At 36.0% G+C, this 72,089-nt stretch overlaps 1 protein-coding gene and 2 pseudogenes across 1 annotated transcript; all 3 read right to left on the bottom strand.

The window, feature by feature from the left end:
• Positions 1 to 6,210: 6,210 nt before the first annotated feature.
• Positions 6,211 to 25,333, bottom strand: LOC103557633 (UDP-glucuronosyltransferase 2B4-like). Its single transcript, XM_070614763.1, has 5 exons — positions 24,666 to 25,333; positions 19,686 to 19,817; positions 17,406 to 17,493; positions 16,593 to 16,812; positions 6,211 to 6,939 (listed from the first exon to the last, which is right to left on the bottom strand). Exons 1-5 carry the CDS (start codon positions 25,293 to 25,295, stop codon positions 6,663 to 6,665), a joined length of 1,347 nt encoding a protein of 448 aa, XP_070470864.1. The 5' UTR covers positions 25,296 to 25,333; the 3' UTR covers positions 6,211 to 6,662.
• A 17,029-nt stretch (positions 25,334 to 42,362) lies between these two features.
• On the bottom strand, positions 42,363 to 66,439 carry LOC103557640 (UDP-glucuronosyltransferase 2B31-like; annotated as a pseudogene).
• On the bottom strand, positions 52,673 to 55,834 carry LOC139082421 (adenylyltransferase and sulfurtransferase MOCS3-like; annotated as a pseudogene).
• Positions 66,440 to 72,089: the final 5,650 nt, after the last annotated feature.

Genomic DNA, 72,089 nt, shown 5'->3' with positions numbered 1-72,089 from the left:
TTATATCCCTAGCAATCTTTTCTATCACTCTGTCCCGTGCAGACCCTCTTGTAAGTATCTTGGCTTTCTAGCTCATTCTGGAAGTTACCTAAAGTGTTCTCACCCCCTCACCTTTGTACACTTAGTCTCCTCTGTCTCTCTCATGGAGCACTCTTCCTTGCAACATCCCAAGGCTTGCTACCATGTCCTTATAGTAGAGGTCATCCCAACTCAGAGAGGCTTTTCCTAGCCATGCTCTTATAGCATCCCCCACATTTCTTTGATTTTTTTTGGTATTTTTTCTTTGTTTGTGACTTGATTCCCAGAGTTTCTAAATACAATACATTTTGTAATGTTTTGTAAAATATTCATTTTAAGTATGAGATACATAAGAAAAATGCACATATCCTAAATTATCAGCTCAAAATTTCAAAATTAGCTAGAAAATTGTTTTGAAATGCATACACCAGTGTCCAGACTCGCAGATATTGATATAAGATTCCAGAAGCTACATAGAACCACCCCAGTTTCCCAGACCCTTTCACTACTTCTTTTCCGGAATTAACTACATCTTAACTTTAAATACCATAGTTTAGTTTTCTTGTTTACCTATTGGAATTATAGTATGTACTCATTTGTTTTTGTCTTTTCCTAGCAGTTTTGTTTTTTATTTTTTTGAGGAAAATTATCTCTGAGCTAACTACTGCCAATCTTCCTCTTTTTGCTGAGGAAGACTGGCCCTGAGGTAACATCCATGCCCATCTTCTTCTACTTTATGTGTGGGACGCCTACCACAGCATGTCTTGCCAAGCGGTGCCATGTACACACCCGGGATCTGAATGAGCGAACCCCAGGCCGCCGACAAGCAGAACGTGTGAACTTAACCGCTGTGCCTCCATGCCAGCCCCTAAGGAGTTTTTGACGGATTACTTTGCTGTGTTATATTTGATTGCATGAGAACACCAGAAATTCTCTCTTCATTTATTGATTGACAAACATTTGGATTGTTGCTAATTTATTGGCCATTACTACTAATGCTGTCATAAGTATTCTTATACATGTTTTTTAGTTTACGTATTTCTGCACTTCTCTTGTGTAATACCTAAAAGTGTATTTGATGAGATGAATGTGTATGCATGGTTATGATTTACTTGTTGACTGAATTATTTAGAATGGTATTGCTTAATTTCCAAAATTTCTAGATTTTTTAGCTTTCTTTTGATGATTTCTAACAATTCTAGTCTGTCCAGATAATATACTCCTATGATATGAAAATTTTCATCTACTGCATTTTGGTTTATGCCCCAGCATAAATGGTCAATTCCATTAATAATTCTATATGTTCTTTAAAAATGTGTTTTCCTCATTTTCATATAACATAGGTTACATTTTACAAATGTGTTCTTCATATCTTAATTTATTCTTTATATCTATTCATTATTTTCTCATCTTTTTCTATATTACTGAGAAAGGGAATTGTGAAGATAGTCAAAAAACTAGTATTACAGGCAACTTCTTCAACATGATAACTGTATATATGAGAACCCATTGCTAACATCATACTTAATTAGAAAAGACTGAAAGCTTTTCCCATAAGATGAGGAACAAGACAAATATATCTGCTTTCATCACTTCTCCTTCACACTGTACTGGAAGTTTTGGCTAGAGCAATTAGACAAGAGAAAGAAACAAAATCATACAAATTGGAAAGGAAGAAGTAAAACTATTTCTTTTCAAAGATGATATTATCTCATGTATAGTAAATCCTAAAGATTCCACAAACAAAAGTACTAGAGCTAATAAAGAGATTTAGAAAATTTTCTGGATGTGATATTAACACAGAAAAGTCCCTGTATTGCTATACACTAGCAGTGATAAATGCAAAAAGAAAATAATTGCATTTACAATACCTTCAAAAAGAATAAAATATTTAGGATTAAATTTAGCTATGGAGGTGTAATTGTATCATAAAAGTAAAAATATTGCTGAAAGTACTTAAAGAAGACAAATAAGTGGAAAGACATCTTATATTCACAGACTGGAATACTTAATATTGTCAAAATGGCAATAACCTCCAAACAATCCACAGATTCAATGCAACCCTTATCAAAATTCCAATGGCCTTTTTGCTGAAGTGGAAAATTGATCCTGAAATTCATATGGAATACTGGGGGGTTCTGCACAGCCAAAACAATCTTGAAAAAGAAGAACAAAGTCCGTGGACTCATACTTCCTCACTTCAAAACCTACTACAAGTTCACAAAAATTAAGACTGCGTTGGACAGATATCAATAAAACAGATGTGAGAATCCAGAAATATGTCTTCAACTTATCGTCAATTGATTTTTGACAGGGATGCCAAAACTATTCAATGAGGAAACAATTGCCTTTTTAAATATGGTTCTAGGAATATTGGATATCAATATCCAATGCTATTAAATATAGTTACATTCTTACATCATTTCCAAAAGTAACTCGATACAAATCTAAACCTAAGTGTAGGAGAGAGAATAATAAAACTATTAGCAGAAAACAAGAGGAAACCTTGATCTTGCCTTTGACAATGGTTTGACACAAAAGCACAAGCAACCAAAGTAGAACTAGTTATAATTAGAACTCACGAAAATTAAAAACTTTTGTACATCAAAGGACACTATCAAGAAAGTGAAAAAAGACAACCCACAGAACTAGAGAATATATTTGGAAATCATGTATCTGATAAGAGAATGTGTCATGAATATATAAGGAACCCTTACAACGGAACAACAAAAAGACAAAACAACCCAAATTAAGAGATGCACAAAGATTATGCATACACATTTCTCCAAGGAAGACATAAAAGTTGTCAATAACCAAATCAAAAGGTGCACAATATCATTAGACATCAGTGAAATGTAAGTCAAACCCACAATGACATATCACTTTGCAACTACTAGAATAGCTAAAATCAAAAAAGTAGGAAAAGACAAGTCTGGCAAAGATGTGAAGAAACTGGAAATCTCATATGTTGCTTCTATGAACATAAAATGGTACAACCACTTTGGAATACAGTCTGACAGTCCTCAAATGTTAAACCAACTATAACCATGTAAGTCAGCAATTCCACTCCTAGTAAAACGTGAAACCATGTCACTTACATGTCTCACATGTTTAGGACACCTCTCAAGTGCTGAAAACAGAAGGCAGTTCTCAGAGACAGTACTATAATTCTTTAATAAGTACGTCAGCCAAAAAATTACAATAAAAAAAGCTCCTTGTAAAAAGGAGTCCATGTAATCACAGATATCTTAGAATTCCAGGTTAGTCTGTACATTACTGAAAAAAAGTGCAAATAAATGTATCTTTAATACTGTTTCTGAGAACTGCCTAGTGTTTTCAGCACTGAAGGGGTGTCAAACATCTGAGATATCATGATAGAGACAGGATTTTGTGTTTTACACCAGAGATTATATGCCTGCCCTACTTTTTTTCCACCTTACCAAATAAAAAAGCTCTCTAAATTGTGCATTATATGGCAATCCACACTTTTTTCAGGCCAGATTATGCCAGCCACATCAGTACTTCAGAAATGTGCCATCTGTTTTGGCGTGAGGCCCTCCACAACATCCTGGGTTGTTAAAGAGACTAACGCTTGGCTGCTGTCAAGGACTGCAGGGTCTTCAAGGCTTTCTGGGAGTCACTGCCTGGATTGCAAATCACTTAAATGGGGAGAGCTGCCCCTTCTGTGTGCCCTGCTTCCTTTTTTGGATTGTCTCTCTTAAGAGTTTCAGGCTCTCTGCACCGCTCTGTTCCAAATATTTCAAAGGGATGTGTAGGCATGAGGCACACAACAGATGTCCATGTCCACATGAGGCCTGATGTGCACATTCCCTTCAGCCTGATGTCCAGGAACAGGTAGGGTGATCCAGAATCTACAGCTCACTTAACATCACTGAGAAGAATTCACTCTTCTGGGCTCAGCAAATGCACTGGGCAGCACGTATTGGTGGCCAGGAGTCACTAGTCCTGCAAGTAGTGACAGCGGTTCTGCTCTCTGCAAGCCAGACAGTGAGGCTTGTGGCTTCTTAGCCTAACACAGCAGAAAGTCCTCCCCAAGAATCAAAGAGCAGCAGGCTGCCAGTGTAACAGAGACCTGGTCCTGCAGCGATCTTCAACATGTCCAGCCTCTGCAGGCAGCGCAGGATTCCAGTTACTAACCCTAGCACCTCGTCATCTGCACGGTTGATCTCCATCTCTCCTGGGAGTGGTTGGAGAGAAGGCCGTTAAGGCCAGGACTGCCGTCAATTTGGCCCTGGAAGCGCAGGGCGCTGGTCAACACGAGAGGCCAGCTGACCAGCACAGAGGCGTCGTTAGCCAGGTAGCAAGTGGGCACGCTGTCCCAGCAATCAGCCACCAAGTCAGAGTGTTGGACGAGGTCCAGAGCTCTGGGTGATGTAAGCGCCTGAGAGCAGCACAGGCAATCCAGGTACAAATCAAGGCAGTGCAGCCAAGCTGTGACCAAAACACCTTGGGCTGGCATGTCAGTGCCTCTGCATGCAGCACTTGGGAGGCCAGCTTGCTCATTTCTACTAGGTCGTGGTCCACAAGGCCAGGGTGGCTACACCACCTGCCACCATGCCCACCGCAGCCCACGACCAGTACGGACGCGGTCTGCAGGCACAGCTGTCCGGGCATGGCAAGCGCAGGCAGGATTTTCTGCTGACTCTGCGTATAATCTCATCTGTGGACAGAACGGTCTTCCGGGGCAGGGTGACACCACAACCAGCTTCCGTGGCTCCTGCTCCACCAGAAGAGCCGCCGGCCAGCCTCTGCTTCAGGGAGCTCAGCTCCTCCTCTTGCTGAACAGTTTCAGCCTACAACGCCTGGACTTCCTACTTGGCAGCAATGGTGGCTTCTGTCCTCTCAGATGCGTATGCTTGATATATCTTTTGATATATCGAAACAATTATATGGGTTTAAACGATTTATGAACTGAATTTACAGTCTCCTAAAATCGGTGCCTTTTGCCATCTTTTCTATGTTAGTGACCAGTTTTACTCCCGTGAGTTGCCTTTTCAATTGCTCCATCTATTTTAATATTGGACTATCTGTCTTTCTGTTTGTAGTTTTGATATTTCTCCCTGTACAATGATTACCAACCTTTATATGTTACGTTTGATACAGGACAGTTGTAGGAAAATTAAGCCTATATGCATGATTTAAGAATATTATCTACCATGGCACCATATTATTTCTATAAAACTATGTCACTTATCTAGAGGAATTGTATGGAAAAACCTCTGATGTACTTTTCCTATAGATCCCCTAGTATCAAAGTTTTCATGAGTTTTTTAAATAAACTCATGCCTGATGCTAGGGAATGTTTGTTGTGAGACTTTGATGTTGGACTTCTTGACGACTATAGATAGATATGTTTTTCTCACCAGGACCACTTGGAGACTAAAGTGATTCCCGGATTGTATATCTTAGGAGGGTCTGGGGCATCCTTGTTATTTGATTTTCCTATTATTTCCATAAAATTTGCATAATTTTTACAGTTTTTGTATTGTTATTGATTATCATCAGTCTTAGTGTGCCTAGGTTTAGGAAAATGATGATGTATTTGGTTTTTGCTCTGCAAAGGATGTAATGTTTCCACATTAAGTTCACGAGAGGGGTGAGACAACAGGTTTCTGAGGAAAGAGATAAGGAAGGAGACATGCTGCTCTAGTATGGTTATCTAGAATAAGAATCATTATTTCAAATTGTCTTCAACAAACATATTGAATTGCTCACCATATCAGTAGTAACTAAGTGGTGTTGTGCCGTGTTTTGAAGAACTGGACATGTGAGTGTGTGTGTGTGTGTGTGTACACATACATTTGGAGAGAATGAAAATTCAAGAATTCCTTAAGAGTATGGGCTCTATATTAATCAAACCTGCAATTGGGACCTTACATCCATTATCAAAGGCTAAAATGAGAGTGAAAGCAACCTGATGAATCCTTTCAAAGAGCTATGAGGTAAAGAGAATAAGCTAGTGAAACCAAAGTCTTTGTTAAGTAGCTCAGTTGTATATTAGGAAGCATGAAGAAGCTGTTATATTTCTAAATCCACATGCATTCCACTGGGAAAGGAATTAAACTGGATGAAGGCAAACATCTTGCCATGTCTTTAGGTAAGGAGTGATTCTGAGGCTGGATGCACAGTAAAGCCAAGCAGCATTAGTGGTGGAAAATGAAGGGTGAACCATTTTAGACAATTCTAACTATTGAATAGTTTCTTTTGCAAAAGATAAAGTTACAAAATCTACATCAACTTGAAGTTAAAATATTCTGAGTATTTGCACAATAATAGTGATATTGCGAATGCACAGCTTAAGGCTATTGTGTCCATATTCAATGTCTGAAACACAGTTAAGCTCAATAATCTTCTTTTGGTATAGCTTTTGTATTAGAGTAATTAAGGTCAATATCCCATAGAGTCTTTTAATTTAACTTTTGCCTCTGCTTTGCTTTAGCATGACATATTTCTAACTCTTAAACAGGTAGTAATCACTTGAAAACAAATTTTGATCTCAGAAGCTAAATTATGAAAGTTTGGTTTGTCATAAGAGGAAGGAACTTTTACATCACAACTACTTGCTGGAATTAACTGGGGGAGTCCCATCTGTGAGGCATACCAGCTTCAGGTCTCAGGTACAACTACTCCCTTTTTTCCTTCTTTCCTCTTTTAGCAAACTTCCAGCAATACACCAGACATTTTGAGATGACAAATACAGCAGTCGCCACACAGTCCAGCAGGAACCCAATCACATCCAAAGAGTGGTACTGGAACCAGTTGAGGTCATGGGAGGCTGGCCTCAGGTGTTTGGCTCCTTTGTGGCGCATGACAAACTCGATCCAGAAGACTGCTCGATCTAGAGGCTTCATTGGCTGATCATGTTGAATTCTTGATAATTTCATAGCATTCTCTTTATATCTAAAGGAGAAACACAAAGATAACAACATTGAAAAGAAGTTAATTTGCTGAAGCGTATCATTCCCATGAAAAGCTTTTGAAGTGCCATACACAAGGTTCAAAATAAACGTCAGAGAGTTGCGGAAGAATTATATTTTTCTTGAAACTTCATCGACAGTTTTGTTTTTAAATTGCAATTTTCTGATGACGAATACTTTAAAAAGTGAAGATCTAGATAACGTGGGAAAGTTAAATCTTTTCTAGCAGGCATAATGATAGAAGCCATTCTGAGGGCTCTAAGTCAGAAGACGAATGCAATTTTAGGATGATGCTCTTGAAGTTTCTAAAGAGGAATTGTGCCATTGAGCTGTGTTCCCACCTCAGAATCTTTGCACTTTGTGTCCCCTCTCTCCCTGTCCTCGAGCACTCTTCCCTGCGACACCCCAAGGCTTGCTTCCTACTTTTGAGGGAGGCATTAGCTTTAGTGTCACATCTCAGACAGGCTCTTCCTGGCCACCCTAATAGCAGCCCTAGGCATGTCTTCCATATTTTTCTTTTTTTCCTATTTGAATTCTAGATTTCTAAATACATTTTGTAAAATATACTTTAATTTAAGTAAAAAATACAAAAGAATAACACACATATCCTAAGCGAAGAGCTCAAAATTTCACTATCAGCTGGAAAATCATCCTGAAGTGAATACTAAATGTACCTACAACCTACATATTGGTATCGGATACCACAAGCTACTAGAAGCTCATCTTTTTCTTCTACTGTTTACTCACTAATCTCTTCTACAACTTAACTGCTATCATTATTTTTAATAGCATAGATTGGTTTTTCTGTGTCATATATTAGAATTAGATAGTATCATTCATTTGTTTTTGTCCTTTCTGTAGCAGTTATTAAATTCCACTACTGTATAGTATCCAATGTCTGACAATGCCATAGATTATGTCTTCATAGTTATCCATGGACATGTGGATTATTAATAATATCTTGGCCGTTTCTACTAATGCTGATATAAATATTTTTTAAATGTGTTTTGGTTTAAATATTTATACATTTCTGTTGGATAATTCCTAGAAGGGAATTGCTGAGAAGATGGTGCATGAATGATTATGATTTCTTTGTTGATTCTGAATTATTTAGAAATGTATTTCTTAATATTCAAAATTTAGTGATCTTTTTAGTTCTTTCTTTTCCTTTTTGATGATTTCTAACTTAATTCTTGTCTGGCCAGACAATATACTCTTTATAATTTGAAAAATTTCAACTACTAAGTCTTAGTTTCACCCCAGCATGATTGTCCATTCCATTAATTATTCTATATGCTGTTTAAAATATGTTTTCTCCATTGTTATACATATATCAAATAGGTCACTTTTTCAATTTACATTCTTCAAATCTTTTATGTAATTATTTATTTTGTTATCTTTTACTATATTATAGAAAAAGGTCTTTAAAAACACCCTAGTATGTCTATAGTTTGGTGTATTTGTTTTTGGATTTTTACTCTTTACTTATTGCTCTAACAGTGATTTACATTTATAAATTTCAGGTTTACCTCATTATATATTTCGATTTCTGTATAGATTACATCCTGTTCACCACCCAAAGACTAATTACAATCCATCACCACACACAAGTGCCTAATCACCCCTTTTGCTCTCCTCCATCTCCCCTTCCCGACTGGTGACCACCCATCCAATCTCTGTTTCTATGTGATTGTTCGTCATTGTTTTTGTCTTCTTCTTATGAATGAGATCACACATTTTTGGGGTTATTCCTCTGGACTTATTTCATTTAGCATATTGCCCTCAAGGTCCATCCATGTTGTTACAAATGACCAGATTTCATCATTTCTTATGGCTGAGTAGTATTCCATTGTCTATATCTATGACATCTTTTATTTTCCATTCATCCCTTGATGGGCTCCTAGGTTGCTTCCAAGTCTTGGCTGTTGTGAATAGTGCTGCGATGAACATAGGGGTTCATATAACTTTATGCATTTGTGTTTTCATGTTATTTGGGTAAACACCCAACGGTAGAACAGCTGGATCTTATGGTATATCTATTTTTAAAGTTTTGAGGACTCTCCATACTGGCTATATCAGTTTTCACTCCCACCAGCAGAGTATGAGGGTTCCCTTCTCTCCACATCAGCTCCAACACTTATTGTTTCCTGTCTTGCTAATTATAGCCATTCTGATGGAAGTGAGATGATGTCTCATTCTGGTTTTGGTTTGCATTTCCCTAGTAGTTAGTGATGTCGACTGCCTTTTCATGTGTCTGTTGACCATCTGTATATCGTCTTTGGGGAGATGTCTGTTGAGATCTTTTGCCCGTTTTTTAATTGGGTTCTTAGTTTTTTTGTTGTTGAGATCTGTAAGTTCTTTATATATTTTGGATATTATCCTCTTATCAGATATATGGTTTGCAAACATCTTCTCCCAGTTGTTAGGTTGTCTTTTTGGTTTTTTGTTGTTTTCCTTTGCTGTGCACAAGGTTTTCAACTGAATGTAGTCCCATGTGCCTATGTTTTCTATTGTTTCCCTTACCCAGTCACACATGGTACTTGAAAATATGCTGCTAATAAGACTGATGTCAAAGAGCATACTGCCTAACTTTTCTTCCAGAAGTTTAATGGTTCCAGGTGTTGCATTCAAGTCTTTAATCCTTTTTGAGTTAATTTTTGTGTGTGGTGAAGGTAGTGGTCTAGTTTCATTCTCTTGCATGTGGCTATCCAGTTTTCCCAGCACCATTTATTGAGGAGACTTTCATTTCTCCATTGCATGTTCTTGGCTCGCTTGTTGAAAATTAGCTGTGTATAAATGTATGGGTTTCTATCTGGGCTTCCTGATTCTGTTCCATTGATCTGTGTCTCTGTTTTTGTGCCTGTACCATGCTCTTTTGGGTGCTATAGCTTTATAGTATGTTTTAAAATCTGGAATGTGATACTTCTAGAGTTGTTATTTTTTCTAGAGATTCCTTTGGCTATTTTGGGTCTTTTGTTCTTCCATATACCTTTTAGGATTCTTTGTTCTATTCCTGTGAAAAATGTTGTTGGAACTTTGATAGGTATTGTACTGAATCTGTAGATTGCTTTAGGAAATATACATATTTTTAGCTATGATAATTCTTCTAGTCCAAGTGCACAGAATATCTTTCCATTTCTTTGTATCTTCCTCCATGTCTTTCAACAATGTTTTATAGTTTTCAGTGTACAGATCTTTCACCTCTTTGGTTAGGATTATTCATACATATTTTATTATATTTGTTGCAATTGGAAATGGGATTGAAGTTTGAATTTTTCTTTCTGCTAATTCCTTGTTAGTGTATAGAAATGCAACTGATTTTTGTATGTTGATTTTGTATCCTGCAGCTTAACCATATTCATTTATTATTTCTAAAAGTTGTTCAGTGCATTCTTTAGGGTTTTCTATATATAAAATCATGTCATCTGAAAATAGTGACAGTTTCAGTTCTTCCTGATTTTGATTCCTTTTCTTTTTGTTGCCTGATTACTCTGGCTAACACTTCCAATAGCATGTTAAATAAAATTGGTGAAAGTGGGCATCCTTGTCTGGTTCTTGTTCTTAGAGGGATAGTTTTCAGTTTTTCTCCATTGAGAATGATTGTAGTTGTGCACTTGTCACATGTGGCCTTTATTGTTTTGAGGTACTTTCCTTCTATATCCATTTTATTGAGAGATTTTATCACAAATGGATGCTGCATCTTGATGAATACTTTCTCAGCCTCTATTGAGAGAATTGTTTGATTTTTATTTCTCATTTTGTGATGTGGTGTATCATGTTGATTGATTTGTGAATGTTGAACCATCCCTGCATAAATCCCTGGAATAAATCCTGCTTGATCATGGTGTACGATCTTTTTAATGTGTTGGAATTGATTTGGTAGTATTTTGTTGAGGATGTTTGCATTGAGGTTCATCAGTGATAAGGGCCTGTAATTTTCCTTTTTGTGTTTCCTAGTCTGGTTTTGGTATCAGGATAATGTTGGCTTTGTAGAATGAGTTAGGAACCCTCCCTTCCTCTTCAACTTTTGGAAGAGTTTGAGAAGGATAGGTATTAAGTCTTCTTTGCATGTTTGGTAGAATTCACTAGAGAAACTGTCTGGTCCTAGGCATTTATTTTTTGGGAGGTTTTTGGTTACTCTTTGATCAGCTTACTGGAGATTGTTCTATTCAAATCCTCTATTTCTTCTTGATTCTGTTTTGGAAAGTTATATGATTCTAAGAATTTATCTATTCCTTCTGGATTATCTAATTTGTTGTCATATAGCTTTTTGTAATATTCTCATATAGTCTTTTGTGTTTCTGAGGTGTCTGTTGTAATTTCTCCTCTTTAATTTCTGATTCGATTTATTTGAGCCTTCTCTGTATTTTTCTTGTTAAGTCGAGCTAAAGGTTTGTCAATTTTCTTTATCTTTTCAAACACCAGCTCTTAGTTTCATTGATTTTTTCTATTCTTTTTTAGTCTCTATTTCATTTATTTCTGCTCTGGTTTTTATTATTTCCATCCTTCTATTGATTTGGGGCTTTGTTTGTTCTTCCTTTTCCAGTTCCTTTAGTTTAGAGTTAGATTGTTTATTTAGGATTTTTCTTCTTTGTTGTGGAGTCCTTCATTGCTATAATCTCCCCTCTTAGAACAGCCTTTGCTGTACCCCATAGATTTTGGCACTTTGTAATTTCATTCCCATTTGTCTCCAGGTATTTTTTGATTTCTCCACTAATCCAGTCATTGTTCAGTCACATCTTGTTTAATCTCGACATATTTGTGTCTTTTCTGAATTTCTTCCTGTAGTTGATCTCTAGTTATATACCTTTGTGGTCTGAAAAGATGCTGGGTATTATTTCAATCTTCTTAAATTTATTGGGACTAGTTTGTGGCCTAATATGTGATCAATCCTCAAAAATGTTCATGCACATTTGGAAAGAATGTGTGTTCTATGGTTTTTGGATTTAATGTTCTATGTATATCTACTAAGTCCATCTGGTTTAATACGTCCTTTAAGGCCAATATTTCTTTACTGATTTTCTGTTTGGGTTATCTATCCATTGGTGTCAGCGGAGTGATAAAGTACCCTAAGATTCTTGTATTGCTGTCTATTTCTCCTTTAATGTCTGTTAATAATTGTGTTGTATATTTAGGTGCTCCTAGGTTGGGTGCATAGATATTCACAAGTGTTATGTCTTCTTCTTGGATTGTTCACTTTATCATTATGCACTTCCCTTCTTTGTCTCTTGTTACATTTTTTGTTTTAAAGTCTATTTTGTCTCATATAAGTATTGCTACCCAGCTTTCTTTTCATTGCAATTTGCTTGGAGTATCTTTTCCATCCCTTCACTTGCAGTTTGTGACTATCGTTAGGTTTGAAGTATGTCTCCTGTATGCAGCATATATGACTCTTGTTTTTTATCCATTTGGCCATCCTATGCCTTTTGATTGGAGTATTTATTCCATTGACATTTAAAGTATCTATGGATAGGTATGTACTTATTGCCATTTTGTTACTTTTCTTCTGTGTGTTTTAGTAGATCTTCTCTGTTCCTCTCTTCTTCTCTTGACTCTTCCCTTGTGGGTTCATGGCTTTCTTTAGTATTGTGTTTGGGTTAATTTCTTTGAATTATTTGAGTATTCACTATGGATTTCTGGTTTGTGATTACCATGAAGCTCATACATAATAATCTACATATATAGCAATCTATATTGAAGTGATGATGTCTTTAGTTTGATCTCCTTCTATAAGCTCTACTCCCTTAATTCTCTCCTCCCACGTTTTATGTTTTTGATATAATATCTAACCTCATCTTTTCTGTATGTGTATCTATTACCCTTTTATCATTGAAATAGTTGAAATCATACCTTTTGTCTTTTGACCTTCATATTATCTTCATACGGCATTGATCTACTACCTTTAATGTAGTTTTGCCTTTACCAGTGATTTTATTGCTTTTTTCTTTTAATTTTCTCATTCCTATTGTTGAGTTTCTCTTTACCATTTAAATAAGTCCTTTTGATATTTCTTTTAAGACTGATTTCTTGGTGATAAACTCCTTTAATATTTGCTTCTCTGTGAAAATCTTTCTGTCTCTTTCCATTCTGAATGATAACCTGGCCAGGTAGAATATTCTTGACTGTTGATTTTCTCCTTTCAACACATTAAATATATTGTGCCACTCCCTTCTAGCCTCTAAGGTTTCTGCTGAGAAATCAGCTGATAGCCTTAAGGGATTTCCTTTGTATGTCACTTGATGCCTTTCTCTTGTGATTTTTAGGATTCCCTCTTTATCTATAATTCTTGACATTTTAATTATAATGTGTCTTGGTGTGGACCTCTTTGGGTTTATCTAATTTGGTGCTCCTTGTGCTTCCTTTACTTGGATGTCTGTTTTCTTCCTTAGGTTAGTTAAGTTTTAAGCTATTATTTCTTCAAATAGATTCTCTGTCCCTTTGTCTCTCTCTTCCCCTTCTGGGACACCTAAAATATGAATGTTAGTGCACTTGATGTTGTCCCAGACTTCCTTTAGAGTGTTCTCATTGTTTTTAGTTCTTTTGTTTTTTATCTCTTCAGCTTGGGTGATTTTCTCTAGTCTTCCATCCAGTTCACTGATCCATTCTTCTGTATCGTCCACTGTGCTATTGAGACCATTTAGTGAATTTTTCATTTCCAGTATTGTATTCTTCATTTCTGATTAGTTCTATTTTATGTTTCCCAGTCCTTTGCTGATGATCTCACTGTGTTCATCCATTCTCCCAAGATCAGTGAGCACCTTTATGACATTTTGTTTGAACTCTTTGTCAAATAGATTGTTTATTTCTGTTTCACTTTTTTCTTTTCCTGGAGTTTTATCCTGTTCCTCTTGCTTGGAATGTATTCCTTTGCCTCTTCTTTTGCCTCATTCTCTGTGTTTATATCTATGTCTTAGGTGGGTCACCTATGTCCCCTGATCTTGGAGATGACCTTGTGTCAGAGATAACTTTGAAGGTCCAACAGTGTGCTTGCCTCTCATCACCAGTTCCAAATGTTCCAGGAGTGACCCCTGTGTGGGCTACATGTGTGTTTCTGTTGTGTCAGTGTTGCTGTTGCTGCACATGCCCAGGGAGTCTAGATTGTTCCCCTGATCAGCTGATTGTTGTGCTATGCTGCATGTGGCTGCTATGGACCCTTCAATCAGTTTATTATATTTGGAGAGACTCAGCACATTTTGCTGCAAAGTCTAATGGCATATTCCTGTTGGAGTTTTTCTCTTAAGTGAGTAGGCCATCATCATGGCTGGTTGTGAGGCTCAGGGTCTTACAATTGCTCTAGGCCTCCCACCTGTAAGGCTGTTGTCAGTTCTCTTGGGATTGCAGCTTAGTGGGGCTGGCCACAGCCATGAGTGTGTCCAGTTGTTTCAGGCATTGGAAGCTGAGGCAGATCATCTATCTGGCTTTTTGAGAAGCACAGCTCTTCAGCTGCCAATAAGGCCCAGGGCTGACAGGTCTGCACCCATTGTCATCACAGCCCTGGCCCTTGCAAACTTCTTGACTCCCTGGAACTGACTGAGTAGCACCAGTGCAGAGGCCTCCACACACTTCACCATCACCCTACACTGGCTCTTCCCACATGCCCTGTGCCACAGAGGGAGACCCACTCACCTGTCAGCAGAGGATCCAAGCACCCAGTCAATGCAAGTGGAAAAGTTGCTCAAAGGCTTGCTTTGGGTGGGGCCAGTCCCTAGGGAGCGCTGAGATGGATTAAACTTGCCCACTAAGTGGTGGTGCAGACCCTGGGCTAACAGGCCAGAAGAAGAACTCCAATGGCATCTGCCAGCATTTGTGTCAGCACACATCTACTACATCACAATAATGGCTGCCTCCAATTTCTCAGTTCCTTGAGAGTACTCACATCTCACTGGGATGAACCCAGAGCCTATCAGCTGAGTGTCTTTTCACCAAACGATTGTTCACCTTTCTTTCTTGTGATTTATGTTGCTTTCCACAATGGGTAAATTTGTGCATGGGCCCTTTAAGAGCTGGCTTTTTTCCACTTATGTAGGATAGCTTTCCTAGGGGTATTCTTCCTTCAAGTTAAAAGCCAGCAAAGCCAGATATTATGAGACTTGTCTCAGTTGTGCTGAGTCTGAAGGATGCTTATAGTTGCAATACTCCCCTACTCAGGTCCCCTACTCCTCCAGCGAAGGGTGCATAATGTATGATTGTTCCAGGCCAGCTTACTGTGAAACTCCATGGCTTGCAAAGGTGTTTTTTTTCTCTCCAGACAGGAATTTCTGCCTCAATCAGTACTTTCTTTTGTTGTGGCAGTTATTTTTACCCATTTTTCAGTTATCTCTCATGTGTAGTTGTTCCAAAAATCGTTGTATCTTGTTTGTGTTTGTGGGAAGGAGTTCAGTTCAGAGTTTGCCTATGTCACCATCTTGATACACTCCCCATCTGTTTTATCTTCTTGTCTACTTTTACTTCGTGTATTTTGAGGATTTACTAGTAAGTATTTCTAATTAATCATTTGCATTATTTTGAAGGATTAGCCTATTTATCATTATGAATTATTTATTTTTATTTTAGAAGTGTTTCTGTTCTACTGTGTCTGATATTAGTATAGCTTTACATCTTTCTATAGCTATTGTTGAAAAAGATATTTTATTACCTTTGTACTTACAATTTTCTTGTACTCTTCTATTTATGGATGTCTTGTAAATATGACGTGAAGTCAGTTTTTAAAATCCATTCTCACTATCTTTGTCTTTAAATGATTTAGTCTGTTTAGATTTACTGTAAGTAGTGATATCCTTATATATGTTTACACAAAAGCACATATAGCAATATTCCTAATAGCCAAACAAGGAACAACGAAAATAGCCATGAACTGATGAGTTGGTAAATAAAATGTGCTATGTCCTTATCATAGAATATTACTCAGCAATACAAAGCTATGACAGGGAATAAAGTCAAAAACATTATCCTATGTGAAAGAAGCCAGTTGCAAAAGACCGTATATGATATGATTCCATGTATATGAAATGTCCAGAAGGTCTAATCTATAGAGACAGAGAATTGATTAATGGTTGCTTAGGCAGGGGGCAATAGGAAGTGACTTCTAATGCATGTCACATTTCCTTTTGTGGTGATGAAAATTTCCTAAATTTATATCATTATGATGACTTCATAGCTCTGTAAATGTACTACATATATTTGAATTTTATAGTTTTAAGGGTTTATTTTATAAGTATGTAAATTATATCACATTATAAAATCTGCTAACGTGATAAAATCAATTTTTGACATAAAGAAATTTATAGTTTCAGAGATGTTAACTACTGAAATGAAAGAATTTATGATATTTCTTGTTCATCATTCTTACCTTCTTGGATGTCATATCATAAGAAATGTGTCCTTCTTACAATTAACTATGTAATGTTACACTATTTGAGGAGAAAACTGTTGTCCCAATTGGTTACCTATTAAATATATGGGGTTAAGATACAACTTTGAAATAAATGTCAGGGTGAAAATAAAGGTAGCTTTAAGATTGGTTAAGTCATTAATAATTTTATAATTAGCCTCTTAAAAAGAGATGAAACTCATACTCATCATTGGCAAAAGGATCTATCTGTAAATACTACATATTAAAAAAATAGTGATACTTACGATGGGTCATTAATGACTCTCTTCAATGCATGGAGCAAATCTGTACTTGACATTGTAGTGAAGTCCAGTCTAACAGCTGCTCCCTTGGTCTTCACGTGAACAACATTATCGGGTTGATCCGCAAACAAAGGAATGCCCACCATAGGGATCCCATGGTAGATCGCCTCATAGATGCCATTGGCTCCACCATGAGTTATAAAGGCTTTGGTTTTTGGGTGTCCTATGATAGGGTGAATTTCAGCAAACCATTAAGTATAAGTCTTAGAATAAAATGAGAGTAGGGCAATATAAGACACTGAAAGAGGCACTTTATTCTAGATAACACATTATTATATACATGAAATATATTAAAATGCCTTTCAGAGGTCATAGGAAGCCAAATCTAAAGCTGCTGTAGAGATAATTGAAGTCTACAGAGAAGATTAGTGTATGCCTTCAGAAATGAAAAGGGAATACGTGATGGCCAGGTGGACAAAATTGAAAGAGAACATGCTGGATAAAAAAAACAATGAGTTGGAAAAAAAAGGGGGACGGGATATGTTAGAATATATTCTCTTAATGAAATAATGAAGTCACTGAATCTGATAAGTATCATATCAAGGCAGCAGGAAGTTGATTGTGGTGGTGCAGGAATCAGAGGAAGGAAAGGTTACAGTTATCCTTTCCCCCTACGACTGCGAAATAAATATGAGAAAGTTAGTTTTTAATTTTGAGCTTTCCAATAATAAATATTCAATAAACTCATCTCATGCTGAACTGTTATCATCTGATTTGAGTTACTCTCATTATAGTGTTTGCTTTCCAGAATCTTACCGAGAAGGTCATTCTGGGGGATCCACTTATAGAGCCGAGTATTTGGCCCTAAGGTATCTGGTTTCTTGCCATCAAATCTCCATATAACCTGTTAGAATAAAGAAAATGCCTTATTCCACGAGTCAAACTTCAAAGTGTAGCACATTAGAATCTAAATAGATTGGGAGGCCTCTAGTTAAATCTATTCATCATGACAGATGAAGAAATGAGGGAAGAGATGCTAAGTAATGAGAACCAATAAAACACGGATATAATAGGAATTCTCATGTTTCACGTACTTATTTTATATTCAGTCAAGTTTGATTGCAATCATGATGTTTCACACTTGGACTAGACAAATGAGATTTTCAATCACCAATTCAAGCACATAAAATTTTTTAGGCAGTCATTTTAATTTTAGTGCAAAAAAAAGGCAAATCATGAATAATCTACTAATTTAACTATTATATTAGCTCTCAGCTGCCAAATTTAATATTAGCTTGCTTATTTCTTTTTGATGGTTGGCAGAAGTGATTTATTTATATGCACTTGTCCTATAAGTTATATCATTAGAGTTTTACATCTTTCGATTTGCCAAACGTGAAATGTGTGCATTCAGCTATTTGTGAGAAAAATAATTCTGATTTTTAACTATTTATTTTTAATAACAAATAATTTCTACTTGCTAAGTATGTTTAAGTTTACTAATTATTAATCCGAATACTTCCAAGAAAAATTTCAAGTAGTAATCTTTTACATGAATCCAGAGTATTATCACTATTGCTAGGTTTGAAAATTCTTTGCATGTTGAAAAGAAGAGCCTCTTAGTACTTCATATATAAGAGTATTGCTGTTGAAAAAAATTGAATATCATGATGGTGCTAAATTTTACTCAACTGACTGTTAACACTTTCAGGATGCATTCCAACCTTGACAGTATTGATCAATATGGTTTCTTATAGCCAAGCCATTTCCAAGCCCAGTACCAAAATTAGTTGCAGATTTTGCAATTCCTCAGCAACCCTCATAAGCCAGATTTTAAATTACCAGTGGTTAACATCTATTTGCTATGTGAGTCTTAAAGCAACTTCAGTTCTCAGAAAATTTGCATAAATGATAAGCAGAAAGCTGTAACAGGAAACTAAAAAGTAGTTCACAAATACACTGAGAGACTCAGGTATGTTCTATATATTAGAAATAATTTACTGCCGTATTTTACCAAGAAGAAAACATCAGAAACTTTCTTATGCTAGCCTGGCTTCTAATTGGCTCCTTTTTAGATTCCCTCCTCCTTCTTCAATTGAGAGGATTTATTATTCAGATGGATTAGAAGCAAGGTCCTTGCAGATCCATATTTTGTAAAACACAAGGTCACCTTAAGGGCTGACCCATCTCCATGATTTCTTTTGTTTCCCTGTTTCAAACTTTAGCAGGGACCTGATGCACAAGGACATTTTTTTCTTTTTCTTGTTTTCCAGTTGTTTATTGTCTCTCGTTAAATCATCGTGGCTGGATAGGAACCTGGATGCAGGTTGGTGAGCCTTGGCTATCCTTTCTTTTCATAGCACCCTGAACAGCACATTGAATAGGGCTTTTCTGAAATTGAAGGGAAGTAAATGAGGCCTGGATTGCCTGGCAAACCTAAACTTCAGGATGCCTTTCAGACTGTTATCATTTCTTGTTTAATGTTAGTGTTAAAATTTACCTCCTTTCTTTCTTTCTATTTTTTTTTTTTTTTTGCTGAAGAAGATTAACTCTGAGCTACGTCTGTGCCAGTCTTCCTCTATTTTGTACGTGGGTCACCACCACAGCATGGCTGACTAGTGGTGTATGTCCATGCCCGGGATCTAAATCTGCAGCCCTGGGCTACTGAGGCTGATCACTCTGAACTTAACTGTCACACCAGGGGACAGCCCCTGACTCCTGTCTGAGAACATCTGTAGCATATACAGTGCCCTGAGGAATCTTACAAGGAAAAGGAGCAAATGACAGAGCAGAATTTGAGGATAGGTGTACCTGCCCGCAATATCATTATAATACCCAAGCTTCATGCTGCATCTGTTAAATACGTTTAATCTGATACCAATGTTAATGGCAAAATTATTGTCAATCAAAATCACCCTCTGCACTGTTGACACCTGCCATGTATACTTTCGCTTTTACACTCATTTTTGACATAAATTGGATCTATCATAGTACAGTGTAGTTTACCTTTCCTGTAGGAAATTTCTGTAATCACACCCTTTTCAAAATATGACAGATAAATTAAATAGCTGTCCAGTATAAGGTACTTTATTTAACCTTTTGTGGAATCTGGGCAAGGGCTGATGCAATCACATTGGCTCTTTCTTCTGTCATGTTGCTGATCATTGACCCCAGACTAAATACCACAATACCGTTTTCTCCAGAGCTCTGAGCAAATTCTTCCAATTCCTGTGAAGAAATAATTTACTCCATCACCAAAGAACAACAGCAACGTAAACATTATTGAAAGGATTGCTGCAAACAAATAAGGAGAGAAAATCATCTACTATCAGGAATTACTAGTATAGTGCCTGATTTTTTTTTTCCTTGATGAAGATTAGCCCTCAGTTAACTACTGCCAGTCCTCCTCTTTTTTGCTGAGGAAGCCTGGCCCTGAGCTAACATCCGTGTCCATCTTCCTCTACTTTATACGTGGGACCCCTATCACAGCATGGCATGCCAAGTGGTGCCATGTCTGCACCCAGGATCTGAACCAGCGAACCCCGGGCAGCCGAGAAGCAGAACATGCGAACTTAACTGCTGTGCTACTTGGCCAGCCCCTGATTATTTTTAATTGTGGTAAAGCATACATAATGTAAAAGTTACCATCTTTACCATTCCTATGTGAATAGTTCAGTAGTATGTACCTTCTCATTGTTGTACAACCAATATTCAGAACTTTTCACCTTGCAAATTGAAACTATACCCATTATACAATAATTCCCTGGCAACTGTCATTCTACTTTCTGCTTCTATGAATTTGGCTAGTCTAGATAATTTATATAAGTGAATCATATGGTATTTGTCATTTTGTGAATGTCCCATATCACTTAGAATAGTGTCATTAAGGTTCACTACTGTTGCAGCGTGTGTTAGAATTTCCTTCAATTTTAAGGCTGAGTAATATTCCATTGTCTGTAAATTCCACATTTTGTTTATTAATTCATCTGTTGATGGACACTTGGGTTGCTTCTGCATTTTGACTCTTGTGAATAATGCTGCTATGCAGATGGCTGTGTATATATCTCAGTGGGATCCTAATGTCAATTGCATTTGATACATAGTCAGAAGTGGAACTGATGGGCCTTATGGTAATTCTACTTTTAATGTTTTGAGGAACCTCCATTCTGTTTTCCTCAGTGACTTTGTATAACAGATCTAATCCTTCAGTTCCTTTGCCATGATACAATTGATATGAGATTAATTTCCTTTATTATGTATATCTGTACAAATGTGTGTGTGCGTGTCTGTGTGTAAGAAAGAAGTGAAATAGAGCCAATATACAGTAGTGCAGACAATATTATGCCTAGTCTCTTCATTTACACTGTCATTAATTACTAACATAGACTCTTGGAAGGAGGCCACACAGCAAGATCTTGACTCACCTTTGATTCTTTACTGTTATAGTTCTACTAAATCATTTGCGTTTATGCCACACAGGTTTTCTGAGGAATTATTTTAGTTTAGTCATTAGTATTTACTGTCTCTGACTATGAGCACTATGAAAATTTTGTATGAGTGCAGTGACTTTACATCTTTTTCCTCACAGCTCTATAATAATTTATACCTCATCTAAACTTCGTATTTCCCGAGCTCCCCCTAAATTCTCTCTTTAAAGGCTGGAGAATGCTGATGAGTAATCTCAGACTCATCAGAAAAATGAATCTGATATTACTGTTTGGATTTTCCATGAAATAGCCCTAAGATTCCTATTTATAATCCAGAAATATACATGCATATTACTTATTTGAGTGACCATATTTCTGGTTTGTTTATGTATGACACCTTTGGCCATGAAATCATATTGTAAACTGGATGTCCTAGTAGAACGTGCTTTGTGTAACTGGCTGGGAGGGGCCTTCATCATCACCTCCCAGAGTTCTCCAGGGAGCAGCTGGCCCACAGTGGGAGAGATACAGCAGGTTTTCTGCAGCAGAAAGCTGGTCACCCTCTTGCCTGGAATTGTTTCAGAATTATTCTGACTTGTATTCCCACATTCTTGCCTATTTAGAATCAATTTACTACTCTCAGTCCCGGAATAATTCCTTATGGCTCAGTACACACTCATACCAAGAAAAAGGAAATGTAGAAGAGCTGAAAGTTTCCAGTATATGTTGTCAAAACTGCATACTCATCCTCTTTTTTGATTCAGTCCTTCTGTTTGAAATTCATTATTAGTTCATTTCGCTCTAGAAATTAATGATGTAACCTTTCCAATACAAAGAGTGTACTTTCTGCTTCTCATCATTGTTGTTCTATGATGCCCACTGGATATTCTTTAGCATTGTGGCCGTTCCCTATTATAATACTTTTTGCACAGTTTTTATTACATGTTTATATTCTAGGTTTCCAAGTAGAATGTATGGTATGTATGGGGGAAAATTGTGTCTCCACTGCTTCTCTGCATACCAGCACATAGCTCTGGAATATGCTAGTCACTTTAAGAATATTCTTTGAGGGCCAGCCCTGGTGGCCTAGTGGTTAAGTTCGGCACACTCCGCTTTGGTGGCCCTGTCTTGGTTGCCGGGTGCGGACCTACACCACTCATCTGTCATGAGTGGCCATGCTGTGGCAGCAAATGACATGCCAACAGAGGATGTTGGGCAACAGATGTTAGTTAGGGCAAATTGTCGTCAGCCAGAAAAAAAAAAAAAGAATATTTTTGAAAGAGTGACTGATACGTTTTTATGTGATGAATAATGAGGCCGTAATTTAACTGACCCTATTCCCAATGTCTTTCAGGTATATTGCTTTATTCTGTCATGGTAATGAAATTCGGAGTCTTGTAATGGTTTTGAAATATATGAGTTTCTAAGTGGTAGGTCACTTTACACAGCTTCCCATATCTCTCACTGTAATCAAACATTCTAAATAAACAACACAGAATCAGTTCTAATGAAAATTCAAAGCAAACCAACCACACAAACAGGAATAGGTCACCTTAGGCAGGGGTTTGGCAGGTTTGCAGTGATATCCTCCAATAAACTGAAAATGTGGTAAGAATGGGCGAGGAAATTCAAAATCTCAATAGTTTCGAACGAGCCACATTTCAGCTTTTCTCATTAACTCAAATAATGTAGTAGGTCTTCCTGAAGGAAAAAAAGCAAATAAAAATAAGGAAATGAGAGTTTTCTAAAGTGAATATACCAGGTAATTTTCTGAAAAGAGCTAACAATGACATAGCCAAAGATGTTGAAACTTGTGTGTGGTTTCACAATACAATTACGTGTGAGAATATATATAATATACATATATGTTGTTTATATATATGACAAAGCGTAAGAGACTTTCATCTGTAAGATCACACCAGTGAATTCACAATCATAAACAGTTATTAAACTTAAGCCGCTAAAGAAATAAATTTAAATTTGCTTTTCTGTAAAGCTGCAAAAGTAATTGATGCAAATGTAAACAATGATTTCAACTGCTCCATCAGTTCTCCCTACCATACCCACGGACACTTGTTTCCCTGAAGCACTCCCTCCAGTTTTACAATTTAGAAAGCTATTCCCTTGATCCTAGATTTTCCCAGTAAACTAAGGCTTTGAAAGTATGGCCACACTGGTACTCGGTTCACGTAAGGAGCTTAAAAATTTTTGCATATTAAATAAATGTATTTGCAAAAAATAGCTGGAAAGTTTTCATAAAGTATGGAAATAGGTGGGCTCACCCTTAATAGTGGCTCATTTTATCTGTAGAGACATTGTTTGTAGAAAGTATGGCTTGTAACTTGTATGTCCACCTTTTGACAAAATTCTAGGCCTTTAAAACAGATGTTTTGTAAGTACTTAGTGAAGGAATATGTAATCATTAAAAATTGTAATTATATGTTCACGTGTTTGAGATAGAGCAATTGTGAAGGACTCCTTCGGGTAATACTCCTTCAGGTAACACAGCAAAATAGTTTATTTTTTAAATGAAACTAAACTAAATAAGGGGAAATAATTACCTCATGGCTCCATAGACTGTTGTGCTAGAAATATATTACTGCTCAATATTATGTCTTTTTATTTATTTATTTATTTATTTATTTATTTTTTTAAAGATTTTATTTTTCTCCTTTTTCTCCCCAAAGCCCCCCGGTACATAGTTGTGTATTCTTCGTTGTGGGTTCTTCTAGCTGTGGCATGTGGGACGCTGCCTCAGCGTGGTTCCATGAGCAGTGCCATGTCCGCGCCCAGGATTCGAGCCAACGAAACACTGGGCCGCCTGCAGTGCAGCGCGCGAACTTAACCACTCGGCCACGGGGCCAGCCCCAATATTATGTCTTTTTTGATCAAGATATTTAGTGAAATTTCTAATCATTTGTATTGAATATGAAATAAATTACAGTAAAATTGATGTGCAGGATGATTAGGCAGAGCACAGAGTATTTTTAGGGCAGTGAAACTACACTTATGATATTTTAATGGTGGACACGTGACACTATAATTTTGTCTAAACTCAAAGAACGTGCAACACCAAGATAGAACCCTAATATAAAATATGGACTTTAGATGATAATTGTATGTCAGTATCGTTTTGTCAACTGTAACACATCTACTTCTCTTGTGGGGAATGTTGATAATAAGGGAGGCATTCATGTGACGGTGCAAGGCGTAAGGAAAATCTCTACTCAATATTGCTGAGGACCTAAAAGTCTTCTATGAAATAAAACCTATTACAAACAAACAGATAAGAAATGATATGTGATTGCTTAACAGCTCCTAAGTGCTCTAACTTTTAATTTATGATTTCCTGGAGGGTCCTGTAGTAGTAGTGGACCACAGCATTCTAACTAACCCTATAATTTAAGTGTTTCCATAATATTTATGAGTTTGAGATATATTTTATATTTTTATTTGAACATTTCACTTATAAAAGACAAATTCCTATGACTTTATACAAACCCGCATTCCAAGGCACTAGGAAAATTAGGACTTCAAACCACCACCCAAACACATGACCTAGTACTTCACTGTAAAACTGATTCCACTGCTTCTCATTAAATGTTTGGAGCCAAAAGTCAAAATAAAGCACATATAACATATTTTTTACCCTCTCCATGAATGTCATCTGATCACTTAATTCTGACATAACAGCAGGTACATAAGACGGTGGGAATGGAAGTCCTCCACTATACTTTTCAACTTTATGGCCTGGAACGAAGCGGAGACTGTACATGAAAGGTATTTTCAGCAGCTCAGCAAACAGCTCACCACACGGTCCCACGGCATCTGCCAGAATGAGATCAAACTTTGATTCTTGTAATTTTCTTATAAGTTTCTTGTTCAAAACTGCATCTTTACAGAGCTTTTCAAAATAATCAGAAAATTCCTGAAGGACTTCTTGCAGTAGTGAAAACTGTGTCCAAAATGGTTCTTTTGTCAGATATGTCCAATCATTGATTATTTTCCTGACAATATCCTCAAATTCTTGTCTTGTTGAAGATGCAGGATAAATCTCAAATTTAATATCAGATGGTTTGTTGGGATCAACAAGAATGGAAGCTGAAGCTGTCAGAACAGTCACTTCGTGACCTCTCTGGACAAGTTCATCCAGGATTTTCTTCATATTGATCCAATGGCTGTAGTCTGTGGGCCACACCAGCACCTTTCCAGCACTCCCAGGGCTAAAGTTACAACTCAGCTGTAGCAGCAGCAGAAGTGAAATCCATTTCAGAGACATGTTGGTGGAATGCAATGGTTCCTTTCAAATTGCTGATCCCTTGTACCATTGCTCAGGCTTAAATTTAAGGAGAAATCAATCAGGAAGTTAAAATATAACTCCTACAGCTCAAAGTAAATAGATGATATGGACAGTCAGAGCATTTGGATAGCAAGTGGAAAAGCAAAAAGTAGATGACTTTGTTTGTATACATGTGTTTAATATCTGTTTTAACTTAAAAGTACTATTGTCTGCGAAGAGGTGATACTCTTGTATTTGTAAGTCAGCTATATTTGGAAGATTGTCAAGAACAAGTGGCAAGTGAGATGCAATTGTGTCTGCAGTCTTGTTGAACCTTAAAGTATACAGTTCAATAGTTCATAGTATATTCACAGAATTGTGCAACCACCACAACAATCAATTGAAGAGCATTTTCATCATCAATAAACCTTTACCCTTTAGGTGGAACTGCCTCATCTCTCTGCCACCCTCAAGCCTCATTCAACCATTAATCTAGTTTCTGTCTTTAGATTTGTCTATTCTGAACATTTCTTATGAATGGAATCATGCAATATGTGGTCTTTTGTGACTTACTCCTGTATTTTAGCATAACATTTTTAAGGTTCATCCATGTTGTAACATGTCAACCTTCATTCCTTTTTATTGGAAAATAATATTCCGTAGTATGTACATCCCCTATTTTGTTTAGTCATTCATAAGTCGACCAACAATTTCTTCTGCATTTTCTGAATATTATGAATAACGTCATTAACATTCACATAAAAGTTTTAAATGAACATATTTTCCTTTCTCTTGCTTATATACCTAGAAGTAGAATTTCTGGGGCATATGGTAACTCTGTGTTTCACCTTTGAGGATATGGCATACCATTTTCAAAAGTGAATGCACCATTTTCCATTTCCACTAGCAACATATAATGGTTTGAATTTCTCCATATCCTCGCCAACACTTGTTATTTTGTCTAATTATATCAGTGGGAGTGAAGTCATATTTCATGTCATTTGTTATTTTTCCCTCATCTTAATAGTGTCAAACACCTTTGCATATGTTTGTTCAACACTTGTATACCTTTCATGGAGAAATATCTATTCAGAACCTCTGTGTAATTTTTAATTGAATTATTTATCTTCTTATTACTCAATTATAAGATCCTTTCAGTTATATTTTGTATATACATCCCTTGTGAAATTTATGATTTGTAAATATATCTTTAATTATGCAGGTTGTCTTTTCACTTTCTTTATGGTGTGCTTTATAGAACAAAAGTTTTAAGTTTTGATGAAGTCCAGTTTCTCTATTTGTAATTTGGTTGTTGTGCTTTTGGTGTCATATAAGAAATCATTGCCAATCCCAATATCAAAATGTTTTACCTATGTTTTTCCATAAGAGGCTTATAGTTTTATTTTTACATTTAGGCTTTTGATCCATTTTGAATTTTTATATATGGTTTGAGGTAGGTGGTCTGACCTCATTGTTTTACATGTAGCTTTTAGCTTCATTTGAAGAATTTGTTTAAAAGAATGCTCATTCCTTTGTCAAAAATCACTTGATCATCAATGTGTGAGTATATTTCTGAATTCCAATGTCTATTTTGTTGATTTATTTGCTTTTCTGTATGTCTGTATCAAACTCTCTTGAATAGTGTTGTTTGTTGTTGGCTTTGAAATCAATTAGTATAATTCCTCCAACTTCGTTCTGTCTTTTCAAGATTATTTGATAAGTTTTAGGTCCTTTGAATATCTATGTGAATTTTAGGATTAGTTTGGCAATTCATGTAAAGAAATCAGCTGGGATTTTGATAGAGGTTTTGTTGAATTTGTGTATCAATTTGTGGAGAATTGCCATTAAAACAATATTAAGTGTTTTGATCTTAGAATATGAGATGTCTTTTATTTAGATCTCTTTAATACATTTTACAATGTTTTGTAGTTTACACAGTATAAGGTTGAAATTTTCTTGTTAAATTTATTCCCAAGTATTTTATTTTTTTGTTGCTATTATACAGTCATGATCTCATATCGACATTTCAGTCGAGGGACTGCATATTCACTGGTGATCCCATAAGATTTTACCATATACCCTAAGTGTGTCATAGGCAATACCATCTAAGTTGTGTAAGTGCACTCTATGATGTTCTTACAATGTCAAAATCGCCTAATGACGCATTTGTCAGAATATATCCCTGTTATTAAGGGATTATGACTGTGGTGGCATTGTTTCCTTAAATTCATTTTGGATTGTTTATTGCAATGGTATATTGTATATTTTCCAGTGAATTCTCAAACATTTTCTCCATGTAAAATCGTTTCATCTGCCAATAGAAGTAGTTTTACATCTTCCTTTACAATGTGTGTTTCTTTATTTTATGTTATTCCCATATGTCTTGGCTTGAATCTCCAATAAGTAGTCGAGTAGAAATGATGACAGTGGATGTCCTCATCCTATTCCTTATCTTAGAGAAAAAACATTTAGTGTTTCACCATCTAGTATGATGTCTACTGTGGGTTTTATGTACATACCTTTTACTTATTTGAGAAAGTTTCTCTCTGTTCCTAGTTCACTGAGTATTTTCATCATGAAAGGTATTGGATTTTTTCCAATGATTTTTCTGCATTTATTGAGATGATCATGCAGTTCTTCTCTTTCATTTTATTGATAATGGTATATCATATTAATGATTTTTCAGTTGCTACAGCAGCCTTGCATCCTAGGATAAATTCCAGTTTTTCTTGGAGTAGTATCCTTTTTGTATATTTCTGATTTTGGTTTGCTCGCATACTGTTGATGACGTTTGTATCTACATTCATAGGAGATTTTGGTCTGTAGTGTTCTTTTCTTGTCATATCTATGTGTGTTTTTAATATCAGGGCCTCACTGAATATCCTAGCAAGTGTTTCCTCCTTTTCCATTTTCTGGAGAATTTTTTCAAAGAATTGATATTAATTCTACGTGAAATTCATCAGTGAAACCAACTTGGCATGAGCTTTTCTTTGTAGGTAATTTTGATTACTAATTCAATCTTTTTTTAATTGTCCTATTCAGTTTTTCTCTTTCTTTTTGAGTTAATTTAATAGTTGATCTTATCTGCACCCACTAGTACTGGAATTTCTTTTCTTTTAATTGAAGTATAATTGATATACAATATCATATTAGTTTCAGGTGCATATCATAGTGATTTGGTATTTATGTGTATTATGAAATGATCACCACGATGAGTCTATTTCTCATCTATCATACCAAGTTAACACAATATTATTGACTATATTCCCTCTACTGCTCATTACATCCCCGTGACTTATTTTATAACTAGCAGTTTGTACGTATTAATCCACTTCACCTATTTTGCGTGCCCACCAACCTGTGTCCCCTCTGGAAACTACCAGTTTTTTTTCTTTATCTATGAGTCTGTTTCTGTTTTGTTCATTCATTTGTTTTGTTCATTCATTTGTTTTGTGTTTTAGATTCCACATATTAGTGAAGTCATATTGTAATTGTCTTTCTCTGTCTTATTTCATTTAGAATAACACATTTTTCCATCCATGATGTTGCAAATGGCAAGATTTTATTCTTTTTTATGGCTGAATAATATTCATTGTATTTATAAATACATATCTCACATCTTTATCCATTCATCTGTTGATGGACACTTTGGTTGCTTCCATATTTTGGCTATTGTAAATAACGCTCCATTGAACATAGCAGTGCCTATATCTTTTCAAGATAATGTTTTCATTCATTTCAGATGAATACCCAGAAGAGGAATTGCTGGATTGTATGTTATTTCTATTTTTAATTTTTTGAGGAATCTTCATACTGTTTTCCATAGTTCCTTCACTAATTTTACATTCCCAGCAACAGTGTACGAGAGTTCCCTGTTTTCCACAGCCTCACTAGTACTTGTTTTTTCTTTTCTTTTTTATAATAGCCATTCTTACTGGTGTGAGGTGAATTTCCTTGTGGTTTTGACCTGATTTGCCTGATGATTAGTGATATTGAGCATCCTTTTGAGTGCCTGTTGGCTGTCTGTATGTCTTCTTTGGACAAATGTCTATTTAGGCCCTCTGTCAATTTTTTACTTTGATCTGCTGTTTATTTGATGTTAAGTTGTGTAAGTTCTTTGTATATTTTGAATATTAATCCCATATCAAGTATATGATTTGCAAAAATCTTTTCCCACTCAGTAGGTTGCCTTTTTGTTTTGTGAATGGTTTCCTTCACTGTACAAAATGTTTTTAGTTTGATGTAGTTCCATTAATTTATTTTTTTCTCTCATTTCTATTGCCTAAGGAGACTGGTCTAAAAATTATTACTCAGACTGATGTCAAAGAATGTACTGCTTAAGCTTTCTGCTAGGAGTTTTATGGTTTCAGGCCTTACACTCAAATCTTTAAACTGTTTTGAATTTATTTTTGTATATGGTATAAGATAGTGGTCCAGTTTCATTCTTTTCCTTGTAGCTGCTCCGTTTTCCCAGCACCATCTATTGAAACAACTGTCTGTTCTTCACTGTATATCCTGAGCTTCTTTGTCATAGATTAAATGACCACATATGCAAGACTTTATTTCTTCGCTCTCTATTTTGTTTCATTGGTCTTTGTGTCTGCTTTTGTGATGCTACCATACTTTTTTGATTGCTATAGCTTCTTAATATAGTCTGGATCAGGCAACATGATTCCTCCAGCTTTATTGTTCTTTCTCAAGATTGCTTGGCTATTTCGGGTCATTTGCGATTCCACACAAATTTTAGGATTCTCTGATGTATTTCTGTGAAAAATACCATTGGTATTTTGATAGGGATTACATTAAATCTGTAAATTTCTTTGGGTAGTATGGGCATTTTAATGAAAATTTTTCCCATCCATGAGTACAGCATGTCGTTCCGTTTGTGTTATCTTCTATTTCTTTTATAAACGTCTTATATTTTTCAGAGTACATGTCTTTTACGTCTTGTTCAAATTCATTCCTAGGTGTTTTATTCTATTTTTAAAAAATTAATTTTTAGAGCTCATATTGGCTTAAAACTTACAAATTTCAGATGTACGTTATTATATTTGAGTTTCTGTATAGAATGCATCATGTTCACCACCAATAATCTAGTTTTTTCTGTCCCCATACATATGTGCTCTTTACCATTTTTCCCTCCCTCATCTCCTTCCCCTCTGGTAACCACCAGTCTATTCTCCTTATCTCCTTATCTATGTGCTTGTTTGCTTATCTTCCACATATGAGTGAAATCATGGGATATTTGTCTTTCTCCGTCTGAAAATTTGCTTAGCATAATACCCTCAATGTCCATCCACTTTGTTGCAAATGCCATGATTTTGTCGATTTTATGGCTGAAGCTTATTTCATTGTATGTATATATACACACATTGTATACACACACACACATATATACATATATATATATACACACACACACACAATGAACATATATATATATATATACACATACATACATATATATATATATATCAATCACACCTTCTTTGTCCAACCATTTGTGATGGGCACTTGAGTTGCTTCCACATCTGGGCTATTGAGAATACACATACATACACACACACACACACACACACACATACACACAATGAATATATATATATCTCACACCTTCTGTGTCCATTCATTTGTGATGGGCACTTGAGATGCTTCCATATCTTGGTTATTGAGAACTATTGAGAATAATGCTGCAATGAACATAGGGGTGCATACATCTTTTTGAATTATTTTGCGTTCTTTGCATAAACACCCAGGAGAGGAATAGCTGGATTATATGGTAGTTTTAATTTGAGTCTTCCCTTTTCTCCACATCTTCTCCAATGATTATTTCTTGTCTTGTTAATTTTAGCCATTCTGACATGTCTAAGGCATATCTCAGTGTAGTTTTGATTTGCATTTTCCTAATTGTTGGTGATGTTGAACATTTCTTCATGTGCCTGTTGATCATCGGTATATCTTCTTTGGAAAAATGTTTGTCCATATCCTGTGCCTTTTTTTGGATGAGGTTCTTCAGTTTGTTGTTGTTGAGTTGTATGAGTTCTTTACACATTTTGGAAATTAGCCCCTCATCAGATATATGATTTGCAAATATTTCCTCCTTGGGGGTGCGTTGTCTTCTTGTTCTGTTGATAGTTTCTGTTGGCATGTAGAAGTTTTTCAGTCTGATGTAGTCCCGTTTGTTTAGTTTTTCTTTTGTTTCCCTTCCCTCAGAACACATGATATATGAAAACTACCCCTAAGACCAATGTCAAAGAACATACTGCTTATGTTTTCTTCTAGAAGTTTTATGGTTTCAGGTCTTACATTCAAGTCTTTAATCATTTTGAGTTAATTTTTGTTTATGGTGTAAGATTATGGCCTACCTTCATTCTTTTGCATGTGGTTGTCCACTTCCCCAACACCATTTATTGCAGAGACTTTCCTTTCTCCGCTGTATGTTCTTGGCTTCTTTGACAAAGATTAGCTGTCCATATATATGTGGTTTTATTTCTGGGCTCTCAGTTCTTCTGCACTGATCTGTGTGTCTGTTTTTCTACTGCTGGAATACTGTTTGATTACTACACCTTTGTAGCATACTTTGAACTCAAGAGGGTATTACCTTCAGCTTCGATATTTTTTCTCAGGATTGCTTTGGCTATTCAGGGCCTTTAGTTGTTCGATATAAATTTTAGTATTCTTTGTTCTGTTTCCATGGAGAATGTCATGGGGATTCTGAATGATATTGCATTGAATCTGTAATTTGCTTTAGGTGCTTTAACTATGTTTATTCTTCCAATCCATGAGCACAGAATATCTTTCCATTTCTTTATGTCTTCTAAGATTTCTCTCAACAATGTCTTATGCTCTTCACTGTATAGGTCTTTCATATCGTTGGTTATATTTATTCCAAGGTATTTTGTTCTCTTTTTTCAATTGTAAATGGTATTGTATTCTTGACTTCTCTTTCTGCCAGTTCAGTGTAAGTGTATAGAAACGTAACTGATTTTTTTATGTTGATTTTGTATCCTGCAACTTTACTGTTTTTGTCGATTATTCCTAATAGTTTTTTGGAGGATTCTTTAGGGTTTTCTCTTTATAGAATCATTTCATCAGCAAATTGTGACAGTTTCACATCTACCTTTCTAATTTGGATACGTTTTATTTCTTTTTCTTGTGTAATGACTCTTGCTAGAACTTCCAATACTACTTTAAATACAAAATGACAAGAGTTGGCATCCTTATATTGTTCCTGTTCTCAGAGAAGCCATATTCAGTTTTTCTCTGTTGACTTTGATGTTGGCTATGGCTTTTCAATTTATGTCCTTTATTATGTTATTTCTTCCTTCTATATCAATTTTCTTTATAGTTTTTATCATAAATTAGTGTTGGATCTTGTCAAATGTTTCTCTGCATCTATTAAGATGATCATGTGATTTTTATGCTTCATTTTGTTAATGTGGTGTATCACATTAACTGTGGATGCCGAACCATCCCTGCATCCCTGGAATAAATTCCCCTTGATCATGATGTATGATCCTTGTAATGTACTGTTGTATCCAATTTGCTGATGTTTTGTTCAGAATGTTCGCGTCTATGTCCGTCAGTGATATTGGCCTGTAATTTCTATTTTTTTGCCCTTGTCTTGTGTTGTCCTTGTCTGTTTTTCGTGTCAGAGTAATGTTGGCCTTTAAAATGAGTTTGGAATTCTCTCATCCTCTTCAATTTTTCAGAATAGTTGAGAAAGGTAGGAATTAAATCATCTTTGAATGTTTGGTAGAATTCACCAGAGAAGTTCTCTGGTCCTGGACATTTTTTTGGCAGGTTTTTGATTATTGTTTCAATATCTTTGCTTGTTTTTGGTCTATTCAGATTCTCTATTTCTTCTCAATTCAGTTTTGGGAGGTTGAACAGTTCTGAGAAGTTACTCATTTCCTTCAGGTTATCCAGTTTGTTGGCATATGGCTTTTTGTACTATTCTCTTATAATCCTTTGTAATTCTGTGGTGTCCATTATAGTGAACACCTCATTCATTTATAATTTTGCTTATTTGAGTCTTCTCTCTACTTTTCTTAGGGAGTCTGGCTAAGGGTTTGTCAATTTTGTTTATCTTCTTAAAAAGAACCAGCTCTTAGTTTCATTGATCCTTTCTATTATTTTTCTATTTTTTATTTTGTTTATTTCTGCTCTTTCTATTATTTCCTTCCTTCTACTAACTCTGCACTTTTTCCTTTTCCCAGTTCTTTTAGGTGTAGGGTAGGCTTGTTTATTTCAGATTTATCTTGTTTGTTGAGGTAGGCTTGGATTGCTATAAATTTCCCTCTCAGTACTGCTTTTGTTGCTTATCATAAATATTGGTATGTGTTGTTTTCATTTTCATTTGTCTCTAGGTATTTTTTGATTTCTCCTTTTGTTTCTTCATTGTCCAACAGTTGTTCAGTAGCATGTTGCTTAGTGTTCATATATTTGTGACTTTCCCAGAGTTTTTCTTGTGGTTGATTCCTACTTTCACATCAGTGTGATTAGAAAAGATCATGGATATGCTTTCAATCCTCTTAAATTTATTGGATTTAATAGTTTCCCATCATATGGTCTATCTTTGAGAATGTTCCATATGCACTTCAGGATAACCTGAATTCTGCTATTTTTGATGCAATGTTCTATATATATCTATTCAGTCCATCTCATGTAGTGTTTCATTTAAGGTCACTATTTCCTTGTTTTCTTGTCTGGATGACCTATACATTGATATAGGTGGGGTGTTACGGTCCCCTACTACCATTGTGTTGTCATCAATTTCTCCTTTTAGGTATGTCAGTAGTCTAATGGGGGTTCCTTGAAGGTTATTTTCTTCTCTCTAATTTCCCTTAATATTTCTTCATTGTCGTTAACTTTTGACAGTTCCACTATTATATGCCTTGGAGAAGGTCTTGTTGCATTGACAGACGTAGGAGTTCTATTAGCTTGCTTACTTGTATATTCATTTTTTTCCCCAAGTTTGGGTAGTTCTCTGCTATTATTTATTAGAATAAGCTCTCTGTTCCATTCTCCCTCTCTTCCTCTGGGATACCTTTAATCTTTATCTTTCTTTTCCTAACTGAGTCAGATATTTCTTTTTTAATTTCTTCATTTGAAAAACATCTTTGTTTTCTCTCCTCTTCTACCTGGATCATTTCTAGGTTTCTATTGTCTAGCTGAATGGACCTCTCCTCCATAATGTGTCCTCTATTTTTTATGCTTGCTACACTATTTTATATTTCACTAATTGTGTTCTTCATCTCCAGAACTTTTGTTTGTTTTGTTTATTTGTTTGTTTTAGAGCTTCAATCTCTTTGGTGCACTATTCCTTCTGTTCATTATCATTATGTCTAAACTCATTGAATTGTCTTTCAGGATTTTCTTGTACCTCCTTGAGTTTCTTTATGACAGCCATTTTGAATTCTGTCCCATTCAGATTGCAATCTTCTGTGACTTCAAATCTGATTTTTGAAGAGCTGTCATTCCTCATCTGTTCTGTCATGTTACTGTAGTTCTGCATGATATTTGATAAATTTATTCTCTGCCTGCACTTTTGTGGTAGTAACCATCTTTCTCATTTGTGTATAGCTCTGGTAACTTTTGTTGTGAGCTGCTTCTGGTTGTATTTGACAGCCTTCACTTTCTACACTCCACTGCTTCTGCTAGAGGCATTGTCCTTGTGTTACTTGTGCCTCTGAGGTTGCCAATGTCTTGCTGGTTTCAATATTGCTATAATCTCAGTTGTTGCCACTGGGCTCACCAGGCTGTGGGCACTACTGTTGCTTCTGGGGCCACCTGGGTCTCATGTTGCCCTGGTCATCCTCCAGGGGTTTCCCACAGGCTCAGGTGCTGCAGTCCCATGCACCACTGGCCTTCCTGCTCCTTGATTATCTGGGGTTGCTGGCAGAAGCACTTTCAGGGGCTCTGTGTTCACAGGTTTCATTATTGTTGTCAGGGGCCCAACTATTTTAATGAAGTGCATGTTGGTGTTAGATCCAGTGTCAAGTGCTGCCACTGGGGGCTGGATTTCAGGTTCTGCTCAGGTTGAAGCTGCTGGTCATGTAGTCTCCTGTCAATGCAGCCCACTGGTGTGCTTTTTGACACATCAAGTTGGGGCACCCCATGCCTGCTGAGGAAATTTACACCTTGGATGTAGTCCCCATTGCTAAAAGACTGGTGTTACTGCAATGGGAGAGGGAGGGGACCATGTAGCCTACTTCTCTCTGTGTCCTGAATCCTCAGGATGTGCGAGCCACCTGTCACTGTTGGGAGGGGCACAGCTTTTGGTTGTTTGCACTGGCACACGATCACTAATGATCTGCTCTGAAAACTCAGATCAGAAGATCTCACCCCTGCTGGGGAAATTTAATCCTTGAATGGAGTCCCAACTACTAGACAGGCTGGCCCCACCATTGGAGGATGGAGCTTTGTCACCAGCTCCACTGTGTGTTCTGAAGCCTCAGGATGTTTTTTCCACCTACCACTACTGGGAGAGGCAGGAGCCACAGCCTCTGGGTACCATCGCTTGCACATTGCAAGCTCATGATCTGCTCTGAAACTTCAGATCAGGAGACTCTGCCCCTGCTTGTAGGAATTCACTCCTTGGATATAGGCCCTATTGTTGGAAAAACTGGTGACACTTATGGGAAAAGGGAGCTGATAACTGGTCCTACTCTGTGTCCTAGAGCCTCAGGATGCATGCACTAGCAACCAATCCCCACTGGGTACAGTGCAGGGGCCAAGCCACAAGTGCCGTATTGGCCCTTGCAGCCTGTCGTCACTAAGGTGCACAACAGCGTGCGCATCCACGTTACAGATCACGGCTGCTGGGGGAAAGGGGGATGCCCCCCTAGTGCCACTGCCTCCTGGAGGTCCAGTCCACCCAATTTCAGGTGTATAGATGCATGAATGACTCAGGCTTTCTGATGTGCTGTGTGGGGAGTCCTTTGTTGGTCACTTGATGTCTGACTGGTGTAACTTAGAGGGAAGAGACCAAGGGAATGTCTTACTCCACCATGATGCTGATGTCACTTCCTCAGTAACCACCTTTCTTATTTGGGTAATGCTTTGGTTACTTTGGTTCTGCGCTGCTTCTGATTGTATTTGAGAGCCTGCACTTTCCACTCTCCTCTGCCTCTGCTAGAGACATGATCATTGTTCTTTTTGTGCTTCTTGTTCCTCTGAGGTTGCTGGTGCATTGCTACTTATGATGTTACTGCAGCCTCAGTGGTCCCCAGTGAGATCAAAAGGATGTAAGCACTTCTGCTGCTTCTGGGGTCTCTTGGGTCTCATATTACTCCACAGGCTCTCCAGGGCCTCTCCACAGGCTCGGATAATGCTCCTCCATGCACCATCTGTGCTGCTGCTCCCAGATTTTGGGGTTTGGGCTATACCATTTAGGAGTGTGTGGTTCATGCGTGTGGCTGTCACTGCTTGGGGTCTGGGGTTCTGGGGACTTGTATACTGCTCCCCTTTCTGGTGGACTCAGTGTCAGGGTGCTGCCACTGGAGGATGTGTCACCAGTTCTGCAGTGGGTCCTGAAGCCTCTGGTTGTAGGTTCTACTTGCTACTTCTGGGCAAGAGCAGAGGCTAAAGTGGGAGAGGTTGTTGTTGCTGCTCACTCATGCAGACTCTGGTCTCTGTTGCCAGCTGTTGTCTTTTGAAGTTTCAGGTCAGTGGGCCCTGCCCCAGGAATATCAGTGTTTTGTATATTGCTCACACTGTTGGAAAGACCTGTCCATTGTAAGAGTAGGGAGAGAGGGCACACACACTGCATCCACAGGGCAAGGTTATGGACTTGGTCACACATTCTGTTTAGGCTCCTGCAGTCTGAATTCACAGGCATGCATGCTCGAACCACTGGGAGAAGGGCGGATACTAAGCCATATCTCTTGTTTTTACTCCCACAGTGTCTGCTCACAGGCATATGTGCTAGTGGAATTGTTCTGTATGGCTACTGCTGGGGGAGGAGGGTCTGCTTTCCTAGTTGCAGTCCCTTCCAGGTGTCCAGTCCACCTCCCTTCAGAGGTATAGATGCATGGATCTCTTGTGTTGTGTCGGACATCCTCTGTTGGTCAATGGATATCCAATTGATTGTAACTTAGAGGGAAGTGACAGGGAATAACTCACTACATCATCATGCTGATATCACTGCTTATGCTATTCGTTTTGATGCAATTTTAAATGTGATTACTTTCTTAATTTCTCTTTCAGATAATTTATTGTTAGTATATAGAAATACAACTAATTTTTGTGTATTAATTTTGTGTCTTGCAATTTTACCAAATGCATTTATTAGTTCTAATAGTTTTTTTGGCAGAGTCTTTGGTGGCTTCTATACTGTACCTTTTTTATACCTGTCCTGAATTGCTTAACAGCAATGGTATGGTCTAAGATTTGTGCTATTAGGTTATTTCATTATTGTACAAACATCATGGAGTGTACTTACGCAAAGCTAAGTTTGTGTTATGCAGCACATTGCTGTATATATTATCATGTCACCTGCACACAGTGACCGTTTTACTTCTTCCTTACCAATCTTATCTTAATCTTATTATTCCCAATCATAATCTTATGAAATCACTGTCATCTACGTGATCTATTTTTGACCAAAGCAAGGTTATGTGGCATATGACTGCATATAGTATATAGTATCATGTCATGTGCAAATAGTGACAGTTTTACTTCTTCCTGTCCAATCTGAATGCCTTTTATTCCTTTTTCTTGCCTTATTGCTATGGCAAGGACTGCTAATACATTACGGAGACAAAGTGAGTATATTGGGCATCCTTGTCTTGTTCGTGATCTGAGGAAAAACTTTCAGCTTTCATCATTGAGTATGATGTTCGCTGTGTGTTTGTCATATATGGCCTTTATCATGTTGAGATTTGTCCCCTCTATGCTGACTATTTGAAGGGTTTTATTGTAAATGGATGTTAAATTTTGTCAAATACTTTCTCTGCATCTTAGAGGAGATTGTAAGATTTTTATCCTTTGATAATGTGGTGTATCATGTTGACTGATTCGTGGATGCTGAATCATCCTTGCTTCCCTGGGATGCATCCTATCTGATCATGGTGTATGATTCTTTTAATGTATTGTGAATTGGATTTGCTAATATTTTGTTGAAGATTTTTGAATCTATGTTTATTAGAGATATTGGCCTGTAATTTATTTCATGTCATTTTTGTCTAGTTTTGATAGGGTAATTTTGGCCTTGTAAAATGAGCTTGGAAGCATTTCTTCCTCTTCAACTTTTGGGAATAATCTGAAAGAGATTAGTCTCAACTCTTCTTTAAATGTTCACAAGAATTCACCATTGAAGACATGACTTTTGTTTTTGGAGATATGTCTTTTGATTGGATCATTTAATCAACTGACATTTAAAGTCATTATTAATAGATATGTACTGATTGCCATTTTCTTAGTGTTTTTTTCTGGTTGTTTTTGAAGTTCTTCTGTATTCTTTGATTTTTTTCTTGATCTCTTACCTTGTGTCTTGATGCACTTTTTAGTCTTATGTTTGAATTCCTCTCTCTTTAGTTTTTGGGCACCTATTATATGTTTTTGGTTTGTGGTTATCATGAGGCTTTTTCTTGTGTTTTTTTTTTTTTTTTTTTTGAGGAAGATTAGCCCTGAGCTAACTACTGCCAGTCCTCCTCTTTTTGCTGAGGAAGACTGGCCCTGAGCTAACATCCATGCCCATCTTCCTCCACTTTATATGTGGGGTGCCTACTGCAGCATGGCTTGCCAAGCAGTGTCATGTTCACACCCAGGCTCTGAACTGGTGAATCCCGGGCTGCTGAGAAGCGGAATGTGTGAACTTAACTGTTGTGCCACCGGGCCAGCCCCTATCATGAGTTTTATATACAGCAATCCACATATATAGCAGTCCATTTCAGCTTTAATGTCATTCAAGTTAGAGCATAGTCAAAAAGCTCCACATTCTTACTCATACCACTCAAGGTTTATGCTTTTGATGTCATATTTTATATCTTTTTATTTTGTGTGTCCCTTAATGTAGTTAGGGTTGAGTCTACTACTTTTGTCTTTTAGCCTTCACAGTAGTTTTATAAGTAGTTGATCCACTACCTTTAATATGCAATTGCTTTTACCAGTAAGGTTTTTTCTTTTCATATATATTGTTTTTATTTCTAGTTATGTCCTTTTCTTTTCTGTTAAAGAAGTCTCTTTAATATTTCTTGTAGGGCTGCTTTAGTGGTGGTGAACTCTTAGTTTTGGCTTGTCTGAGAAACTCTTTATCTCTCCTTCAATTCTGAATGATAACCTCACCAATTAGAGGATTCTTGGTTGTAAGATTTTTCCTTTCAGCACTTTGGCTATATCATGCTACTCCCTTCTGGGCTGTGAAGTTTCTGCTGAAACATCAGCTGAGAGCCTTATGGGTGTTCCCTTGTATGTAACTAGTTGTGTTTTTCTTGCTGCTATTAAACTTCTCTCTTTAAGTTTTGGCATTCTAATTATGTGTATCTTGGTGTGCGGATCTCTTTGGCTTTGCCTTGTTTGAGACTCTCTGTGCTTCCTGAATATTCGTGTCTGTTTCCTTCTCCAGGTTAGGGAAGTTTTCAGCCATTATTTCTTCAAATAAATTTTCTGTACCTTTCTTTCTTTTTTCTCCCTTTAGGACAACTATAATGCAAATGTCAGTATGCTTGAAATTGTCCCAGAAGTCCCGTAACTTTTCTCATTTTTAAAAAATTCATTCTTTTTGCTGTTTTCATGGGATGATTTTTTCTATCCTGTTTTCCAGCCCACTAATTTCTACTTCTGTATCATCTTACCTGCTGTTGGATCCCTCTAGTGTATTTTTCATTTCAGTTATTGTATTGTTCAGATCTGATTGGTTCTTTCAAATATTTTCTACCTCTTTGTTGATGTTTTTGCTGTGTCCATCCATTGGGCTATTGAGTTCAATGAGTGTCCTAATGACCACTACTTTTCATTCTTTGTCAGGTAGATTATTTATATTTGTATCATTGAGGTCTTTTTTTCTGAGGGTTTGTCTTATTTCTTTTTTTGAAGCATATTCTTTGTTTTTTTTTCATTTTTCTTGGCTCTCCATGTAGTTTCTATGTTATTAGAAACTGCTACCTCACTCAGTCTTGATGGAGTGGCCTTGTATCTGTGATCATCCTTCTTATTCAACCTTATCCTAGTTCTTGGTTGTCTCTCAAATATCTGTGGTTATGTAAACCTCCTGATTAACAAACCCCTGTTGTTGAGTATGTGCCCAGACCTTCAGTGTTCCAGGTGGTAGAATCTCATTTAGCATGCAATTTCAGTCTGATTAGAAGCCATACCTTCAGGCAGCAGCTTTGAAAGTAGGCAAATCTATATATAGGACTGTGGTGCCACAGACATAATGCCTGCTGGCCTCCAGACTAGGAGATCTAGAGATGTCCCCTGAGAAGTAGTTGCAAATATTGGGGCTCATGTTGAATGTATTTTCTCCTTTTAAGGGAGTCTCATTGAGGTGTAATGAGGTCAAGGATGTGCACAAGGTTCATGTCTCTCTGTTCGAGTTCCCTGGAAGTGGCACCTTAGCCTCTAGATGTGTTGGAAACCTGAGGCCTGTCCCTGAAGGTGAAGCTCCAGGCTTTGCTAATAGGCCTTTTTCACAGGAAAATTGGGATTGTTTCAGTCTATTGTCTGTACAGTGCCCAGTGTGTGGTGGCCTGCCAAGAACTGTCTTTCCAATTATTACAGTGCCATGGACTTCTAGAACTCCAGCTTCCCTCAAAACAAGGGCCAGAAAATCAAGCAGAGTCCTGATTGTGGACTGAGCAAGCCTACTGGCATTAACTAGGCAGCTTGAGAGTTTAGCATCGAGGGCTTGCTCTCTGGCTTCAGAAAAGGCAGTGAGCAAAAATGACTTGAATGTGTGCGCCCACAGGTTTCAGCAGTACAACAAAAGAGTGCCTTGTCTGAGCTCTTGCCCTCCTTTTAGGTTAGGAGTGAGAGAATGGTTTTATGCCGGGAGTGGGAGAGTGTTGACTGATCACACCCTCAGCCCCAACCAGGCAGAGGGGGAATGTCATAGCTGCCTGCATCTCAGACTTTAGCTAGGGAGCAGGAGAATGCCTTGAGTTCACACCTTCCCATGCCAGCCAGAGAGTAGGGGAGTGCTGCAACTGCCATATCTCCCTGGATTCAGCAAGGTGGTGAATTAGTGCCACAACTCCTTGCCATTGTGTCTGAGCACCACCATGTGTTCTGTAACGTGAGGCGGGAGAACAACAATGGTGTCTACCAGCCTCTCAGTCCCTGGGGAGTGTTTCAACTATCCAGCCCATCCAGCCAATGGTTTTACATTCACAAATGAGTCTCCTTCACATATAGTATTGGCATTTTTCAAACTACTGTTGTTTTGCTTGGAGTCTGTGAGATTGAGACCCCACACAAACCCTTTAAGAGAGGAATCTCTGTTTCTCATAGCACTTGGGGTCACCTGGCTGTCAGCACCAATGGCTTTCTAAGCCAGAAGTTTTGGGTGCTAACCTCTCTGATGCAGATCCCAGGGTCTGAGTTTCCTGCAGTGGGATGCCAACTGCTTGCTACTCCATAAGAAGTGCCCATCCTGGTAAAATCCTTCCCTATAATTGTGTGTCACTTCAGATGAGGATACATTTTGAAAAATGAGTCATTTGGCAATTTTGTCATTGTGAAAATACCAAAGAGTGTACTTAAAAATTGGGATGGTAGAGCCTACTGCAAAACTGCCTATGTGGTAATAATCTTATGGGAACACCATGGTACATGCAGTGTGTTGCTGACAATCCATCGATATGTGGTACATGACGGTATTGTGTGTTGTATTGCCAGGGTAGGAGTATTTGGTGAAAGCCATTCTCTGCCTCTCCTACCCATCTTGTTGTGGTCCTTTTCATCCTTCGTTGTGGAGAAGGTGTTCCTTTCACTCTAGTTTCTCTTCAGGAGGAATTGATCCAGATGTAGCTGTATATTTGCTGTGTCTATGGAAGGACATAAATTGAGACTCTTCCTACACTGTGGTCTTGAATCCACCTAATTTAGTGCTCCTTCTTTCTACTTTTAGAAAACTTCCACAAATAAAACAGATAACATTTTTTTGATGAGAAATATAGCACTTGTCATACAGGTCAGCAGGAGCCCAACCACATCCACAGAGCAGTACCAGAACCAGGTGAGGTCAGGAGAGGCTGGTTGCAGGTGTTTGGTTTCTTTGTGGTGCATGAAAAAACTGATCCAGAAGACTGATGTAGAGGTTTCCTTGATTCATCATCATGAATTCTTGATAACTTTTTAATAATCACTTTGTATCTAAAAAAGAAAGACAATGATATCCACATAGAAAGGCTGATAATTTGCCCAAGCATATTATTCTCATGAAGAGTTTCAAAAGTGTCGTACATATGATTTAAAATAAATGACAGAATTGAAGAAGTAGTATATTTTTTCTTTGAGTATCATAGATGTTTGGCTTTTAAATTTCAGTTTTCTCTGTGACAAATATTTTAAAAGATGCAGATGGAAGTTAGGGTGGGTAAGTTAATTTTTCTTTAGCAGAGGAAATGATAGGAGCCATTTCAAACGCTGTAACTCGGACGGTAGAAATGCATATTTAGGGTGCTGCTGTTGAAGGTTTTAAAGAGGAATTGTGTCATCATGGATGAAATGCCTCTTCACCAGTCCCTGTGCTTCTATTCTTCTCTTCATAACTCTGCTATTTTCCACTCAGTAGCCAGAGTGATTTTTTTTGGAACACAGCAGATGATGACACCTCCCTGTTCAAAATTTTCATCTTGCTTCTCATGCCATTTAGAAGAAATTCTAGTCTATTGTTTGCCTTACAGGATCTTGCAAGTTCATTCTCCTGGCAGCCACTTCTCCTATCACTTTTGTCCCATGCACACTCTGTTGTAAGCACATAGGCCTTCTAGGTTGATGCTGCTAAAGGTGTTTCCACCTTAGCACCTTTGCTCTTTGTGTCCCCTCTGTTCCTCTCCTAGAGCACATTCCCCATGGCATCCTAAGGCTTGCTTCTAACTCTTGATGTAGGCTTTGGCTTCAGTGTCACATCTCAGTGAGGCTGTTTCTGGCCACACTGTGATAGCAACTCTAAGCCTTGCTTACGTTTTGCTTCTTATTTGAGTCCTAAAATTTATAAATATATGTTTTAAAACATAGTTTTAATTTGTTTGAAATATGTAAGAAAAATGCACATATCCTAAAAGAACAGATCGAAATTTCATAATTAGCTGGAAAGTTGTCACAAAGTGAATATACCAAAGTTCCTACTACCTAGATATTGACATAGATTTCCACAGGTTACAAGGAAGAACCTCATTTTGCTAACCTTTTAGGCAGCTTTCCCTTCTGAATGAACTACTATCCTTACTTCTTATCACCTAAGATTAGTTTTTCTTGTTTCTATATTGAAATCATATAGTAAGTAGTTATTTGTTTTTTTTCTTTTCTTTAGCAGTTTTTGGTTAATTCCATTGTTGTATAGTATCCATTGTATGACAGTACCACAGCTTGTCTTTTTCTTAGTGATTGATGGGCATTTGGATTGTTCCCAATTCTTTGGCCATTTCTGCTAGTTCTGTTATAAATATTCTTGTACATGTCTTTTGGTTTACATTTTATCCATTGCTGTTGCATATCTGAAATTGGAATTGTTGAGAAGAATGTGCGTGTATGATTATGATTTCTTTGTTGACTCTGAATTGTGTAATAATGTACTGCTTAATTTTCAAAATTTAGAGTGTTTTTAGTTATACATAGTTTTTGATGGTTTCCAGCATTATTCTAGTCATGTCAGATAATATACTCTTTATGATTCAAATATTTTCAATTACTAGGTCTTGGTTTATTCCCCAGCATCTCAGGTCAATTCCATTAACTATTCTATATGAACTGGAAAAATGTGTTTTCCCCATTGTTTTTTATATGCATAAATATAAAATAAAAATATTGTATATATATGAGGTTACATTTTAAAATGTGATCTTCAAATCTTTCATGTACTTATTTATTTTGTCATCTTTTTTATAATATAGAAAAAGGCCTTTTAAAATATCCTCTTATGACAATAGATTTATGTATTTGGTTTTTCCATTTGTCTAATTTCATGTGTAAGATTTATTAGTAGGTGCTACAAATTAATAATTTGTATTGCTGTGAAAGATAACCTATTTATCACTGTGAAGTATTTATCTTTATTTTTAGTAGTGTTTCTCATCTTTTGTGTCAGATATTAGTAGAGCCACATACCTCTTTCTATGGCTACTGTTGAAATAGACCTTTTTCTACCTCTGCACTTACAATTTTCCTGTACTCTTCTATTTAAGCATGTGTTATAAATAGCATACATATTTAGTTTTTGAAGTCCATTCTGACAATCTTTGTCTTTAAATGATTTAGTGTTTAGATTTACTGTAAGTACTGATATCTTTATATATATTCACATGAAAGCATATATAGCAATATTCGTAGTAGTCAAATGTGGAACAACTAAAATAGACATGAAGTGATGAATGGGTGAATAAGTTGTCCTATGTCCTTTCCATAGAATATTATTCAGCCTTAGAAAGCTACAACAGGGAAAAAAGTCAAAAGCATTATCCCATGTGAAAGGAGCCAGTTACAAATGCCCATTTACTGTTTGATTCTGTGTATAAGAAATATCCAGAAGGGCTAATCTATAGAGACAGAAAGTTGATGAATGGTTACTTGGACAGTATGGAATGGGAAATGTTTTCTAAGGCATGTCAAACTTCTTTTTGTGGTGATGAAAATGTCTTGAATTTATATTATGGTAATCGTTTCATAGCTCTGTAAACATACTACATATATTTCAATATAGTACTTGAGCAGGTGAATTTATGTTATATAAATTGTACCTCATTATAAAACCTGTTTAAAAATGATAATAATGAAATCAGTTTTTGAGCACAATGAAATTTATAGTTTCAGAACTTTTAGGTACTGAATTGATATATTTTATTATATTTCTCCTGGCTTATCATTCTTTACTCATATGTGTTCTATCATAGTTTTAAAAACGTGTTTTTCCTACAATTTTTTGTCTAGAATAACTTTCCATTTTTTGTGTAGAAAGTTGTTGCACCAGTTAGTTACCCACTATGCCTATGGGGCTACAATGCAACTTTGAAATAAATGTCTGGATGAAAATAAAAATAGATTTAAGTTGGGTTAAGTCATGTTAATAATTTCTAAGTTAGCTTCTTAGAATGGGATGAAACTTACTCTCACCATTGACAAAAAAAGCTATGTGTAAATAATATCTATTGAATAAAAATTGTTATCCTCACAAAGGGCCATTAACGACTACCTTCAAAGAATTGGGCAAATCTGTACCTGACGTTTTGTTGAAGTCCAATTTAACAGCTGCTCTCTTGGTTTTCACATGAGCAATATTATCAGGTTGATCTGAAAATGAAGGAAGGACCACTATAGGGATCCCATGGTAGATCACCTCATGGATGCTGCTGGTTCCATCATGAGTTATAAAGTCTTTGGTTTTGGTTGACCTAGGATTAGGTGAATTTCAGCAAACTATTAACTCTAAGTCTCAGTAAATTATTTTTTTTCCGTTTCATTAGTATTTTTTTTCAGGAGGTTTATCTTGTTCGTTTTTTTGGAATATAATACATTTTCTCTTCATATTTTTGCCTTTCTAAAATTGTTTCTGTATGTTAGGTGAAATAGCTCCCTCTCCTAGTTTTTAAGGAGTGACCCTGTATTGGAGTATTCCCTGTGTAGACTGCATGTGCCAGATGGCTTTGGTAGGCAGGCTGGAGCTGGCAGGGTTACAGGCTGAGGAATTCCTGAAGCACACAGAATGTGGGCTGCCATGGCATGCCAGCTGGAGCTGGAGTAGGCACAGGCTGGAAGAGTCTTGGAGCACTGCACCTGGGCCAACTTGGCAGAATGGATGCTGTGTGATTGTGTGTGGCTGGGTGTTTCTTGGGGTGAGCTATACTTGGCCACCTTTGGGGGATGCCTGGAATTGTTAGAGGCACCCTGCACTAAGACTACACCTGGGGATGACTGGAACTAGAATGGGCACTGACTTAGTGAGTTTAGGACTCTCCTTGCTAGGACTGCCTTTAGAGTCGGCTGAAACTCATGTGGACCAAGATCTCATGGCTTGCTTGGGCAGTCTTAACAAGCTGGTTTGTTCTTCTGGATCCCATTGCCTCCTATGTTATCTGGTGGAGAGAAATGCAAAAAATGGCACTTGCTTCATCTCCCACTCCAGTGACAGTTCCAGAAGCTCTCTGCCTGTTTTGCAGATGCTCTGGGGCTAGAAAATTGGATTTCCTTTCCATGTAGTCTAGGTGCTCTCTACATCATTGTTTTTTCGGGTTTTATTGCCATTCCCCAGAGCATGCAAGCTGGTGAAACGCTCTTGTGATATCCCTCCCTGCTGTCAGTTACCACATCAGAGGTGGGGATCCCCTCCACGCTATGTCTCCATCTTTCCTATCTTTTTCTATGTCTTTCCTGTTTGCTGTGCAGCAGCTATCAGTCAGACCTCAGTTCTTCTTCAGCAGGAATTTCTCTACATATAGGTGTAGATTCATGTGTCTGTGGGAGGAGGTGAGTTCAGGGTCTTCCTATGCTGTCATCTTGGACCACTCTTATAGTCATATCTTAAATCACTGTAAATATAATCTTTTGAAGTAAGCCAGCAGGGGTCAGTAAATTACTACAAGATTCATTAAGTGTCAACAATAAAAACAGTAAAATCATTAAGAATTTTGTTAGATTTTTTACAACTATCTATATTTTTAATAAACATTGCATTATATTTATTTCTAAAATTTGAAACACAAAACAGATATGCTAAATAGGACTCCAATTCAGGAAAATAGAGAATACACCAGATTTCTAGTCAATTCAAGTATTCTGTACAGCACTAACAAATTGATACCATAATATCAGAATCAGAGAACTTATATTGCATCAATACATTTATTTAATTAACTAATTTTTTAAACCACATAATTAAAACTTGAAAACAGTATTGTGAAAAGTCAGCAATGAAGACACATATAGAGTAAACATTTAAATTCTCATCATTGGAAATTTTGTATTTTTCCAAATGATTTCCTTTGTGTATATGCAGATTTTCATAGACTTAATTTTATTTTCAAAGAAGATAATAAGGCTTAGTTTTCTTTAACCTGGAACTAGTTTTTTATTTAGCCATGTGAGGTGGAGAGCACCCAACAATAATACTTGTTATCCACTTGTTCTCTATAATTGCTGTGTATGGTATAACTTTCATAGGAGGTGAAAATGTTCCTTGATGGATGCTATTTAAGTACCTGAGAGAAATTCCTGCACATATGTGGATGTGCAAGCATTTCTGCAGACAGTTTTCTAGATATAGAGTCACAGGGTTAAATGTTTAAATTTTATTTGAAAGTGTTATTCCACATTGTACTCCCCAAAAAATAACTTTCTCAGATTCTTATGTTTGATAAGTCTTCTCTAGTAAAATAATTTATTGATTTAATTTGTATTTCGTGAAGTGTCAGTGCTTTTGCTATTTGTTATACATTATAAGTCATTTGTACTTTTGTGAATCGCCTGTTCAATATTCCATATTTTCATATTGGGCTGTCCTTTTGATTGTGATGTAAGATTTCTCATCATAGAATGGCTACCAATTTTTTCCTCTTATATAGATTGTAAGACAGATTTGAGGAAAAATCATTTGGCCCATATGCATGATTCAACACTATTATTTACTATGGCACTTTATTTTTTATTAATTTACTTATTTTGGCACTTCATGCTTTTTAAATGTGTCGATGATGTAGAGGAGTCATATGGAAAGATCTGTGATAAATTTATCTTATAATTCCATCAGCATCAAAGTTTTAACTTGTCTCAAAAATAAATTCATGCCATAGCCTGAGAAATATTTGTTTTGAGACTTGGATGATTGTCTCTTGACCAGTGAGTACGATATATATTTCTCAACCAGGACCACTTTGATCATAAAGTGAATCCCTGACGTGTAGAATTCAGGAAGGCCTTGAGAATCCGTGTGGTTTGATTTACATATTTTCAAAAATGTACATAATTTTTGTATTATTTACATTTTTCTTGGATTATGATGTGTTGCAGTGTGCCTAGGTTTAAAAGAAAATGGTGATTGTATTCATTTCTTGTCAGTGCCAAAGGCTTTAATGTTTCCATATTAGTTTAATGGGAGGGATGAGACAATAGGCTTCTGAGAAAAGAAATAAGGAATGAGACATGCTGACCTAGTATGGTTTCACAGAATAAAATCATTATTTCAAACTGCCTTCAACAAACACACTGAATTGCTCACCATATCTGTAAGTAGCTAAGTGATACAATGCCTTTTTTTTACATAAGTTCTTTTAGTTTACGTATTCATGCATTTCTGTTGCTTAATATCTAGAAGTGGATTTGATGAGAAGAAAATGTATGTGTGATTATGATTTATTTGTTGACTCTGAATTATTTAGAAAAGTATTGCTTAATTTCCAAAACTTAGAGGTTGTTTTAGTTATCTTTCTTTTGATGATTTCTAACAATTCTAGTCTGTCCAGACAATACACTCCACATGATATGAAGATTTTCAAGTACTGCATTTTGGTTTACACCACAGCATATATGATCAATTCCATTAATAATTCTATATGCTCTTTAAAAATGTGTTTTCTTCATTGACATATAAATAACCTTTTTTATATGTTATTTACATCTACTCATTATTTTGTCAACTTTTTCTATATTATTGAGAAAGGTATTTAAAAATATTATGATTATAGATTTCTATATTTTTGTTCTTCCTTTTGTCTACTTTTGTTTATTTGGAGAATTTATTTCTAAATGTTACCAATTAATAATTTGAATTATTTTGAAAGATTAACCTATTTGTCATTATGAAGTATTTATCTTTATTTTTAATAGTGCTTCTGGTCTACTGTATCTGATAGTTATAGGTACAGCATCTTTCTATGGTTACTGTTGAAATAGATCTTTTACTTCCTTTGTACTTACAATCTTATACATTTTGTGTAAGCATGATTTTGTAAACAGTATATATAGTGAATTTTGAAATATTTTCTAATAATCTTTGTGTTTAAATGATTTAGTCTGTTTAGATTTACTGTAAGTACTGACATCTTTACATTTGCAGCTACTACTTTACCTTGTATTTTCTTTTCTACTTGTCCAACCTGCTTTATGTTTCTTTTTCCTTCTTTTTCTCTTCCTTTAAAAGTATTTTTAAATTCAATTGCACTACTGTTTTCTTCTTCATAATACATACTAAGAGTATTCATAGGGGATAACCTTCTAATAAAATAATAATGCTGATAGTGGTAATAAATGCTGAATTCATGGTCTCCATACTAGACACTACAAATTCCACAATATTTTCCTTGGGAATATGAAAACATTTAATTATTAAAGATTTATTTTATCAAAATTAAGAAGTTTTCTGCTTGAAAGATCACCCATTAGAGAGTGGGAAATCAATCCCCAGAATGGGAAAATATATTTGCAAATCAAATGTCTGATAATGTATTTGTATCCATAAAAATATTTTACAATCAAATAATGAGAAGACAACCCAATTAATAAATTGGCAAAGGATTGAAGCAGATATTTTTCCAAGTAAGATAGATGAATGAATACAGTGAAAACTCCTGAACAAAATATTAGCCCATTGAATCCAGCAACATATAAAAAATTATATGACATTTTAAAATGGGATTTATCCCAGAAATGTGAGGGTGATTCAACAGAAAAAATCCATGTAATACACCACATAAAGAGAATGAAGAGAAAAAGAGTACATGGTCATCTCAATAGACACAGAAAAACATTTAACAAAATCCAACATCCTGTCATTGTGAAAATAGTCAACAATATATTTGAGTAAATTTCTTCAACATGATAAGGGTATATACGAGAGCCCATAGCTAACATCATACTTAATTAAAAAAGACTCAAAGCTTTCCCCATAAAATGAGGAATGAAACAATGATGTCTGCTTTCATCGTTTCTACTCTACACTGTACAGGAAGTTTTAGCCAGAGCAGTTAGACAAGTGAAAGAAATAAAAGTCATCCAGATTGGAAACAAGAAGGAAAACTATCTCTGTTCACAGATGACATGATCTTATATATACAAAATCCTAAAGAACCCACAAACAAAAGTACCAGAGCTGATATAGATATTCAGAAAATTTGCAGATATAGTATGAACACACAAAAGTCCATGTATTTCTCTACACTAGCCATGAAAAATGCAAAAAGAAAATAACTCTATTTACAATACCTTCAAAAACAACAAAACATTAGGATTAAACTATGGAGGTGCAGTTCTTGTATCATAAAACTGAAAAATATTGCTGAAAGCAATTAGAGAAGACAAATAAATGTAAAGACATCCCATATCCACAGACTGGAAGATTTAATATTGTAAAAATGAAAATAACCTCCACACAATCCACAGATTTAATGCAATCCTTATCAAAAGTCCAATGGCTTTTTTGCTAAAGTGGAAAAATTGATCCTGAAATGCATATGGATTTCCAAGGGGTCCTGAACAGCCAAAACAATCTTGAAAAAGAAGAGCAAAGATGGTGGACTCAAACTTCCTGACTTCAAAACCTACTACAAGCCCACAGTAATCAACACTGCTTTGCATAGGTGTTGATATCAATCAAACAGATGTGAGAATCCAGAAAGAAGCTTTCACCTTATGGTCAATTGATTTTTGACAGGGATGCCAAAAGTAATCAATGAGGAAACAGCTGCCTTTTCTAATATGGTGCTGAGAATAAAGGATATCCTTATCTAATGCAAAAAATGAAGCTGGATTCTTACATCATTTACAAAAATTAACTCAATGTGAATCAAAACCTCAAAGTAGGAGGCAGAATTATAAAACTGTTAGCAGAAAGCAGGAGTAAAGCTTGATCCCGCCTTTGACAATAGTTTCTTGGCTATGACACAAAAGCACAAGCAACCAAAGTAGAAATAGTTATAACTAGAATTCATGAAAATTAAAAACTTGCATGCATCAAAGGATATTATCAAGAAACTGAATAAAGACAACCCACAGAACTAGAGAATATATTTGCAAATCATGTATCCGATAAGGGAATGTGTCATGAATATATAAGAAACTCTTAAACTGAAAAACAGAAAGATAAAACAACCCAATTAAAAGGTGGGCAAAGATTCTGAATACACATTTCTCCAAGGAAGATATACAAGTTGTCAATAACCAAATGAAAATGTGCTCAATATCATTAGGCATCATTGAAATGTAAGTCAAAACCACAATGAGATATCACCTTGCAACTACTAGGATGGCTAAAATTAAAAAGTGGAAAAAGGGGCCGACCCCATGGCAGAGTGGTGGAGTTCGCGTGTTCTGCCTGGGCAGCCCAGGGTTTTGCTGGTTCGGGATCTTGGACGCGGACATGGCACTACTCATCAGGCCATGTTGAGGCGGCGTCCTACATAGCACAACCAGAGGCACTCACAACTTAAATATACAATTATGTACTGGGAGCTTTGGGGAGATGAAGGAAAAAAAAAGAAGATTGGCAACAGTTGTTAGCTCAGGTGCCAATCTTTAAAAAAAAAAAAAGATGGGAAAACACAAGTTTAGCAAAGATGTGAAGAAACTGGAAATTTCTTCACATATGTTGCTGCTAAGAACATAAAATGGTACGGCCACTGTGGAATACAGCCTGACAACCTTCAAACATTAAACCTCGTTTTATCATGTAACCCAGCAATTCCACTCCTAGTAAAACACAAAATCCTGTCACTTGCATTATATTTCACATGTTCAAGACACCTTTCAAGTGCTAAAAACAGAAAACAGTTCTGAGAAACAGTATTATAATCCATTCATAACTACATCAGCCAACAAATTACAATAAAAAACACCTTGTAAAAAGGAGTCCATGTAATCACACATATTGTAGAATCCCAGGCTATTCTACACATTACTGAAAAAAAAAATGCAAGTAAATGCTTCTTTAATACTGTTTCTGAGAACTACCTGGTATTTTTAACACTTGAAGGGGTGTCAAACACCTGACATATCATGAGAGTGACAGGATTTTGTGTTTTAAACTGCAGGTTATTTGCCTTTCCTGCTTTTTTCCCCACCTTAATCAAAAAGCTCTCTAAATTGTGCATTATATGACAATCCACACCTTTTTCAGGCCAGATTATACCAGCCACCTCAGTACTTCAGAGATGTGCCATCCATTTTAGCATGAGGGCCCCCACAACACCCTGGACTGTTAAAGAGACTAACTCTTGGGCTGCTGTCAAGGACTACAGGATCTTCAAGGTTTTCTGGGAGTCACTGCCTGGATTGCAAATCGCATAAATGGGGAGAACTGCCCCTTCTATGTACCCTGCTTCCCTTCCTGTATTGTCTCTCCTAAGAGTTTCAGGCTCTCTGCACCCCTTTGTTCCAAATATTTCAAAGGGATGTGTAGGGTATGAGGCACAGGACAGATGTCCAGGTCCACTCGAGGCCTGATGTACACTGGCCAGCACACAGGCGTCGTTAGGCAGATAGCGAGTGAGCACGCTGTCCCAGCAATCAGCCACCAAGTGACAACGGTGGACTAGGTCCAGCACCGCGAGTGTTATGAGCGCCTAACAGTAGCACGTGCAGGACAGGGCTGAATCAAGGCAGCGCAGCCAGGCGTCGGCCAAAAATCTTGCCTTGCCAGCCAGTGCCTCCTGTGCAGCACTTGGCGAGCCAGGTAGCTCTTTTCTACTAGCTTGTGGTCCTCAAGGTCAGGGAGGCTACACCAGCTACTGCCAGGTACTGAGTCGTGGGGACCCTAGCCCACTGCAGCCCATGCCCAGCACGGACACGGTTTCCAGGCACAGCTGTCCAGACACGGCGAGCGCAAGCAGCACTAGCTGCTGGCTCTGCGCAGAACCTCTTCTCCGGACAGGGCCGCCTTCCGTGGCAGGATGACACCACAACCAGCTCCTTGGCTCCTGCTCCACCAGAAGAGCCGCTGCCAGCCTCTGCTTCAGGGACCTCAGCTCCTCTTCATGCTGGGCACCTTCAGCCTGCAGTGCCAGGACGTCCTCCCTGGCAGCCGTGGTGGACTCTGTCCTCTCAGATTCTTATGTTTGATATGTGTTCCGTGAGAAATGATTTATTGACTGAATTTATCTTCTCCTAAAATCAGTGCCTTTTGCCATCTTTTGTATGTTAGTGGTCCTTTCTACTTCTCTAAGTGTCTGTTCACATGTGCCGTCTATTTTGATATTAGACTGTCTTTCTGTTTGTGATTTGTAATATTTCTCACTGTACAATGATTACCAACCTTTATCTGTTAGATGTGATACAGGATGTTTGAGGAAAATTAATTGGACCTATATGCGTGATTTAACAATATTATCTACCATGACACTATGTTATTTCTACAAATGTGTCAATTATCTAGAGGAATGATATGGAAAAAGATGTGATGAACTTTTCCTGTAGATCCTCTAGCATCAAAGTTTTAAGATTTTTTGAAAATAAATTCATGCCTAATCCTGGAGAATGTTTGTTATGCAACTTTGATGTCGGCCTTCTTAACCAATTAAGATAGGTATGTTTTTCTCACCTGGGCTACTTCGATCCTAAAGGGAATCCTGGATTTGTGTGTCTCAGGAGGGCCATGAGCATCCTAGTGCTTTGATTTTGCTATTTCCATAAACTTTACATAACTTCTATATTCTTTGCATTGTTATTGATTATGATCAGTCATAATGTGCCTAGGTTTAGGAAAATGATCATGTACTCTGTTTCTGTCATTCCAAAGGATTTAATGTTTCCATATTAAGGTAATGAGAGAGATGAGAAAAACATGCTTCTGAGGAAAGAGAGAAAGAATGAGACATGTTGCTCTAGTATGGTTATATAGAATAAGAATTATTATTTAAAATTGTGTTCAATAAACACATTGAATTGCTTACAATATGTGAAAGTAGCTAAGTGGTGGTGTGCCTTGCTTTGAAGAAGTGGGCATATATGTACACATACATTTGAGAGAATGAAAATTCCAGAATTCCTTTAGGATACAGGCTCTATATTATCGAAGCTACAATTGACATCGTATATCCATTATGAAATGGTAAAATAAGAGTGAAAGGAACCAGGTGAATCGTTTTAAAGGGCTGTGAGGTAAAGAGAACAAACTAGTGAAACCAGTCTTTCTTAAATAGACAGTTATATAATAGGAAGCAGGTAGCAGTTGTTATCTTTCTAAACCCACATACATTCCACTGGGAAAAGAGTTAAACTGGATGAAGGCAAGCTTCTTGCCATGTCTTTGGCAAGGAGTGATGCTGAGGCTGGATGTGCAATAAAAGCCAAGTAGCATTAGGGGTCTCTTAAAAGGAAATGAAAGAGTGAATCATTTTACCCAATTCTAACTATGGAATAGTTACTTTAGCAAAAGGTAGAACTAAGAAATTTGCAACAACATGAAGTTAAAATATTCTGAGCACTTGCACAATAATACTGATATTGTGAATACACTGCTTAATGTTCTTGTGTCCATATGTAATGTTTGAAACACAATTAAACTCAATAATTTTATTTTTCTATAACTTTTGTATTAGAATAATCTACTTCAATATATCCATACAGTTTCATTTTTATTTAATTTTCTCCTCTTCTTCTCTTTGGTATGACATATTTCTAATTAAGCTAGAAATCATCAAAACAAACCCAACTAAAAAAACCACTAAATTTGGAAAATTAAGCAATACATTTTTAAATAATTCAGAATCAACAAACAAATCATAATCATACATGCATCATCTTCTCTGCAATTCCCTTCTAACAATTATACAACAGAAATGTATAAATATGTAAACCAAAAGACACTTACAAGAATATTTACATCAGCATTAGTAGAAATGGCCAACATTTTATTAACAAACCACATGTCCAACGATCATTATGAAGAGATAATCTGTGGTATTGTCAGACATTGGATACTATACAGAAATGGAATTCACCAGCAACTGCAACAGAAAGGACAAAAACAAATGAGTATTACTATCGAATTCCAATATAGGAACTAGAAAAACTAATCTATGAGGTTAAAAATAATGACAGCAGTTAATTAGCAGAAGGGATTAGTAAGTAAAAAGTCCAAGAAAATGAGGAGCTTTTCATAGCTTGTGGTACCCGATACCAATATGTAGCTAGTAGGTACATTTTATATTCACTTCAGGATGCTTTTCTCACAGTTTAGCAGTCTAGCAGTTTATGAGTTCTTCACTTAGTATATGTGCATTTTTCATCTGTATTTTTTACTTAAATTAAAAGTATACTTTATAAACTGTATTGTATTTAGATATATAGAAATCAAAAAGAAAAAAATGAAAAGTGTAGATTACGTACCTTGGGGTACTATTAGTGTGGGCAGGAAAAGCCTCTCTGAGAAGTGACACTGAATCTAATGCCTCCATCAGGAGTTAGAAGCAAACCTTGGGGTGTTGCAGGGAAGAGTGCTCAAGGAGAGGGACAGAGGGGACACAAAGTGCAAAGGTGCTGAGATGGAAACACAGCTCAATGACACAATTCCTTTTTAGAAACTTCAAGAGCATCATCCTAAAATTGCATTCATCATCTGACTTATAGTCCTTAGAAAGGTTCCTAATGTTTCCCCTGCTAGAAAGGATTTAAATTTACCACCTTATCTTGATCTTCACTTTGTAAAATATTCGTCATCAGAAAATTGCAATTTAAAAATCAAACTGTGGATGAAGTTTCAAGTAAAAATATACTTCTTCCACAACTCTATGACATTTATTTTGAACCCTAGGTATGGCACTTCAAAAGCTTTTCATGGGAATGATATGCTTCAGCAAATTAACTTCCTTTCAATGTTACTATCTTTGTGTTTCTCCTTTAGATATAAAAAGAATGCTATGAGATTATCAAGAATTCAACATGATCAACCAATGAAGCCTCTAGATCGAGCAGTCTTCTGGATCGAGTTTGTTATGCGCCACAAAGGAGCCAAAGACCTGCGACCAGCCTCCCACGACCTCAACTGGGTCTAGTACCACTCTTTGGATGTGATTGGGTTCCTGCTGGTCTGTCTGGGGACTGCTGTATTTGTCATCTCAAAATGTCAGTTTTATTTCTGGAAGTTTGCTAAAACAGGAAAGAAGAAAAAAGGGAATAGTTGTATCTGAGGCCTGAAGCTAGTATGCCTGACAGATGGGACTCCCTCACTTAATTCCAGAAAGAAGTTGTGATAATAAAGATCCCTACCTCTTACAACAAAACAACCGTTCATAATTTAGTATCTCAGATCACAATTTGTTTTCAAGTGATTTGCTGCAGACAATATACTGTTTATAATTTGAAAATTTTCAAATACTAAGTCTTAGTGTGGCCCAAAATGCATGGTCAATTTCATTAATCATTCTATATGCTGTTGAAAAATGTGTTTTCACCATCGATATATATATATATATTATATATAATATATATATCAATATATAAACTTAATATTTGATCATATGTATCAAATAGGTTACATTTTAAAATTGAATTCTTAAAATCTTTTATGTACTTATTTATTTTGTCACATTTTACTATATTATAGAAAAGGTCTTTAAAAACGTCTTATTATGACTATAGATTGGTGTGTTTTGTTTCATCTTTTTGTCTACTTTTATTTTGTCATTTGGAGAATTTATTAGTAGGAGTTACGAATTAATAATTTGTATTGTTTTCAACGATTAACCTATTTATCATTATGAAGCATTTCTTTTTTATTTTAGTTGTATTTCTCGTCTAATGTTTCTGATACTAGTGTAGCTATACATCTTTATATGGTTATTTTTGAAATAGATCTTTTCTTACTTTTGTGCTTAGAATTTTCTTGTAGTCTTCTATTTAAGCATGTCTTGTAAATAGTATCTATAGTTAGTTTTTAAAATCCATTCTGACAGTCTTTGTCTTTAAATGATTGAGTCTGCTTAGATTTGCTGTAAGTACTGATACCTTTACATATAGTCACACAAAAGTATATATAGCAATATTTGTAATAGCCAAACGTGGAACAAGCAAAATGGCCATAAACTGATGAGTGGGTAAATAAAATGTGCTATGTCCTTATCATAGAATACTACTCAGCAATACAAAGCTACAACAAAAACCTTATCCTATGTGAAAGAAGCCAGTTGCAGAAGACCGTATATTGCGTGTATATGAAATGTCCAGAAGTGCTAATCTGTAGGGACAGAAAGTCGATTAATGGTTGCTTGGGCAGGGGGGAATAGGATGTGACTTCTAAGGCATGTCAGGTTTCTTTTGTGGTGATGAAAAGGTCCTAAATTTATATTACTGTGATGGTTTTGTAGCTCTGTAAACATACTACATATATTTGAGTGTTATAAATTTAATGGTGAATTTTATAGTATGCAAATTATATCTCATTATAAAATCTTCTAAAATAATAATAATAAAAGCAATTTTTGATATAAAGAGATCTATAGTTTCAGAGATGTTAGCTACTGAATTAAAAGAATTAATGATATTTCTTCTAGTTCATCATTCTTCCCTTCTGGGATTCTATGGTATTTTAAAAAATGTGTCCTTCTTACAATTACTTATGTAACTTTACATTATTTGAGGAAAAAATTGTTGCCCCAGTTTGTTGCCTATTAAATCTATGGTATTATGATACAACTTTAAATAAATGTCTGGGTGAAAATAAAAGTAGATTTAAGAATGGTTAAATCATGTTAATAATTTCATGATTAGCCTCTTAAAAGTGGGATGAAACTCATACTCATCATTGGCAAAATAATTTATCTGTAAATACTGCCTATTAAAAAATAGTGATACTTACGATGGGTCATTAATGACTGTCTTCAATGCATTGAGCAAATCTGTACTTGACATTTTACTGAAGTCCAATCTAACAGCTGCTCCTTTGGTCTTCATGTGAACGACATTATCAGGTTGATCCACAAACATAAGAATGCCCATCATAGGGATCCCCTTTGTAGATCACCTCATAGATGCCATTGGCTCCACCATAAGTTATAAACGCTTTGGTTTCACTTGACCTAGCATTGGGTGACTGTCAGTAAATTATTAAGAATAAGCCTTCGATTAAATTGAGAATAGGGCAATATAAGACACTGAAAGAGGCCTTGTGTTCTAGATAAGAGATTACTATACCTATGAAAGTACATTAAAATGTCTTTCAGAGCTCAGAGGAAGAAGCATCTAGGTCCACTGTGGAGGTAAGTGAAGTCTACATAGAAGATTAGTGTATGACTTTGAGACTTGAAAAACGAATACAAGATTGCCAGGTGGAGAAAATGGAAAGACAACATGTTGCACAAAAAGAATGCATATGAAAAAAGGGGGAGAGGATATGTTAGAATATATTCTCTTGATGAAATAGTGAAGTCACTGAGTTGATAAGTAGTGTGTCAGGGCAGGAGGAAGTGGATGGTGGTTATGCAGGAATCAGCGCAAGGAAAGCTTTCACTTCTGCTTTCCCCCTAGGTCTGGGAAATAAATATAAGAAAGTTAATTTTTACTTTTGAGATTTCCATTAATAAATGTTAAATAAATTTGTTTCCTGTTGAACTGTTATCATCAGGTTGGAGTTCCTTTCATTTCAGTGTTTGTTTTCCAGAGTCTTACCAAGAAGGTCATTCTGGGGGATCCACTTATAGAGTCGAGTATTTGGGCCTAAGGTATGTGGTTTCTTGCCATCAAATCTTCATATAACCTATTAGAGTAAAGAAAATGCTTTATTCCATGAGTCAAACTTCTAAGGTATAGCATGTTAGAATCTAAATAGATTAAGAAGCATCTAGTTAAACCCGTTCATTATGACAGATGAGGAAATGAGGAGAAGAGATACTGAGTAATGAGAACCAATAAAACACTGATCTAATAGGAATACTCATCTTTTATGTACTTATTTTATATTCATTCAAGTATGAATGCAATCATGATGTTTCACACTTGGATTAGATGAATGAGATTTTTCAATGACCAATTCAAGCACATAAAAAATTTTGAGACCGTCATAATTCTAGTGAAAAAAATGGCAAATTATGAATGATCTGCTAATTCATTTTAGCTATGTATTATACTAGCTGTCAGCTTCCAAATTTAATATTCCCCTGATTATTTCTTTTTAAGTGTTGGGAGAAGTGACTTATTTATATCTGCTTTTTCCATAAATTATTTCTTTAGAGTTTTACATCTTTTGACTTACAAAAACAGAAATGTATGAAGACAGCTATTGGTTCGAATAAAATAATTCTATTTATTGACAATTTCTTATTAATCATACATAATTTCTGCTTGGTAAGTACATTTAACTTCTTTTAAATTACTAATTATTAATCCCAGTAGTTCCAAGAGAAATTTCAAGTGGTAATTTTTTACATGAATCCAGAGAATTAACGCTATTGCTAGGCTTGACAATTCTTTAAATGTTGAGAAGAAGAGGCTCTTAGTATTTCATAAATAAAAGTGTAGCTGTTGAAAAAAATTGAATATCGTGATGGCGGTAAATTTTATTCAAGTGACTGTTAACATTTTGAGGATGAACTCTCAACATTGATAGCATTGATTAATATGATTTCTTACAGCCAAAGCATTTCCAATTCCAGTACCAAGATTAAGTACAGATTTTGGAATTCCCAATCAGTGCTCATAAGCTAGATTCTAAATTGCCAGCAGTCAATGCCTATTTGCTATGAGAGTCTTAAAGCAACTTCAGTTCTCAGCAAATTAGCATAGATGATAGGCAGAAAGCTGTATCATTTAGGAAACTAAAAAGTAGTTCACAAATACACAGAGACTTCAGGTATGTTGTATACATTAGAAATAATTTACTGCCATAGTTTATAGAGAAGAGAACACCTAATACTTTTCCATGCTGGCCTGGCTTCTAATTGACTCCTTTTTATATTCCCTTGTCCTTCTTCAATTGAGAGAAGTTATTGTTCAGATGGATTAGAAGCAGAGTCCTTTTAGATCCACATTTTATGAAACACAGGGTCATCTACCCTTTCTTCTATGTTTTCCTGTTTCAAACTTTAGCAGGGCCCAGACCACAAGGGCAGTTTTTTCTTTCTTTTTTTTCCAGTTGTTTTTTCTTTCTCTTTAAATCTCATGGCTCGATAGGTACCTAATGCAGGTTGATGAGCCCTGGCCATCCTTTCTTTGTATAGCTCCCTGAACAGCACATTGAATAGGCCTGTTCAGAAATTAAGCAGAAATAAAAGAGGCCTGGATTACCTGGCAAGCCTAAACTTCAGAATGCCTTTCAGATTGTTATCATTTCTTGCTTAATGTTACTGGTAAAATTTATCTGCTTTCTTTCTTTCTTTTTTTTTTTTTTTTCCTGAGGAGGATTATCCCTGAGCTAACATCTTTGCCAGTCTTCCTTTACTTTGTGTGTGGGTCACCACCACACCATAGCTGATGAGTGTTGTGTGTCCATGCCCAGGATCCAAAACTGAGGATCCCGGCTGCTGAAAGAGTTAGAATATAACTCCTTTCTGAGAACATCTGTAGGACATGTAGTGCCTGCAGGAATCCTGGAAGGAAAAGGAGCAAATGACAGGGCAGAATTTGATGATATCTGTACCTGCCTGCAATATCTTTATAATACTAATACTTTACGCTGTATCTGTTAAATATATTTATATCTCATCCCAATGTTAATGTCAAAATTATTGTCAGTAGAAAACACTTCCTGCACTGTTGGCAACTGCCATGTATACTTTGGCTTTTAAACTCATTTTTTAGGTAAATCTGATCTACCATAATACAATGTAGTTTACCTTTTATGCAGGAAATTTTTGCAATCAGATCCTTTTCAAAGTTTAACAGATGCATTAAATAACTTTCCACTATAAGGTACTTTATCTAACATTTTGTGGACTCTGGGCAAGGGCTGATGCAACTTTATTGGCTCTTTCTTTAGTCATGTTGCTGACTACTGACCCTAAGCTAAGTACCACAATACCATTTTCTCCAGACCTCTGGGCAAACTCTTCCATTTCCTGTGAAGAAATAATTTGCACCATCACAAAAGAACAATAGCATAGTAAACACTATTGAAAGGATTGCTGCAAACAACTAATAAGAAGAAATCATCTATTATCAGGAATTACTAGAGTAGTGCCTGTTTATTTTTAATTGTGGTAAAATGTACATAACATAAAATTTACCGTCTTAACCATTCCTAAGTGTATAGTTTTGTAGTATGTACATTCTCGTTGTACAAGCAATATTCAGAACTTTTCATCTTGCAAATTGAAACTATACCCATTAGGCAAGAATTCCATGGAAACTGTCATCCTACTTTCTCTATGAATTTGACTAGTCTAGATAATTTATATAAGTGAATCATATGCTTTTGTCATTTTTTAATGCCCCATTTCACCTAGAATAACGTCCTTAAGGTTCAGCCATGTTGTAGCATGTGTTAGAGTTTCCTTCAATTTTAAGGCAGAGTCATATTCCATTGTGTGCAAATACCACATTTTGTTTATTCATTCGTCTGTTGGTAGACACTTGGGTTGTTTCCACGTTTTGGCTCTTGTGAATAGTGCTGCTCTGATCATGGTTGTGCATATATCTCAGTGGGATCCTGAAGTCAGTTGCGTTTGATAAATACCCAGAGTGGAATTGCTGGACCTTATGGAAATTTTATTTTTGACTTTTTGAGAAACCTCCATTCTGTTTTCCTCAGTGACTGCTTATAACAGATCTAATCCCTCAGTTCCTTTGGAATGATACAATTGATATGAGATTGATTGCTTTTATTTGTATATTTCTACAGATATGTGTGTGTGTTTAAGCAAGAAATGAAATAGAGCCAGTATACAGTAGCTTGCAGGAAATGCTCTTAGACAGAATTATACCTACTCTGTTCATTTACACTTTTATTAATTACTAAAACAGATTCTTAAAAGGAGGTCACAGAACAAAATCTCAAATCATCTTTGATTCTTTATTGTTATAGTTCTTCTAAATCACTGTGTTTATTCCAGGTAGGTTTTCTGGAGAATTATTTTAGTTTAGTCATTAGTATTTTCTTTCTCTGACTATGAGCACCATGAAAATTTTGTATGAGTGCGATGACTTTACATCTTTTTCCTCTCAGCTCTATAATTTATACCTCAGCTTAACCTTTGTCACTATTTCCCAAGCTCCTCCTAAATCACTCTTTAAAGGCTGGAAATTGGTGATGAGTCATATTAGACTCATCAGACAAATCAGTCTGATATTACTGTTTGGAGTTTCCATGAAATAGCCATAAGATTCCTATTTATAATCCAGAAATATACATGTATATTTACTTATTTGATTGACCATATTTCTGGTTTGTTTATGTATGACATTTGTCTTGAAATCATATTGTAAAATGGATGTCTTTGTAGAATATTCTATGTGTAACTGACAGTGGGGGGCCCTCATCCTCACTTCCCTGAATCTTCCAAGGAACAGCTGGCCCACAGTGGGAGAGGTACAGCAGGCTTTCTGCAGCAAGAGCCGGTCACCCTCCTGCCTGGAATTGTTTTAGAATTATTCTGACTGGTATTCCTACATTCTTGCCAATTTAAAATCAATTTATTACCTTCTGTTCTAGAATAGTTCCTTATTGCTCAGTGTACTGTTGTACCAAAAAACAAATGTAGAAGAGCCCAAAGTTTCCAGTATCTTGTCAAACAATTCATCATTTTTTTTCTCAGTCCCTGTGTTTTAAATTCGTAATTACTTCTTTTCTCTCTGGAAATTAATGACATAACCCTTCCAATATAAATAGTATACTTTCTGATCCTAATCATTGTTGTTCTGTGATCCGCACTGGATGTTCTTTAGCATTGTGATCTTTCCTTATTATAATACTTCTCACACAGGTTTTATTACATGCTTATATTCTATCTTTCCAACTAGAAAGTTAGTGTGTATGAGGTAAAATTGTGTCTACACTGCTCTCTGCATATCCAGCACATATCTCTGGACTATACTAGTCACTTTAAAAATATTCTTTGAGGGCAGGCTCCAGCAGCCTAGTGGTTAATTGTGGTGAACTATGCATCTATGGCCTGGGCCTGGTTCCTGGGCATGGACCCAAACCACTTGCCTGTCAATGGCCACGCTGTGGCAGCAGACCACATGCAAAAAAAGGAAGATTGGCAACAGACATTATCTCAGGGAGAATCTTCCTCAGCAAAAAAACAAAACAAATAGTATCTTTGAATGAGTGACAGATACTTTCTTATGTGTTGAATAATGAGGCCTTAACTTAAGTAACCCTATTCCCAAAGTTTTACACATCTAGTACTTTATTGTACAATCATAATGAAATTCAGAGTCTTGTGATGGTACTGAAATATATGAATTTCTAATTGGGAGGTCACTTTATCCAGCTTCCCATGTCACTCTCACTGTAATCAAACATTCTAAATTAAGAACAGAGAATCATTTCTACTGAAAATTCAAAATAAACCAACCAAATAAACAGGAGTGGGTCACCTTAGGCAGGGATTAGCAAATTTTCAGTGATATCCTCCAATAAATTGAAGACGCAGTAAGAATGGGCGAGGAAATTCAAAATCCCAGTAGTTTCAAATGAGCCATATTTCACCTTTCCTCCCTAACTCATATAATTTAGTGGGTCTTCCTGAAGGGAAAAAGCAAGCAAAAGTAAAGGAAAGGAGACTTTTGTAATGTGAATATACCAGATAATTTTCTGAAAAGACCTTGGAATGACATAGCCAAAGATGTTAAAAAGTGTCTGTGGTTTTATAATAAAGATATGTGAGTATATATATAATATATATGTTTTATATATGTTGTTTATATATATATATATATGACAAAGTGTAAGAGACTGTCATCTATAATATCACATCAGTGCATTCATAATCATGAACAATTATTAAACTTAAGCCACTAAAGAATTAAACATGCATTTGCTTACTCTGTAAAGCTGCAGAAGCAATTGATGCAAATGTAAACAATGATTTCAACTGCTCCATCAACTCACCCTACCATACCCGTGGAAGGTGTTTCCCTAGAGCACTCAGTCTAGTTTCTACAGTTTAGCAAGCTGTTCCCTCGATCCTGGATTTTCCAAGTAAACTGGGAGGTTTTTGAAAGTACGGCTACTCCTGCATTTGGCTCATGTCAGGAGCTTGGTAACATATGTGTACTAAATAAATGGCTTTGCAAAAAATAACTGGAAAGTTATGGAAATAAATGTGCTCACTCCTAACTGTGGCTCATATTATCTTTAATGGAGAGACATTGTTTTTAAAAAATATAGACTAGTAACTTCTATGTCTACCTTTCAACAAAATTTTAGGCCTTTAAAATAGATGATTTGTAAGTACTTAGTGAAGGAATGTGTAATCATTAGAAACTCAAATCATAGGTTCATGTGTCTGAGATAGAGTCATTATATCTTTCAATTGTGAGGGGATCCTTCAGATAATATGGCAAAATAGTTTACTTTTTAAAGGAATCTAAACTAAATAAGAGGAAACAATTTCCTCATAGGTCCATAACTGTTGTGCTAGAAATATGTTATTCTTTAATCTATATATGTCTGCTTTGATCAAAATATTTAGTGAAATTTCTAATGACTTTTACTGAAGATGAAAAAAATTATAGTAAAATTCATTTGTAGAAGGGTTATGCAGAGCCCAGAGGGTTTTTAGGGCAGTGAAACTACACTTATGATTTTATAATGGTGAACATATCACATTACAATTTCATTCAAACTCAAAGAATGTACATCACTAAGAAAGAACTCATATAAAATATGGTCTATTAGATGATAATCATATGTCAATATAGTTTCATCAGCTGTAACAAATGTACTTCTCTAGTGGGGGATGTTGATAATAAGAGAGGCAATGCATGTGAGGGAGCAAGGCATATATGGAAAATCTCTAGTCAATATTTCTATGGACTCAAATCTCCTCTACAAAATAAAGTCTATTACAAGCAAACAAATACAGAGGTATGCATATGTGATTGCCAAACAACTCAGTGCTTTAACTGTTGGTTAATGATTTCCTGGAGGGTACTAGTAATGGACTAGTAATCACTGTACTAGTAATGGACCACGGCATTCTAACTGACCCTATAATTTAAGCATTTCCATAAAATTTGTTAGTTTGGGAGATAATTGCGTATTTTTATTTCAGCATTTCAATTATAAAAGACAAATTCCTCTGCCTTTATAGAAACTCACCTCCCAAGGCACTAAGAAAATTAGCACTTCAAGCTACCAACTAAAAGCACGACTTACCTAGTACTTCACTGTAAAACTGATCCAAGTTCTTCTCATTAAATGTTTGGAACCAAAAGTCAAAATAAAGCACATATATCATATTTTTTACCTTCTCCATGAATGTCGTTTGATCACTTAATTCTGACATAACAATAGGTACATAAGATGGTGGGAATGGAAGTCCTCCGCTATACCTTTCAATTGTATAGCCTGGAATGAAGCAGAGACTGTATACTAACAGTATTTTCAGTAGCTCAGCCAGCAGCACATTACACAGTCCAATGGCATCTGCGAAAACAAGATCAAACTTTGATTCTTGTAGTTTTCTTATAAGTTTCTCGTTCAAAACTGCACCTCTACAGAGCTTTTTGATACAATCAGAAAGTTCCCAAAAGTCTTCTTGCATTAGTGAAAAATGTGTCCTAAATGAACCTTTAGCAGATATGTCCATTCATCAACTAGTTTTCTGAAAATACCCTCAAATTCAAGTTCTGTTAAAGATGCAGGATAAATTGCAAATTTAATAGCAGATGGTTTGTTGGGATCAACAAGAATGGAAGCGGAAGATGTCAGAACACTCACTTCATGACCTCTCTGGACAAGTTCATCCAGAATTGTCTTCATATTGATCCAATGGCTGTATTCTGTGGGCCACACCAGCACCTTTCCGGCACTCCCAGGACTAAAGTAACAACTCAGCAGTAGCAGCATAAGAACTGAAATCCATTTCATAGACATCCTGATGGAACACAATGCTTCTTTTCAAATTGCTGATCCCTTGTACTGTTGCTCAGGCTTATCTTCAAGGAGAAATCAATGAGGAAGTTAAAATATAACTCCTACAGCTCAAAGTAAATATATGATATGGACAATCAGAGCATTTGGATAGCAAGTAGAAAAAGCAAAAGATAGATGACTTTGTATACATGTGTTTAATATATGTTTTAAGAGTAAATATATGATATGGACAATCAGAGCATTTGGATAGCAAGTAGAAAAAGCAAAAGATAGATGACTTTGTATACATGTGTTTAATATATGTTTTAAGAGTAAAAGTGCTGTTATCTGCTAAGAGGTGATGCCGTTGTATGTGTAAGTCAGCTATATTTGGAAGATTGTCAAGAACAGTGGCAAATGAGAGGCAATTGTGTCTGCAGTCTTGAACTTTAAAGTACACAATTCAATAGTTCATAGTATATTCGCAGAATTGTGCAACCACCACAACAATCAATTGAAGAACATTTTCATCATATATGAATAAACTTTTACCCTTTAGATGTAACTCCCTAATCTCAGCGTCCCCAAAGCCTCATTCAAAAATCTATCTAGTTTCTGTCTTTAAATTTGAATATTCTTAACATTTTCCATAAGTGGAATCCTACAATATGGGGACTTTTGTGACTCCTTTCATTTAGCATAACGTTTTAAAAGTTCATCTACCTTGTAACATGTCAGGGCTTCATTCCTTTTTATTGGCAAATAATATTCCATAACTTGGATATCCCATATTTTGTTCATTCATAACTTGATCAACTTTTTTTGCATTTTCTGGCTGTTATGAATAATGTCATTAACATTGACATGAAAGTTTTGAATGACCACGTTTTCCTTTCTCTTGCATATACAACTATACTAGAAGTAGAATTGCTAGGTCATATGGTAACTCAATGTTTCACCTTTGAGGATGTGGCATACTATTTTCCAAAGTGACTGCAGCATTTTTCATTTACACTAGCAACATATGATTGTTCCAGTTTCTGCATATCCTTGACAACCCTTGTTATTTTGTCTAATATAGGTATACTAGCACCAGTGAAGTCATATCTCATTGTGGTTTGTGTTAGTTTTCCCTGATGTTAATAATGTTAAACCCTTCACATGTGCTTTTTCAACACTTGTATATTATTCTTGGAGAAATCTATTCAGAACCTTTGTTAAGTTTCTAATTGGATTATTTGTCTTCTTATTATTCAATCATAAGAGCTCTTCAAAATATATTTTGAATATAAAACCCTTATGAGATATATGATTTATAAATATATCTTCAATTATGCAGGTTGTCTTTTCCCTTTCTTGATGTTGTCCTTTATAGAACAAAGGTTTTAAATTGTGATGAAGTCTAGTTTCTCCATTTATAATTTGGTTGCTGTGCTTTGGTGTCATATAAGAAATCATTGCCAAATCCACTATCACAAAGTTTTACCTATGTTTGTCCATGAGAGTATTATAGTTTTATTTTTATGTTTAGGCTTTTGACCCATTTTGAGTAAGTTTTCTATATGGTTTGAGGTAGACCGTCCAACTTCATTGTCTTACATGTGGCTAATGAGTTTCTATTGAAGAATTTATTTAGAACGGTGCTCATTCCTTTGTCAAAAATAAATTAACCATCAATGTGTGGGTATATTTCTGGCTTCTAGTATCTAGTTCTTTGCTTTATTTGATTTTCTGTATGCCTGTTTCACACTCTCTCGAGTAGTTTAATGTGTAGTTGGCTTTGAAATCAATTAGTAGAATTCCTCCAACTACGTTCTCTTTTTCAAGATTGTTTGATGAGTTTTAGCTCCCTTGAATATCTATGTGAATTTTAGGGTTAGTTTGTTAGTTTATGCAGAGAAGTCATCTGGGATTTTGATAGAGATTGTGTTGAATCTATGTCAATTTGTAAAGAATTGCCTTTACAGCAATAGTAAGTGTTTTGAGCCTGAATATGAGATGTCTTTCTTTTTATATAGATCTTTTAAAATATATTTCAACAATGTTTCATGATTTCCACAGTACAAATTTGGCAATTTTTTGTCAAATTTATTCCTAAGTATTTTATTCTTTTGGTGCTATTGTACTGTCATGAGCTGCATATTGACATTTCAGTCAATGACGGACTGTGTGTATGACGGTGATCTCATAAGATCAGATCCCATAAGATTTTACCATATAGCCTATGTGTGTGGTAGGCTATACGGTTTAAGTTTCTGTCAGTACACTCTATGATGTTCTTACAATGTCAATATTGCCTAATGATGCATTTCTCAGAAGGTATCCCTGTTATTAAGGGACTATGACTGTGGTAGAATTGTTTTCTTAATTTCATTTTAGATTGTTTATTGCAATTGTCTATTGTATATTTTCTAGTGAATTGCAAAACATTTTCTCCATATAAAATAATTTCATCTGCCAACAGAGGTAGTTTAATGCCTCCTTTCTAATGTGGATTTCTTTATTTTATGTTCTTGCCAAGTGTCTTGGCTTCAACCTCCAATAAAATGTCGAATAGAAATGATGAGAGTGGACCTCCTCATCTTGTTCCCTCATATTAGCAAAAAAACCATTTAGTGTTTCACCATCAAGTATGACATCAGCTTTGGCCTTTGGAAAAACTTTTTACCTATTTGAGGAAGTTTCTCTCTATCCCTAGTTTACTTTGTATTTTCATCATGAAAAGTATTCGAATTTGTTGAATGATTTTTATACATTTATTAATATGATCACACAGTTTGTGTCCTTCATTTTATTGATAGTGGTGTATTATATTAATGATTTTTCAGTTGTTACAAGAACTTTGCATCCTGGAATACATTCCAGTTTTTCTTAGCATAGAAGCCCTTTTGTATATTCCTGATTTTAGTTTTCTCATATATTGTCAAAGACATTTGTGCCAACATTTGTAAGAGATATTGGTCTGTAGTGTTCTTTTCTTGTGATGTCTTTGTGTGTTTTCAATATCAGGGCCTAACTGAATATGTTGGCAAATGTTCTATTTTTTGGAGGATCTTTTTGAGAAATTGATATTAATTCTTGGTTAAAGGCATTGGTGAAACCATGTTGGCCTGAGATTTCTTTGCAGGTATTTTTTGATTACAAATTCAATCTTTTTTGTTTGTTATTGTTCTATTCAGATTTTCTCTGTCTGTTTGAGTTTATTTAATAGTTGATCTTGTCTGCACCCACTAGTACTGGAGCTTCTTTTCTTTTAATTGAAGTGCAATTGATATACAATATCATATTAGTCTCAGGTATACATCATAGTGATTTGATATTTGCATATATTATGAAGTAATCACCACGATGAGTCTCTTTCTCATTTGTCATCATACAAAGTTAATACAATATTTTTGACTATATTCCCTGCTTATTACATCCCCATGACTTATTTTATAACTAGCAGTTTGTAACTCTTGATCCATTTCACCTATCTTACATCCCCACCAATGCCCTTCTTTCTAGCAACCACCAGTTTGTTTTTTGTATCTATCAGTATGTTTCTGTTTTGTTTTGTTTGTTCATTTGTTTTGTGTTTTAGATTCCACAATATTAGTAAATCATATAGTCATTGTCTTTTTCTGTCTGACTCATTTCTTTTGTAATAATACACTTTTCTGTCCATGTTATTGAAAATGGCAAGATTTTATTCTTTTTAAAGAATGAATTCTTTTCAAAGAATGAATAATATTCAATGTATGCATATATATCTCTCACATCTTTATCCATTCATCTATTGATTAACACTTTGGTTGCTTCCCTATTTTGGCTATTGCAAATAATGCTGCAATGAAGATAGGTGTGCATATATCTTTTCAAGTTAATGTTTTCATTTGTTTTCTAAAAATACTCAAAAGTGGAATTACTGAATTGTATGGTAGTTCTATTTTTAATTTTTTGAGGAACCTTCATACTTTTTTCCATAGTGCCTGCGCTAATTTACCTTCCCACCAACAGTGCACAAGCATTCCCTATTTTCCCCATGCTCACTAACACTTGCTACTTTCTGTCTTTTTGATAGTAGCCATTCTTATCAGTGTGATGTGATATTTCATTATGGTTTTGATCTTATTTGCATGATGATTAGTGATGTTGAGCATCTTTTCCAGTGCCTATTAGCTGTCTGTATGTTTTCTTTGGAAAAATGTCTATTTAGGTCCTCTGCCAATTTTTTACTTGTTTTTATTTTTTGTAGCATAGATTCTATTTGTTTTCCCTTAGCAGCATAGCAAATATTTTCTGCATTATTACTAAATGTAGTAAGCACACTTTTTCACATCTGCCCAATATTTCAATTAGGTAAAAGTATCTCAATTTAGTTAACCCTACTTGATGATCAATATTTAGATTATTTTTTACTTTCAATATTTTTTATTTGAATTGAGTTCATAATAGTTTACGTCAATGTGAGATTTCAGTTATATATATTATTTTTTTTTTTTTTTTTTTAAAGATTGGCACCTTAGCTAACAACTGTTGCCAATCTTTTTTTTTTTTTTTCTGCTTTATCTCCCCAAACCCCCTGTACATAGTTGTATATTTTAGTTGCAGGTCCTTCTAGTTGTGGCATGTGGGACGCTGCCTCAACGTGGCCTGATGACTGGTGCCATGTCCGCGCCCAGGATCCGAACCCTGGGATACAGCGGAGCGCGCAAACTTAACCACTCGGCCACGGAGCCGGCCCCTATATATTATTTCTTGACTGTCACCACATAAGTGCTCCCCATCACCCGCTGTGACCTTCCCCGACCTGCTTTTCCCTGGTAACCACTTAACTATTTTCTTTGTCCATGTGTTTGTTTATGTTTCACATATGAATGAAATCATCTGGTGTTTTTCTTTCTCAGTCTGGCTTATTTCGCTTATCATAACTCCCTCCAGGTCCTTCCACGTTGTTGCAAATGAGGTGAATTTGTCTTGTTTATGGCTGAGTAGTATTCCATTGTATATTTATATACCACAAATTCTTTATCCAATCATCAGACAATGGTCACTAGGATTGTTTCCATGTCTTGGTCATTGTGAATAATGCTGAAATGAACATAGGGGTGCATATGTTACTTTGGATTGTTGATGTCAAATTTTGGGGGTAGATACCAAGTAGTGGGATAGCTGGGTCCTATGGTAGTTTTATTTTTAGGTTTTTGAGAAATCTCCATATGTTTTCCATAGTGGCTGAACCAGTTTGCATTCCCACCAGCAGTTTATGAGGGTTCCCTTTTCTCCACACCCTCTCCAATTTTTGTTATTTTTAGTTCTAGTAATTATAGCCATTTTTACAGGCAGAAGGTGGTATCTTAATGTAGTTTTGATTTGCATTTCCCTGATGATTAGTGATGTTGAACATCTTTTCATGTGTTTATTGACCATCTGTATATCTTCTTTGGAAAAATGTCTCTTCATATCCTCTGCCCATTTTTGGATAGAGTGTTTTTCTTTTATTGTTCAGTTGTGTGAGTTCCTTATATATTATGGAGATTGACCCCTTGTCAGATAAATTATTTGCAAATATTTTCTCCCAATTGTTGTGTTGTCCCTTTGTTTTGATCCTAGTTTCTTTTGACTTGCAGGAGCTCTTTAGTCTGATGAACTCTCACTTGTTTATTTTTTCTTTTGTTTCCCTTGTCTGAGAAGACATAGTATTCAGAAAGCCCCTT

The sequence above is a fragment of the Equus przewalskii genome, chromosome 3 (assembly GCF_037783145.1).
Source record: "Equus przewalskii isolate Varuska chromosome 3, EquPr2, whole genome shotgun sequence".
NCBI lineage: Eukaryota > Metazoa > Chordata > Mammalia > Perissodactyla > Equidae > Equus > Equus przewalskii.
The sequence above is the reverse complement of the archived record's forward strand: the minus strand, read 5'-3'. Positions and strand labels throughout refer to the sequence as shown.

Excerpts from the sequence above, each read along its gene's own strand:
- LOC103557633 (XM_070614763.1), bottom strand. The coding sequence starts at position 25,295 with ATGTCTCTGAAATGGATTTCACTTCTGCTGCTGCTACAGCTGAGTTGT. Across the intron at positions 16,813-17,405 it reads CCCCCAGAATGACCTTCTCG|GACACCCAAAAACCAAAGCC; the intron begins GTAAGATTCTGG and ends ACCCTATCATAG. Across the intron at positions 6,940-16,592 it reads AGAGTCATTAATGACCCATC|ATATAAAGAGAATGCTATGA; the intron begins GTAAGTATCACT and ends TTTCTCCTTTAG.